Consider the following 72089-nt stretch of genomic DNA (forward strand, 5'->3'; position numbering starts at 1 on the left):
TATTGTCCTAAAACTTCTATTACCATGCTTTAAAACAGATAAAAAGAAGCAAGAAAAAGGAAAAAGAAAATGGTGCTATCCAATCTGGTTTCTAGTGTTTCAAATACGTGCTTCTTAGGGTTCAACATTTAATGCTTGATACAACATTCTGATACTTCAGAGATTAACTTTTCTCTGGGAAATTTGTAGTAGACCTTGTTATGCCACAAACTCAAACATTCATACATATTAGCTTTACCAGAATGTGAAAGACACCATTCTCATTCGTTGATATTAAAGATCAGTACAAGCTGTGTCTGCATTTGTACCTAGAGAAAGAAAGGACAATAGAAGAGAGAGAGAGAGAGAGAGAGAGAGAGAGAGAGCACTTACCAGAGCTTCTATAATTTCCTCAACTGTATCCTGGCTAAAGCATTTATCGATTTTCTCAAACCTGGATCACAAAAAGGGGCTAAGAAAAAGGAAAATAGAGGGCAGGGCCGGCAGGCTAAAATGAAAGGTTATGAAAGAAAAAAAGATGATTTTTTTTTTAAAAAAAAAGATAAGAGGAAATGAAAGTGAAGATTCTTTAGGGGGCCAATATTTCTGGAGTAAAGTTTGCGGAAGGGGATTATGATGAGAAAGTGAAGATTCTTAGAGGCATGTATGATTGTTGGATAAGGTATAGTGTTATTGTGTATCATAGTCACCTAACTTCTAAAAGTTCCATGTCTTCAATTTGAGTTTGTACTGGATACAGCACATATTTTTACTCGTATTAAATAGCCCGAACATTCATTAATAGAAATATTGATGCTATGGACAATGCTTACTAGATAACATAAGTTCACCGCATTGTTACCCATATTCTCCTCTCCCTCCAATTCCATCTCATTTAGTCTTTGACATCATTTTTCTGCCACTAACTTTTCTTTCCTTTTTTTTTTTTTTTTTTGAGGGGGGTGGGGGGAGGAGAATTAACTTCTTCCTTTTCCTGTTATTATAACGTTCTTGTGTTCTCTCAAACCACTCCTTTCCCATTTCTTAATTTGCATTATTATTAACCAAAAGGGTAAAAGGGGGTAAGGAGGGAGAAACGTAGAACATCCAAAAGATAATGCATGTTCATACCTATATTAATTTAAAGTACTGATAGATTGTATCACCATGAGTTTCTAAAACATGTCACTGTCTTAAAAACTTCTTTAAAGAATCATTTAATTGAACCCTACAGTAATTTAGTCTCCTCCCCTCCAAATCCATAGACTTGAGCAGGGCCCACAGCATTCACAATGAGCACGTCACAGAAAATAAAAGGATGGAAGAAGGGAAACAAAGATAGAACATTACTTGTGCAGAACACTCTTGCTATCTGGGTAAACAAGGTCACCATACTGGGCTAGAGAATTTTCAATGACAAGACGATCATCTGTGATCAATTTACCAAGGCGTTCCTCCAACCAAGGAAGCCTCTGTTGGAATAACAAACATCAGAGCTACTAAAAAAGAAGAATAAGAGTTGAGAATATTAGTTATAGAATAACTTATTACTAACTTCTTTGAGTGAATAGTGGGTAGCAAGACCACAAGCAATCATTTCTACGCCATTAAGCTTTTCTCCTGTTAAAGCCAAATACTCCCCTGCAAAGGAGATGACACTATTAAACTCCTACCATCAAAGTTTCTGTAATAGTCAAAGCAGTCGAATACATTGATATGTAAATTGCTTTAACAATCAGCATGTTTTCAGCGGTACTAAACTGACAAAAGGAATAAAGAGAGTTCATCAAACAATCACTGCCATTTGATGGTATGAGATAAGGTATCTAACACATCAACATAAAAAAGGGACAATTGCAGAAAGAGGAATGCCAAAGACAGAAAATGCTTAATCAAAGGGGCCATGGTGCCAGTATTGGCCCCTCAAAAGATGAAGATTCGAGTCCCCCCGGGAAATCCAGATTAATGGATTACTTAAATGGTCAATGCAGATATCAATGCACCTCATCATCAAAGAATGCATATCAGTTTCATCAGGCACAAAATATGTTGCAAGATGGACATATCAAAGTAGGAAAACAATAAGATAAGAACAGAACAATGTGGCACTTTTTGTAGTCCATGTATGTATCAACCAACATAGCCCCACATACAAATCTACTTATCAGTAATATTTTATTCTTAACTTGCCTAAGTAGCCAGGAAGGCGAGAAAGATAATAAGAAGCCCCTGCATCAGGATGAAAACCAATTTGAGCCTCAGGAGTAGAATAAACCTGCAATGATTTTGCCATTTCCATTTGTAAGTCTAGGGCGCTTGTCAGTATCATGGGAAAGAACATCACGTTAAAAAATTAAATAAGCCAGCATATCATACAACATCCTTTGCAAGATAAAGAAAGGCACCATTGGAGAAGGTACGTACAGTTCTATCAGTTACAACGCGAAACATTCCTGGAAGCGAAATACCTGCCCCACTTCCCATTGTGACACCATCCAAAATTGCCACCTGCACATAGTGATCGATAATACTTGTTGACTTAAGCATGTTTGCTAAATTTGACATGGAGTTAAAATCAGAAGTCAAATTGTAAGATGATACAGTGTCCTATAATGCAACACCCCATAGTCTCCAAGCATGTCTTAGCTATGACTTAAAGCATCTTATAAACTTCTAATGATCATGTGGTAGTATCAAGATGTTGTTTTAAGGAGAGGATGGTTGAAGAAGTGCGTTGAGAACAAGAGAATGTTGGAAACTAAAGTGAAAAATCAAAAGGATGACTTGACTTCTTAGTGGTCATAGTTTCTGAAGCAAAATTGTGGCCGTTGAAGTCTGGTTTCGGACGTTTTAAACCGTTCGTCATTTCGACTTTGTTACCAAAAGTAATGACTATTTTAATCAAGGTGCGCAGAGCTGAGAAAAGAAGTCAGCAGCAAGATGCACAACTTAAGTTACTGCAGTGCGCTAATAGCAGAAAATAAATTTACCGTGATGCAGTAGCTTTCCAGTACATGGTAGCAACTAGCAAGATTATTTATGTGTTTTTTATTATGTCTTAGCCCTAAGCATCAACCCTAATTTGCCTTTCGAAGAAGTGTAACCTCCCATACAGCTTTGATGCCTTCCAAGTACTTACGGTAACAGTATATTTCAGTTTTCACTGGGCAGATTGGACATATTTCTACCTAAGACCAATTACCGAGTTTCATTTTATGGATTATATGCCAAGTTAGATTATTAAATTGTGCAGATAGAGATAAATGACGTGACAGTTAAAACAGGCATTTTAAATCCCTAAGATTGACACAAGCGGGGAGGCAAGGGAACTTTCTGCAGAGATCTCCCAGTAAGAGAAGGGAGATGCAACAATTTGATGACGAAACTCACAAAACCTCACTGACAATGAAATATGCAGAAAGAGAAAAAGAACGAGTGATACTCACATTTGGCTTGAGATATGTTCCTAACAAGTAAACAAATTTATATAATGTTTCGAAGAACTTCTTGCACTCCTCAATCTTCCCTGCAGATAAAGGAAACCGTGAAAATGTTTGCCAATAGTTTTGTAGGCAATAAATTGAAAAACTAACTATTATCCTCAAAAGTAAAGAATGTTGTGAGCAAGTGTACTCATCTATTATATGATCTTATATTCTCCTCTAACTATAGGAAACTCTAAGTCAATCTGAGACTCCAGTTGCAATGTAAAGTGTAATGCCAGACATAAGAAGAAGCTAAGTCAATAGAAAATGATGATTATATGTCTGAGTTAGACTCGTTTGATGTAGACAACGAGAGCTTCACAAACATGGCAGCTTGACATGATCACTCTGCTAGTTCCCTCTTATGAAGCAAGGAAATCAAACAAATTCATTGATTAACATTTCAGACGGTGGGATTAATGATGATCCATTCTCACTCACTAGGTTATGAGAAAGAACTGTTCCACTTAGGTATTCAATTTGTTTCCTGTAGGGCTCCTTATTTTCACAATCTGCAAATGCCACATCACCTTGATTACTGATTACACAGATAAGCATTTCTATAACACAGTACTCTCACTGTTCCATCTTATGCGGCGGGGTTCGGAGTCGAGTGTCAAGCTAATTAATTTTTGGTGCGAACTCGGGCATAAAATTCAAAAATTTTAAAATAAACTTTACATATTTAGAAACTAGATGACAAGTACCACAAGTCTAACAGTTAATAATTCTAAATATTGAAAAATACTTGAGAAAATTGTGGTTAAAAAAATCTCTTTGACTCCCCAAATAGTAATAGTGCCACATAAAATGAAACAAAAGGGAGTAATATGTTTTTATAATGGTGGTGTCAGGCCATCTCAAATGCACTTTGACTAATCTACTAGATACCTACTACCTCTCTCAAGCACAGGCACCAGATAACTCTGACCAGCACATAGGCACACCTTTGAGTTCAAATTCCAATAGAGGCATCAAAGGTGTTGTTTTGCCTATGTTGGAATTTGAACTTTGGTGTTCCTTGGTCCATTGCAGCTTCACTGACCTCTAAGCCACAATTTTGAATGCCTCTAACACATTATAAACTCTAAGTGATATTTACACCTAAGAAAGGAGAAAACAGAAAGGGAGCAGCTATATTATAACATTGAGGAGGAATACATAAAATTACAGTCAATAATCACACGAAGAACTTCCGAAGCAGCAACCCTTATGTTCACAAGAGCATCAAGCATAATGATTGCAACCAAAAAAAACTTGGAAAACCTTGAAATCCTTGAAATTATATTAAAAACAAGTTTACATTTTTGTTTAAATCAGAAATTTAAGCTGGGAATCCTGGATCATGGAAGAAATTTAAGCCGAAGTACTTGATCATCGTAGAAACTTAAGCCGGGAATAAGCTTGATCATAGCAGAAAATTAGAAACAGAACTAGAAGGGGACACACCTTCATTAATCAACTCATAAAGAGTGACAACGTCTGCTCCAGAGGAAAATGCTCTGCCATTGCCCTGCAATATATTCAATCAAAAACTTAAACATTTGCTGGTACGTGTAAGTTGCTGTAAGTTGCTGAACTCTGATACTTTAAAACATAAATTAACAAAACAGGAAGATGAAAAATAACTTCCAGTACAATACATTACCTTCATCATGACAAATCCAATATCTGAGTTTTCCTCCCAAGACTCGTACAATCTACTTAAACGAGCAGCCTAGCATTTAAAATATAGTGAACTACAGACATACAAAAACCATGTAACATATTCTGCGAAAAAGAAAAGGGAAAATGCCAAACCATAGAAGGAGTAATAGCATTAAGTGCAGATGGTCTATTGAGAATAGCTGCTCTTGACTTAGCCCTTCCTTCAACCAGAACCTGTAACAACACATGATGCAAAAATAACACTTTCGTATTATAACACAGTAAATGAGAATTTTGACGTACTTTTTCAATTCATTGAACAGCTTAGTAGAAATGAGTGAATGAACCTGTTCTTGAATATAATCCACATGGGCGTAGCTGGGTTGAGCAGAGAAGTGTCTGCAATGGTGATTAGAGAGGAATCGGGAATCACTTCTCCGCAATGGTTGAGTCAGTGATAGTAAAACTTTCAGTTTATTCATTCTCATTATCTCTCTTTGTTGAGCTTACTGAGATTTGGACTGTGAAATAGAGTACTGGGGTTTAGGGCTTTGGACGAGGATGACAGGAACTCTCAACACGATCTCCGACGGCGAAAGAAATGAATGGCAAGCTCGGAGTCGGAGCCGAATGAAACTGGTGTCAACCGGACCGAAGAAAATTTAATTTGGGCCATTAAAATGTTTTTTCAACTTGGATGATTTTAACAGATAGCCACTTTTAGGGCTATTATTTCAAATATAGCCAGCATTGAAGTACACAAATAGCCCTAAAGCAGATGGCCTTGAATTTTTATCCCCGCTTGCTTCATGGGCTGAATTTTAAGTTTAACAAGTATTTCCCTTCGCTTGCTCTATAGACAACACTTTTAACTTTTGACCTTGAAGTTTTGCTCGTGAGTCAAGGAGGTTCAAAAGTTAAAAATCGCCCCAAAAAGTATTACATTTTTGCAATTTTTTACGTTTGCAATATATTTGAAAACAGTCACAACGGCAAAGACTCGCTTCCTGAATTTCAAGACAATGTCAGTCCTACAGTAAAACTACTATTATTTTTATTTGTAGTTAAATTTTCTTTTTTAGTTTACAACTTCTGGGCTCTGGCCATTATCCTAAACTTCAGAGCATTGTCTTTTTCAATCATCAAAAGTGCAAACAAATCATAAGTTCATTATTTACTTTTGACAACATATTTCAACGCGATAACTATCGGAAATACAATTAGATTTATCGACAAATCTTCAATGTTTTTTCATTTTCACCGGTGTTTACCGAAAAAATCGAATAACGTTAAATTTATATATGGTTCTAAAGATACGCAAATTTCTTTGATACAAGAATGACAATACTGGTAACTTGAATAAGTTGAGACGAAACAAGCACAAAGAAACCTCAATGTATCTGAGAAAAGGATGTGTTTATTTCAATGTGTCTTTAGCTTACAAGGATGCCCCCTTTTATAATAGAGGGTCATTGCTTTATTTATAACAACATAATAAAATAATTCATATAGTGGAGGACCCATGATAATTTGTCTCTTCCTCGGTTCTCGCCAAGATTCTCTCCCTTGGTGCGGTTGTAACGGCTCTTGTCTGCGAGCTTGGTACTGGCTCGAGCTCGGTATTAGATCGAGCCCCCAGTCTTGGTTCGAGCTCGATTCTGCCTTGGGGCATCGATATTCGGGGCGAGTGTTGGTCGGTCTAAGCATCTTCGATGAACTATGAATTGTCTCGTAGTTCGATTTGGATATGGGCTCGATAATGATATCGAGTCTTGTCGTTGATCGGTCTATTGGCTCGAAACTCGACGTCCCTACTTCGGATTTCGACCGAGCTCATCATGTAGATATCCTCCGATCGAAATGTCGTCGTCTCGACCAGTCTTTTGACTGAGGATCAGTTTTGACCGTACACAGATAGTCCCCTCGTTTCTTGGAAAAGGATGTGGCGAGAAACGATATGATTTCCCTACGGCTCGATCAATTTTTATGCTGTCGTTTTTATCGATCCCGACCATGATGTATGTGATAGCTGTCCCATCGGCTCGGTTTTACCGAGGCATTTAATACGTGTCAAACGGTGGTCGGCCACCGCTGATACTGAATCGTCAAGCCTCAGTCTATAAATAGTCTTTCCATACAATCTTTACCATTTTAGCGCCTTCTCTTCTTCCAAAATTCTCTTATTTATCCTCTTCATTTCGTTGCTTCAGAGCCGCCCACACCAGAGTTTTGGTGTTGTCAATTTTTCACTTTCCTTTGCATTCTTTCCTCTCGTACCAATGGCGAAAACTTTGAAAACCGTACCTCGAAAAGAGAAAGCTTCTTCCTCGCAGTCGTCCGATGATAAGGCGCTGGCGGAGCCGTCCGTTCACGACTATGTTCCTGGCCCGTGCACTCTGAAGATCGACTTTAAGGTTGAGAATCCTTCATCCGTTCCGGGTCGGTGCGAGCACGTATCGATGTACATGTGCTCTATAACGGAGGGTCATCTCGAAGCCGTCAGAAAAGACTACAACTGGAGTTCCGAGGTTGTATTGCAGGTCCCATCTCCCGAAGAGAATGTCACCACTCATGTGGAGAGGTTTTTAAGTGTTTACATTTATCTCTTCACATTGGGACCCGTCGACCCGGTGATTATTGACTTCTGTAAAAGATATTAGGTCACCCTCGGTCAAATTCATCCCTCTTTATGGCGTATAGTGATCTTACTGCGCTTCTTCTCTACCAAAGTCGGGGGGTTGGATTTTTCTCTGAACCACCTCATACGATTGTACAGGCCTCAGATTTTCCGAGGACTAATCAGACTTCATCGTCGGGCATCGAAGGCTTTAATGTCGAGCATCGATGAAGACAAGGATCGGGGTTGGATGGGTCGTTATATTCGAGTGAGGACCCGTGATCTTATTTCGGAAGAGAAGATGTCGTTCCCCGAAGAATGGAATTTTGACCGTAAGTGATTCTTGTTTGCTTTTCGTGTCCTTTTCCGGTTTTTTCTGATGTCTTTCCCTGATATTCAGCTACCCTTTGAATGCCACAAGCGGTGCCTGGCCTCGAGGATTGGGTTCGGAAGTTAGCCTCGACTTCCTCTTATGCCGAACGCGCTTAGCGTGATTTGGCTAAAGGTAGATGGGAGGCCAAGAGCCATGGTGAGGTTTGTTTCTTGTTTCCTTCGAAGTATTCTTCACGTTCTATTTGTTACCGATTTCCTCTTGTGCAGGCATAACCAGAGATGCCGCTTTGAGGCCTTCGAGCGGGAAGAAGGAAACAAGTCCCTGGTCCCGCAACCGGGAAAGGGTAAGAAGCGAAGAGCTTCCTCTCGGTCTGAGGACCCCAAGCCCAAAACTCGGAGGGTGAGGAGAAAAGCAATTTCCCTCTCGATTGACTCGGTCCAACGACTGAGAGAAGAAGAAGAAGAAGAAGAAGAAGAAGAAGATAACTCCTCGGCTTTGAAAATCCGATCTGCGGAGGCCATCGAGGTTGCTAGAGCTCCCGAACCGATGGCGGTTGTGCATGTCGGGGTTGGTTCTGAAGTCCCGAGTCTCGACCGGAGTGCTCCGAGTGATTTGCTCGGGGCTATGACAATAGGTCATTCGCCTTCTCTCCCAACTTTTTCTGAAGAGGCGTTAAAGGAAGCTCGAGAATTGAAGACTCCCGATATCGGGGCAGGCTCTAGTGTGGGGGACCCTTTTAGGGATTGCTTTACTGGAGTCGATGATGCTTCCGATATCGGTGACGTTTCTCTTTTATTAGATGAGGCTCAACGTTTCATTACTCGGGTAATGATTCTTCCACACTTGGTTGCTTTGTTCTTTTCCATACTTGACTTGTGTTTCTTACTGTGCAGGCCATTAGTAGGTTTCGAGTCGATCTTAGCCAGTGTGAGGTCGAGCTCCGGAAGGTCTCAGGTGAGAGAAACGCTATGCGACTTCTTTGCAGCCAAAAGGACGAGGCTATAAGGGATCTCCAAGCGGATTTGACTAAGGTTCGTGAAGAAAAGGTCGAGCTTGATAAGCAGGTGAGCCTCGTTTTGTTAAAGTATGGGTTTGACTCAACTGTGGAAGTTAACCCTTCGTTGTCTCAGTTGCAGCAAAAGATCGAAAAGATCGGGTTACTTCGAGAAGAAGTTGATCAAATCCGAGTTGAATGCAATCGGTGGAAGGAGACTATCGACTGCCTGGCTGCGGAAAAAGAAACCATTTTGACAAAATTATTATCGGCCAACGTTCAACTTCGAAGTGTCAAGCTAAAGGGGTCGGTTCAAGCTAAGAAGATCGATGAGCTTGAAACACGGCTTGCTGAGGCTAATGCGGAGGTTGAGTCGTCGAAAGTTTTGGCGGATAAGTCCATTGCTGTATATCGGGCTGATGCTGAGGCTGCTCAGATTGAGGCCCGGGAGGCGTCGAATATTGCCGATGCTCGAGCTCATTTGGGGTGCCGAACTTGCTAAATATAGGTCTCGGAGGGAGACCCTCGAGGAGATACACGCTCGAGGTTTCGACCTTACTGAAGAGATAAAAAAGCAAAAGAGCTCGAAGCAGAAGCTGAAGCCTTGGCTTCTGATGATGATTATGACGATGATAGCAAAAGCGGATCCGAATATGGGGAAGAGATCAACAGTAGAGTGAATGCTCCGGTGGGTGACCAGGTAGCTTAGTTTCTAATTCTTCACGTTTGTAAATTAATCATACAGGCAATCTTGTATATATATATATATATATATATATATATATAAAGGTCAACTTGTTTTTGTTTTGTGAAGACCTTTAATCAAATGTTGATCTCGCAGTCTCTATGATCGATCAGATTTGAAGTGATGTAGCCCTTAGGTTTGCTAGTTGACTTGATGATTCAAACTTTGAAGAAACATAATCCGTAGGTGTAATGGTTGAGTTAATGTAAACTCAGAGTAAAAGTAGCTTATTAATAGTCGAGTGAATGTTTCGAACTCGAAATAATGTGGCCCGTAGGCGTAATGGTCGAGTGAGTGCTTGCTCGAGCTCGTAATAAAAGTAGCCCGTAGGCTTAATAGTCGAGTAAATTTCTCGAAATAATGCAGCCCGTAGGCATAATGGTCGAGTGAGTGCTTGCTCGAACTCGTAGTAAAAGTAGCCTATAGGCTTAATAGTCGAGTGAGTGTTTCGAAGTCGAAATAATGTAGCCCGTGGGCGTAATGGTCGAGTGAGTGCTTGCTCGAACTCGTAGTAAAAGTAGCCCATAGGCTTAATAGTCGAGTGAATGTTTCGAACTCAAAACAATGTAGCCCGTAGGCGTAATGGTCGAGTGAGTATTTGCTCGAACTCGTAATAAAAGTAGCCCGTAGGCTTAATAGTCGAGTGAGTGTTTCGAAGTCGAAACAATGTAGCCCGTGGGCGTAATGGTCGAGTGAGTGCTTGCTCGAACTCGTAGTAAAAGTAGCCCATAGGCTTAATAGTCGAGTGAATATTTAGAACTCAAAATAATGTAGCCCGTAGGCATAATGGTCGAGTGAGTATTTGCTCGAACTTGTAATAAAAGTAGCCAGTCAAAACAATGTAGCCCGTAGGCGTAATGGTCGAGTGAGTATTTGCTCGAACTCGTAATAAAAGTAGCCCGTAGGCTTAATAGTCGAGTGAATCTTAATTCTGGTTTCACAATAAATCTCAAGTCATAGTACATGTGGTCATGTTTTGTGCCTATGTTCGGGCCAATCTACATGAGCATGGTTCGTTTTGACCATTTTGGCTCTTACAATTTTTCCTGTTGGAGCCCTATTGTTGTGAAATGACTTTCTTGCATCTGAACTTGATGTATTTGAGGGCCTGATGCCCCCCGGTATTCGAGGTCGATTGGAAAGAGGCCTCGGATACTGTTAAAAGTGCAGCACGATCGATGATTGCCTCATTAAAAACCCTTGCTGAAAAACCCATTTGGGATAAAACCGGTCTAAGGGAAAAAGAATGCAACACGTGCCTTTAGGCGAAAGATCCACCTCAGCTCTTGTTCGGACTTCTGCAGGGGTCAGTTAAATGAATATTGAAAGGTCGTACCTTAGCAGTAGTACCATTTTAGATGTGATACATTCCAACTGCTTGATAGTTGTTTGCCGTTTATGATGCCGAGCCTGTATGATCCCTTTCCGACGTTCTCGAGCACCTGATATGGTCCTTCCCAGTTCAGTCCTAATTTTCCTTCGTTTCGGTTCCGGGTATTGACGGTGACTTTTCTTAACACTAAGTCCCCGGGCTTGAAATGGCGAAGCTTAGTTCTTCGATTATAATACCTTTCGATTCGTTGCTTTTGGGCGGCCAATCGGACGAGGGCAGTTTCTCGTCCTTTGTCCGATATTCAAGGCTGGTGTTCATAGTCTCGTTATTTGATTCTTCCGTCATGAATCGAAATCTGGGACTAGGTTCACCGACTTCGACTGGTATCAATGCTTCGGAACCATATACTAAGGAGAATGGGGTCGCCCCCGTACTGAATTTTGATGTTGTCCGGTATGCCCAAAGGACTTCGGGCAGAATTTCTCTCCATTTTTCCTTAGCGTCGTTCAACCTCTTCTTCATGTTTTGAAGAATAGTCTTGTTTGTTGATTCGGCCTGTCCGTTCCTACTAGAGTGGTATGGTGTTGATAGTATCCTTCTTATTTTGTGATCTTCGAGGAATTTTGTGACTTTGCTGCCAACGAATCGGCATATGATATGATCTCAAATGAAGTCTATAACTTCTTTCTCCATTATTTTCTCGAACTCCTGCGCTTCAACCCATTTAGAAAAATAGTCAGTCATAAATAAAATGAAATTGGCTTTACCCGGGGTCGATGGCAGAGGGCCGACGATGTCCATTCCCCATTTCATGAACGGCCATGGGGATAGGACCGAGTGAAGTTGCTCTCCGGGTTGATGGATCATCGGCGCAAACCTTTGACATTTATCACATTTACGAACAAATTCTTTCGCATCTTTGCCCATATCGATCCAATAATACCCCGCTCTGATCACTTTTCAAACTAATGCGTTGGCACCAGAGTGATTCCCACAAGTGCCCTCGTGTACTTCCCGTAGGATGTACTTGGTATCTCCCGGACCCAAGCATACTGCCATCGGTCCATCGAATGTCCTTTGATATAGTGTTTCGTCTGTGGCCAATGTAAATCGAGTAGCTTTAGTCCGTAGGGTCCTGGAATCTTTATGGTCTGGTGGAAGCTTTTCCGTTTTTTAAGTATTCGATATACTTGTTTCTCCAATCCCAGGTTAAGCTAGTAGAATTTATCTCGGCGTGCCCATCTTCGATTACCGATCTTGAAAGTTGAACGACAGTCCCCGAGTTCGAATCATCTACCTCGACCGACGATCCCAAATTCACAAGTGCATCGGCCTCATTATTCTGTTCTCGCGGAACATGCCGTAGAGTCCATTGTTTGAAATGGTGCAAAGTGATAAGCAGTTTGTCCAAATACCTTTGCATTCTACTTTTCCGGACTTCGAAGGTTTTGTTTACTTGACTCACTACCAGCAAAGAGTCACAATTAGCCTCAATGACCTCTGCTCCCAAGTTTCTAGCTAGCTCGAGACCTGCAATCATGGCTTCATACTCGGCCTCGTTGTTAGTTAACATGATAGTTTTAATAGCTTGCCTAATAATGTTGCCCGTGGGGGGGTTTCAAAACTATGCCTTGCCCGGACCCCTTTTTCGTTCGAAGCCCCGTCCGTAAAAAGGATCCATACACCCGATGATATACCTGATTTTAACAGGAGTTCTTTTTCGGCTTCGGGTACGAGGGTTGGCGTGAAGTCGGCCACAAAGTCTGCTAAAATTTGAGACTTGACGGTCGTACGGGGTTGATATTCGATATCATACCCACTGAGTTCGATGGCCCATTTGGCCAATCGGCCTGATAGTTTGGGCCTATGTAAAATATAACGAAGTGGGCAGGTGGTTAATACGCTTATGGGGTGACATTGAAAATACGGTCTTAACTTTCTAGAGGCGCTTATTAGCGTAAGTGCCAATTTTTCTAAGTGAGGATACCTAGTTTTCGCTTCTCCTAAGGTCCGACTTACGTAATAAACGGAAAATTGCGTACCTTGCTCTTCTCGAACCAGAACACTGCTTACGACGACTTCTGATACCGCCAAGTACAAGTAAAGTTTTTCGTTGGTTTTAGGAGTGTGAAGCAGTGGTAGGTTCGATAGATATCGTTTCAATTCATGTAATGCTTGTTGGCATTCCAGTGTCCAAGCGAAGTCGTTCTTCTTTTTGAGTAGAGAGAAAAATTTGTGACTTCGATCTGATGATCTTGAAATGAATCGGCCCAAGGCTGCAATTCTTCCTGTTAACCTTTGTACGGCTTTCATGCTGTCCACGATGGCCTTGATTTTGTCGGGGTTAATCTCGATTCCCCGATTTGACACCATGAAGCCGAGGAACTTGCCCGAACCGACCCCGAAAGCACATTTTTCGGGGTTGAGCTTCATGTTGTATTTCCTCAGAATCTCGAACGTTTCCTGCAAATGGGCCAAATGGTCCTCTACGCGCAGGGACTTAACTAGCATGTCATCTATATAGACTTCCATCGATTCACTTCTTTGTTCTTCGAATATTTTATTTACTAAACGTTGATAAGTGGCTCCTGCATTTTTTTAGCCCGAAGGGCATTACATTATAACAATATGTTCCATATCTGGTCACAAATGAAGTCTTTTCCTGGTCCTCCGGGTTCATCTGAATTTGATTATACCCGGAATAGGCATCAAGAAAGGTAAGGATCTCGTGGCCGGTCGGGGCATCGATGTTGGGCAGTGGAAAGGAATCTTTGGGGCATGCTTTGTTCAAGTCCTTATAGTCCAATCACATTCTAAGTTTGTTCCCTTTTTTAGGCACTACAACCACATTGGCTAACCATTCGGGGTATTTCACCTCTCGAATGGACCCTATTTTGAGAAGTTTGGTTACCTCATCCTTTTATGAATGCGTGCTTTACCTCTGATTGGGGTCTTTTTTTTTACTTCACCGGTCTGAACCTAGGGTCCAAGCTCAGCCGATGCGTCGTTATGTCTGGTGGTATCCCTGTTATATCTAAATGGGACCAGGCAAAATAGTTGATGTTATCGATAGAAAATTGAATGAGTTTCTTCCTAAGTCCGGTCGTACCGTTATATTTGGGAATTTCGGGCATACAAAATTTTTTGGGGATTGGTTTTGGGGCCGCGCTCGAGGGAAAAGGCTTTTGTATGAATTTTTTTGAATCAAGCCCTTTTATCATTAGCGGAGCCCCCGGGATTTGATCGACCCTAGCATTATACGCTTCCACTTTCTTGTCGTTAGCTTCGACTCGTTTGGTGAGTTCCTCGAGCAATTTAGCAATTTCAGGAGCGGTCCCCGATTCTTGCTCGTTTGATTTCACTATGGCGGGCTCCGTTCTGGGGGTGACTTCTCGAAGAAGTGGATTGAAGTTCGGCCTGCTTTGCATATGAGTTTGGCTCTGCAACTGAGCTATCGCTGCTTGTTGGGCTTGTAGCATTTCGAAAATCATACGCAAGCTGACCCCGATTTTCCCCATGTTGTGGGTGTCTCGGGCTATGGGTCGAGCACCGCCCTGAATGCTTCTTTCCGGTTCGGAACGCCGATTCACCTCTAGAGCTATTTGTGAATTGACATCCAATGGTACTTTGGCTCGATTTTCGGGTTCTTCGATTCGAGCCTCGTTGCCATCGTCAAGTAACTTTCCGGCCCCGGGCGCCAAGTTGTTGGTTTCATCTTGAAGGCCGGCTTCAAGGTCGATAGGTAGGGCCATTGCTGACTTGAAGTTATAAGCTGGAGTGTACTGTAGATTTATATCAAACAATCACTGTTACCCTTAGCCCCACGGTGGGCGCCAAACTGTTTACCTGAAAAATCGGATAACGTTAAATTTAGGTATGGTTCTAAGGATGCGCAAATTTCTTTGATACAAGAATAACAATACTGGTAACTTGAATAAGTTGAGACGAAACAAGCACAAAGAAATCTCAATGTATCTGAGAAAAGGATGTGTTTATTGTAATGTGTCTTTAGCTTACAAGGATGCCCCATTTTATAATAGAGGGTTATTGCTTTATCTATAACAACATAATAAAATAATTCATATAGTGGAGGACCCATGATAATTTGTCTCTTCCTCGGTTCTCGCTAAGATTCTCTCCCTTGGTGCGGTTGTAACGGCTCTTGTCTGCGAGCTTGGTACTGGCTCGAGCTCGGTATTAGATCGAGCCCCCAGTCTTGGTTCGAGCTCGATTCTGCCTTGGGGCATCGATATTCGGGGCGAGTGTTGGTCGGTCTAGGCATCTTCGATGAACTATGAATTGTCTCGTAGTTCGATTTGGATATGGGCTCGATAATGATACCGATTCTTGTCGTTGATCGGTCTATTGGCTCGAAGCTCGACGTCCCTACTTCGGATTTCGACCGAGCTCATCATGTAGATATCCTCCGATCGAAACGTCGTCGTCTCAACCGGTCTTTATGACTGAGGATCGGTTTTGACCATACACAACCAGGTTCTAACTTATAACATTTTTTGGTCTCGTGCTCTGCCTCCGCTTCTTCATTAGAAATGACGTCCGGTTGATGATATGCTTCTTTGTTTTCTTTTCTTTTTGCTCTTTTTATAGTTCATTTTATTTTATTTTTCGGATTTGTAGAGGTATTGGGATAGATTAACACTTCAAGTGTTAGTGATTTTATATATATTGGCTTTTCAGTGTTTTTGTACAGAATAGCTATATTAACCCCCCCTCCCCCCAATCCCCACCCAAAAAAATAAGTTGTGTCATTATATCTTGATGTGTCCTGGTATACCCGCTGCAATAGGCTGAGCTCCGCCCACAAGTAGTGCATCCAAAGTCTGATATATGGCAGTTGTATGCCCTAGAGCCTGAGCGGTAGGGGTCTGTGCTCCCCCTCCCGCCTGAGATATGGTTGGGTCTGCTGGAAATAAACTAGCCTGCATCATAGAATCCATAAACCGCAGCATACGACCTATGACCTCCTGGAATCCTAGTGCAGACATGAAATCCATTGGGACCGGCTCTGCTGCAGATACCTCACCCTGCTCCTCAATGACATGATCCTCTACTTGATCCACCGGTGGCATACCTAGAGCAACTCTAGGACGCCCTTGTCCTCTAGCACGAGCTGGACCCCTCCCTCGGCCTCTAGCAATAGGGGGAGAACTCCTCCACGGTCGAGTACATATGCCGCGCGAGTTCTCACCATCTGTGAGAGAATAAGAGAAAGATACTTAGCACAACATCAACTGCATGATAGGCGATGAAGAAAGAGAAGTTTCATAATACCTATAGCCTCTCGAAGATAAGTACGGACGTCTCCGCATCAATCCGCAAGACTCTATTAGGCCTGCACATGACTTGTGAGACCTAATTTCCCCTATAGGCCGTGATGGTGCCCAACGTCGCCGCTAGGCAAGCCAACGGTGAACAAGTCATGTATTTATTCTTTTTAATAATTTCAAAGTTGTTGAAATTAATTTATTAAGTAGATAAGTAATGAAATATTATAGTAAAATATAGTGAAATAAATACTCAAACCACAAAGTGTCTACTATAATACTCCCAAAACTCGTTGTCACAAGTGTATGAGAAACTAGCAGAATAAACAAAACCCGCCTATATTACTGTCTGGAATAAGATAGACAAAAAATAAATACAAATGAGAGACTGCGGGTGTTGCAGAACGGACGCAGAGAGCAGCTCACCACTATGCCTCGGGGTAACGGGGGCATGCACCTAAATGACTGCCAGATGCACCTGCCTCAGATCCTGCACGATTAATGCAGAAGTGTAGCGTGAGTACATAAACAACATGTACCCAGTAAGTATCTAGTCTAGCCTCGAAGAAGTAGTGACAAGGGGTCGACATTGACACTTACTATGGGCCAATAAATAAAGTACAGAAATTTTAAATAGGCATGGAATACATCAATAATAATAACACAATAACAAATAGTAAATGAGTGATTCTTTAACTAGACGCCAATTTAAACATCTCCAATTAGCACATACTAACTTCAAAAAATACGGCCATCAGGTAAAATATATTTTCTCAAGTCATTAAAGTAAAATCAAGTGTAATCGGACTTCGAACATTATCACGCACGATTTATGCTGAGGTCGTACGGCCCGATCCAGAATAATGTGTACACCGTCGAGGATCGACCGGCACGAACCATAGATGCATCTATTATACTGACGAGGCATTCGACCCGCTCCACAAGAAGAGAGAATACTCTACGGACATCCGATTTAAAGGTTATCACAAGACTAATACACAAGAAGGCACAATTTCTTTTAACGGCCAAATAACTCGCCAAAACTCAAAATAAGTGAAGTCTGGTCTTTACGAATCCGTTATCAAGTCTCAATATAATTTAAGCACTTAAATAACAAGTAGATTGCAAACAACACAAGTATTTCATTATAGGGTCCTAAAACTACTTGGACGTAAGCATGATTTGTAGCTACGCACGGACTCTCGTCACTTCGTGCGTACGTAGCACACACAATTAGAAGCAAATAGTAATTTAAAACACCTATGGGGTAAATTTCCTCTTACAAGGTTAGGCAAGAGACTTACCTCGCCCCAAAGCTCACTTTCCGGCCCACAAATTCACTATAAAGCCTCAAGTTGGTGCCGAACAATCCGAAGCTAGCCAAATATTATATAAATCAATCAATATATGCTCAAAACTTCATAATTTAGCTCCTAGAGTAATTACCCAACCCAAATTAGAAGATTCCTAAAATTTACCCTCCATCCCGGGCCCGCGTGCCCGGATTTTGGCAATTGTAGAAGATAAATGTTACCCATAACCTTATGAACCCAAATATATAAATTCTACTAAATTCCATAATCATTTTCATTGTAAAATCCCATTTTTATCAAAACCTAGGTTTCTCAAATAAACCCATAATTTCTACAATTTAAATGTTAAGAATCTACCCAAAATCCGCGTATAAAACTCACATTAAGTAGGAATTACTTACCTCACGATGATAGGCGAAACAACCCTCTCCAAGATCTCCAAAGTTGACCTCCCTAAGTGAAAATGGGGGAAAGAGTCCAAGTCCGAATTAAATGCACCTCACTGCCTCCAGCGATTTCGCACCTGCGGCAGCTTCGCCGCTTTTGCGAGGCCGCTCTTGTGGTCAACTGTCCGCTTCTGCGGAACACACATGATTCAGGACTGATCATACCTGCTGGAAAGCTCTGCCTCTGTGAGCCTGCTTTTGTGGCTCGCCTCGCGCACCTGCGACCATACGATGTTGCCTCCCTCCGCATATGTGGTCCCTCAATCGCAGAAATAAGTCTCATTCTGCGGAAGAAGCGTCGTTTCTGCGGACATTGGCCAGCCCACTCGCAGCCACTCCTCTACTCGTTGGCTCGCACCTGCGTCAAATTTCTCACAGGTTCGAATGTACCAGAACCCCTATTGCTTCAGCAATTATTCCAAGTCCAAACATGTTCCACACATCATCCAAATAGCACCCGAGGCCCCCGGAGCCTCGCCCAAACATACCAACAAGTTCATAAACATAAAACGGACTCTCTCAAACCCTCCGAACGTATAAAACAACATCAAAACTAAGATTCGCACCCCAAAACCAAATCGAATTAACTTATGAACTTCAAGTTATTTCAACTTACTCCGAACGCGCCGAATCATACTTAAACTACTCGGAATGACACCAAATTTTAGTGCAAGTCATAAATCACCATACGGAACTATTCCCAGGCTCGGAATCCTAAACAGCCCTTGATAACACCAAAACATACTCCAAACAAAACTTAAAGAACTTGAAAACCTTCAATGCGCCAATTTTTAATATTAAGCGCTGAAACGCTCCCCGGTCATCCGAAAGCCCATCCGAGCATACGCCTAAGTCCAAAATTATCATACGAACCTATTGGGACTGTGAAATCGTAGTTCCGAGGTCATTTACTCAAAATGTTATCTCAAGTCAAACTTAACCATATTAAGCCATTATTAAGGAACTAAATGTTCCGATTTCGACCTAAATCCTTCTAAACCCGAATTAACTATCCCCGCAAGTCATAAAACAGTAAAAGCACATACAAGGAGACTTAATTAGGGTAATGGAGATCTAGAAAGCAAAACGACCGATCAAGTCGTTATAGTTCAATTTGTTATTTTTTAATGGAATAAACTGTAATTAATTATAGTAGATAATGTCATACGCATGAATAGAGTAACCTTAAAATGTGGTGTTCAATTATACATGTTTTTTATGTTTATTCTATGAAAAAAGTATTTTTTTCTCAAAAATCGGGATAGTTCTCAGTAATATTTTGAGTTCTGAAATCATAGATTAACATAAAGAAGTATGATATGTGATATGAACGAGTTAAAATATTCATAACCCTAAAAACACTAAAAACTGGTTTTTGCCAATTGGTCATGGTTTTGGATTCTGATTTTCTGTCGAACTCTGATTGACCTTAAATTTGGTAGGTTCACCGAAAATGACCCAATGGTACATCATTTTTCGGGCATTTAGGGTCGTTTAGATGGGTTTTTGGACATTTTTCTATTTTCTGGAAAAAAATTTAATAATTTGTTTTTCGAAAACAGTAGTGGTAGGGTTCAATCCCTATGGTTTACATTCATGTTTTACAGTGACATAATAAGTTTATATGTTGAAATAGATCTTCTTCCACATCGAATAGATTCATTATGGATAATTAATGTGATTTTGTCTCTAGTTATTTGATAACTTGTATTAACTCTCCAACTGAGTTACATGTTGATTCAATGAAACTAAGGATAAAAGTGATATTTACCAATATTAAATTGATATTTTACTCTCCGTCTGTGTTGGTCCTGTATTAATTTATGGGATGAATATCTGACTAACTTCATATATTTTGCATGAATAGTTAAATTTTCCTATCGAATATAGTTGTTCAATGAGCATGGTTATATGTGTAATGTGTTGTTTTGAATTTTAATTTTCTTATTGCATAACTAATGATCTATTTAAAGTGAATATCTCTCAGATTAACCATTATCGCGCCCTGTTTTCACGCGAAAGCGAGTTTCGACATGTGACAACTCTTTTAAATGAGCTATTAAAAGGGAAGAGTCGCCACCTAACGATTTTAAGGTGCGTTAGAGCACCTATTAGAAAATAACTTTATTCGACTGGTCAACGTCACCAAAGATCGGGTAAGGGCTCGAATTACCTCAAAGAGAAGGTGTTAGGCACTCTTCGAGGTCCACAACTGTGAGTCCCGGCCGAAATTTACACTATGTGGATTAGAAAATTAAACTAGGTGATCATATAGAGGAAGAAAGATGTAGAAGTTGAAGGCTCTATTATAACATAACACATAAGAATTACGTTATATAAATGATCGGTACAAATCTTAAAGATTACAAGGGTACAACTGCACTGGTCTATATTAAATGACTAAGTATGGACAACTAGCATATAAAGGAAGGGGGCTAAATTTTTTAGCCTAAATGATCTCCCCGTGCAACATAAATAAAACTTCACAACTCCCTTAAGGTAGGGGTTGCTCATATTATTCAGTGGGCACAAACTATCATCTCTTTCTACCGATTACTATGTTAAAGTTGTTACTTAAAGGACTCCAATTCAATTCTAAGTCGTATCCTATGCGTGCATTACTCGTCTCATGCGTATGGTCCAGGAGGATTTGGACCTACTATTTGGGTAATTCTAGACTTTACTTAAGGTGCTCGAAATGATAAAACTAGGCGACATTCAAAACAGGTAAGACTGCACATAATAACAATGAAAGGCTCAAAGTTAGCCTCCACACATAAGCACAAAAAGCACGCGATAAGATTTCTGTTTATGCAGTAGACAGTTTCAGAATTAAGACATGTTTGAGTTGTTAAATCCTATAGGCATGGTTCCTATGTGATTTTAATCAATATCATCAAGGCAGTGTTGTAGCATATAGGCATATAAAAGCATTGCATGCCCTATAAGCATGATTTCTAATTGTTTAGGAAATGAGGCAGTGAAGCGATCTAAACTACCATATTACTAGTGCTGATTTTATAAGGGCGCTTCTAAAACAGATGACAGTGTCCTATGGATGTGATTTCTAATAGTTGAAACGGATTTTATATATTTTATCCCTACAGGCATGTCATTTAAGTGTGGTAACGCGACGAAATAACAAAGCGATTGATTAATTGATTAGAATCCTCTAGTCATGATTTCTAAAGGAGCAGCGTGTTAAGAGCAATAGAAATAATTGATTAATCGATTAATTGAAAATCTATAGACATGGTATCTAGATGGACAATAACAAAATATGTGTTATTTATCCTATAGGCATGTTGTCTAAGTGTGCACAACAGTAAACCTAGAAACATGTACAGCAAATACTTAAATATGCTTTAGACACGTTGAGTGAAGTGTGTGCGCAATTCCTTTAGGCATGATTTCTATTACCGTGCAACACACTGAAAGAAATAACATAAAAGGCATGTTGAACGTAATAGAAAATAGAATGCATACACTCTTTAGGCATATTTTCTACCCATTCATGCAAGTATTAGAATACCCCAACCCCTTTTTAATAGTTTCCCCATTATTTGTTATTACAAGTTATTATAGCCCGAATGGAATAATACAAACCAAATATGAATAGTTACAGAAGGAGACAACTATAGGCACAACGATAGCCTCAGTACAAAATAACCCAGTGTTTTTCTGGGCCTTCGACAGCTCCCTTTCATATGACCAGTAGACTCAAATCCCCATATCATAAGACCAGTATAGTAAGTCTGAATCCAACAGCCAAACCCAACATCACATAGAACCAAACACCAAGCCCAAATGAATGACTCATACATGATCACACAAGCAACAGACTATATGTTGAATTAATTAAATAGAGCAGGAAGTCCATACACTTAGTTCTTAGGACTGTAAAGCTAATTATCACTAAGACACATAAACATATTCATGTGGCAGGCTGGCAGAACACATATAAGGTAAGTTCATGTTTGAATTTTAAAGGTTTAGGGGACATGATTGATCATCATAGGATAGCAGTCTCTTTCCAAAGAAGTTTCAAATACTAACATGGTCCAAAAACAACTTAAGACAATTTTCAAGTAGGTGATCTAATTGTGAAAGTTAAAGGATCAATAGAGAACAACCTTAATAGAGTAATTTTAACATAAGGACTGACAATATAGGTTCATGGTCGAGTAATTACTTAACAGGACAAAGTTGTCATACTGAACATTAATCAAAGTATAGAGACAACATCAAACTTCAACAGTAAAAGAAAATAAGCATCAAATCTAATATTATTTGGCCATGTGTGGTAAAAGAATGTCAGTTGTAAGATTTATCCCTAGGGTCTTAACTGGTACTAAGGAATGAAGGATTGAGCAAGTTAGCAAATACATAATAGGTTCACAAATACATAATAACAGGTCCTCATGAATAGCATGATCAGAAGAGTAACAAGTTAAGCATGGACTTCCTAGGCTTGAGTTTGGTCGACATAACAATCTAGGACACGGTAGGGAAAGCAAACAACAAATATCAGCATACTCATAGTAGACTAAACAGGTTTAGTAGAGCCAGAACTCTCAAACGTCAAGGGCACATTAAAGACTAGATTGCCACATAAAGGCTAGAAATTGCATTTCATCTTATAGACTATAATTAGTATTAAACAACACAGGATTGAACTAAACATGGACACACATTAAAGCTCACAATTGGTTGACATCACAATTAGGAATTGGTCATTTAAAGCGTTAGAACACATTAGTTGGTCTGTCATAAGGATGCAGAACAAAGTAGGGACAAATTCAAGGAGAATAACAAGTCAAATTCATTCGAACACACATTAGGGCAAACATGCTTGAGAGAGCCAGAGTCGGAATTACAAATTAGGCAAGTTCAGATGCCAGGAAGTATGGAGCTTCAAGAATAACATCAAAAACAGACAAGAATACGAGTAATAACATGTTAATTCACAAAAGCTTTAAGGATATAGACATTCGAAATAATAAATCAAGTGATAAGAATGAAATTGCTAGAGCTAAAGGTACTTACCAGTTACTGATTGACAAGCAAGTAGGCAAAAGAACAATTCAGCAATATCTCGAATATCAGTAGCAAGACGAACAGTAGAACCCAAAATATCAGTGCGTCAGAGTTCCCAAGAGCTTCGGATAAACCTCGGGCAGTACTCGCACTGATAGAGGTCGAATAATCGAATTCTGGTGGCCTTGGCTTTCAACCGGCAAAGAGCTCAAGTTTCAGAATAATATAGGACGAGTGAGACAAACAGTAGAACCCAAAATATCAGTGCGTCAGAGTTCCCAAGGGCTTCGGATAAACCTCGGGCAGTGCTCGCACCGAGAGAGGTCGAATAATCGAATTCTGGTGGCCTTGGCTTTCAACCGGAAGAGAGCTCAACTTTCACAATAATATAGGATGAGTAAGAATAAGAATACAATGACTAAGGTCTGTCTTAGGGAGATTTGGGTAAGGGTTTATATAGTGGTTGAAATTGAACGAACAAACATAGAAGACAATCAATTAAACACAAAATAAGGAAATGCAATCAATGAAAAAACAGTAAAAGAAGAATCGGAATCCAAACCCTTGTTGGAATCGAACTCAGGGCGAATCGTTCACAAGCCCCAATCACGACGGAATCAACGGAGATATACTATATACAAGAGAGACTTTTCTCTTCTCTAGTGTATAGAACCACAAACGCACCCAGAACCATAGAATCAAAGTCGTATTTATGAGAATCGAGCTTTCCATAAGTTCTATGGTAACGAAAGTTACCATAAATGAGTGATAGTAGCAGGAAAGGTAAGTATAACCCGCGTATGAACGCATATAAGGAAAGAATAAGAAAGGATCTCCATGGTCGGCTAGGGTTTAGGGTGGAGAGATGAGAGAATGCAGAGGTGGGTGGGTGGGGAAATGTATTTAGGGTTCGGGTTAGGGAGATATAACAAAATGGGAAGGGCTATTGTGGGCCGTTGATCATTTGAAATCAACGCTCAAGATCAGAAGGGGAGCGGGGTAGGTCGTTTAAAGGGGTCGCGACTGGGTTGGTCATATGGGTTATTTGGTTTGGGCTAGAGTTATTGGACCAAGGGTTTTGGGGTATTTGGGCTGCCTATTGGGTCCGAAAATTGGCTTGAGGATTAGGCTGGATTTTAAATATATGAAATTAAGGGAAAATAATTTAATAGAATAGTTATATACAAAAAATAATATTTATGCCACTTAATATTTTAAAATAATAGATGCAAGTTATAAAAATATAAGAAATTATTTTGACTCTGAATAAAATGACAAAGTGCAATTAATTGTAAAGTACATGCTATTATTGCAAAAAATGCATAAATAATTCATAAAATGCAGATTTAATTATTTAAAATGAAATAAAATATTATAAGGCATATATGTAGGTGTAAAAAATAAATTTGGATGATTACGGCATCACAAAATAATTTGAAATATTAATTAATAAATATTTGAGTAACTTAAAAGAAAGAAAATAAATTTAAAAGCCTTAAAAATTATGAAAAATTACAGAAAGTACTTATATGACTCTTGTAAATTGATGATGATGCAGGAATGATATTTTAAAAATATATACGAAATTTTTAAAAATATGAGCGCAAAATTAATTATCAACAACCATGTCTTCATTCAACCCACTTACTTCGATTTCTAAGCCGAGAGGCTGTAAGGAAAAGAAGAATGTGTAGGCATACAAAATTTATTGGATTTAAATTCAATAAAATAATTTAGACTATATATTAAATATGTTAGTCCAACTAAGTATTATGGACTAATATAAATAGATTAATTATATAAGTCCAAATATATATGGATTAAATAAAAAAAGTCTTAATCCATTGGGCTAGCCCATTTAGTTGGGCTACAGATGATGAGCCCACTTCGTTAAGCCCAAGATGTCATCTTCCTAGAGGCCCCGTTTGGTGTCACGTGTCAAATGACGTGGCACGCCAAGTCAAACGGAAGAGACCAATAGGATCATGCCACGTGTCAAAATGATAAGGCATGCCAAGTCAAATTGAAAGGCCAATGAAAATGTGCCACATATGCAAGTGACATGTTCCGGCCAATCAAATACGGCCTTGTCACTCTTCAATCTGATTGGTCGAAAAGAGTTTGTTCTCATCACAATACTTCCCTCCCACAACTATAAATAGGGGTCTTCATAACTCAGAAAGGGACCAGAAGTTATAACAAAAAGCAAGAGAGAACTCGTGAATCAAACGCTGCAGATTTCTCTAAAAGCTACAAGCATCTAAGTGTTCTAAGGATGGAAAGATCAAGACGGAGATTCAAGAACAAACTGCGAGCCCTTGGACTAAAATACATCAAGATCAATATTAGGCCTAAAGAACTTGGGTTAAAATAAAATAAAATTCAAGATTAAGCTCAAGGCTCTTTTATTTACTGTTGAAAAGAAGAATCAGAGGATTCATAGAGATTGTAACACTCATATTGTTTGAAATAAAATACTACAATTATTGCAATATTTTTCAGTCCTGATTTTATTTTCTTGACGCAATATTTTTCAGTCCTGATATGATCTCAAATGAAGTCTATAACTTCTTTCTCCCTTATTTTCTCGAACTCCTGCGCTTCAACCCATTTAGAAAAATAGTCAGTCATAAATAAAATGAAATTGGCTTTACCCGGGGTCGATGGCAGAGGGCCGACGATGTCCATTCCCCATTTCATGAACGGCCATGGGGATAGGACCGAGTGAAGTTGCTCTCCGGGTTGATGGATCATCGGCACAAACCTTTGACATTTATCACATTTACGAACAAATTCTTTCGCATCTTTGCCCATATCGATCCAATAATACCCCGCTCTGATCACTTTTCGAACTAATGCGTTGGCACCGGAGTGATTCCCACAAGTGCCCTCGTGTACTTCCCGTAGGATGTACTTGGTATCTCCCGGACCCAAGCATACTGCCATCAGTCCATCGAATGTCCTTCGATATAGTGTTCCGTCTGTGGCCAACGTAAATCGAGCAGCTTTAGTCCGTAGGGTCCTGGAATCTTTATGGTCTGGTGGAAGCTTTTCCGTTTTTTAAGTATTCGATATACTTGTTTCTCCAATCCCAGGTTAAGCTAGTAGAATTTATCTCGGCGTGCCCATCTTCGATTACCGATCTTGAAAGTTGAACGACAGTCCCCGAGTTCGAATCATCTACCTCGACCGACGATCCCAAATTCGCAAGTGCATCAGCCTCATTATTCTGTTCTCGCGGAACATGCCGTAGAGTCCATTGTTTGAAATGGTGCAAAGTGATAAGCAGTTTGTCCAAATACCTTTGCATTCTACTTTTCCGGACTTCGAAGGTTTTGTTTACTTGACTCACCACCAGCAAAGAGTCACAATTAGCCTCAATGACCTCTGCTCCCAAGTTTCTAGCTAGCTCGAGACCTGCAATCATAGCTTTATACTCGGCCTCGTTGTTAGTTAACATGATAGTTTTAATAGCTTGCCTAATAATGTTGCCCGTGGGGGGGTTTCAAAACTATGCCTAGCCCGGACCCCTTTTTCGTTCGAAGCCCCGTCCGTAAAAAGGATCCATACCCCCGATGATATACCTGATTTTAACAGGAGTTCTTTTTCGGCTTCGGGTACGAGGGTTGGCGTGAAGTCGGCCACAAAGTCTGCTAAAATTTGAGACTTGACGGCCGTACGGGGTTGATATTCGATATCGTACCCACTGAGTTCGATGGCCCATTTGGCCAATCGGCCTGATAGTTCGGGCCTATGTAAAATATTACGAAGTGGGCAGGTGGTTAATACGCTTATGGGGTGACATTGAAAATACGGTCTTAACTTTCTAGAGGCGCTTATTAGCGTAAGTGCCAATTTTTCTAAGTGAGGATACCTAGTTTCCGCTTCTCCTAAGGTCCGACTTACGTAATAAACGGAAAATTGCGTACCTTGCTCTTCTCGAACCAGAACACTGCTTACGACGACTTCTGATACCGCCAAGTACAAGTAAAGTTTTTCGTTGGTTTTAGGAGTGTGAAGCAGTGGTAGGTTCGATAGATATCGTTTCAATTCATGTAATGCTTGTTGGCATTCCAGTGTCCAAGCGAAGTCGTTCTTCTTTTTGAGTAGAGAGAAAAATTTGTGACTTCGATCTGATGATCTTGAAATGAATCGGCCTAAGGCTGCAATTCTTCCTGTTAACCTTTGTACGGCTTTCATGCTGTCCACGATGGCCTTGATTTTGTCGGGGTTAATCTCGATTCCCCGATTTGACACCATGAAGCCGAGGAACTTGCCCGAACCGACCCCGAAAGCACATTTTTCGGGGTTGAGCTTCATGTTGTATTTCCTCAGAATCTCGAACGTTTCCTGCAAATGGGCCAAATGGTCCTCTACGCGCAGGGACTTAACTAGCATGTCATCAATATAGACTTCCATCGATTCACTTATATGTTCTTCGAATATTTTATTTACTAAACGTTGATAAGTGGCTCCTGCATTTTTTTAGCCCGAAGGGCATTACATTATAACAATATGTTCCATATCTGGTCACAAATGAAGTCTTTTCCTGGTCCTCCGGGTTCATCTGAATTTTATTATACCCGGAATAGGCATCAAGAAAGGTAAGGATCTCGTGGCCAGTTGTGGCATCGATGTTGGGCAGTGGAAAGGAATCTTTGGGGCATGCTTTGTTCAAGTCCTTATAGTCCACACACATTCTAAGTTTGTTCCCTTTTTTAGGCACTACAACCACATTGGCTAACCATTCGGGGTATTTCACCTCTCGAATGGACCCTATTTTGAGAAGTTTGGTTACCTCATCCTTTTATGAATGCGTGCTTTACCTCTGATTGGGGTCTTTTTTTTTGCTTCACCGGTCTGAACCTAGGGTCCAAGCTCAGCCGATGCGTCGTTATGTCTGGTGGTATCCCTGTTATATCTAAATGGGACCAGGCAAAATAGTCGATGTTATCGATAGAAAATTGAATGAGTTTCTTCCTGAGTCCGGTCGTACCGTTATATTTGGGAATTTCGGGCATACGGAATTTTTTGGGGATTGGTTTTGGGGCCGCGCTCGAGGGAAAAGGCTTTTGTATGAATTTTTTCGAATCAAGCCCTTTTATCATTAGCGGAGCCCCCGAGATTTGATCGACCCTAGCATTATACGCTTCCACTTTCTTGTCGTTGGCTTCGACTCGTTTGGTGAGTTCCTCGAGCAATTTAGCAATTTCAGGAGCGGTCCCCGATTCTTGCTCGTTTGATTTCACTATGGCGGGCTCCGTTCTGGGGGTGACTTCTCGAAGAAGTGGATTGAAGTTCGGCCTGCTTTGCATATGAGTTTGGCTCTGCAACTGAGCTATCGCTGCTTGTTGGGCTTGTAGCATTTCGAAAATCATACGCAAGCTGACCCCGATTTTCCCCATGTTATGGGTGTCTCGGGCTATGGGTCGAGCACCGCCCTGAATGCTTCTTTCCGGTTCGGAACGCTGATTCACCTCTAGAGCTATTTGTGAATTGACATCCAATGGTACTTCGGCTCGATTTTCGGGTTCTTCGATTCGAGCCTCGTTGCCATCGTCAAGTAACTTTCCGGCCCCGGGCGCCAAGTTGTTGGTTTCATCTTGAAGGCCGGCTTCAAGGTCGATAGGTAGGGCCATTGCTGACTTGAAGTTATAAGCTGGAGTGTACTGTAGATTTATATCAAACAATCACTGTTACCCTTAGCCCCACGGTGGGCGCCAAACTGTTTACCCGAAAAATCGGATAACGTTAAATTTAGGTATGGTTTTAAGGATGCGCAAATTTCTTTGATACAAGAATAACAATACTGGTAACTTGAATAAGTTGAGACGAAACAAGCACAAAGAAATCTCAATGTATCTGAGAAAAGGATGTGTTTATTGCAATGTGTCTTTAGCTTACAAGGATGCCCCATTTTATAATAGAGGGTTATTGCTTTATCTATAACAACATAATAAAATAATTCATATAGTGGAGGACCCATGATAATTTGTCTCTTCCTCGGTTCTCGCTAAGATTCTCTCCCTTGGTGCGGTTGTAACGGCTCTTGTCTGCGAGCTTGGTACTGGCTCGAGCTCGGTATTAGATCGAGCCCCCAGTCTTGGTTCGAGCTCGATTCTGCCTTGGGGCATCGATATTCGGGGCGAGTGTTGGTCGGTCTAGGCATCTTCGATGAACTATGAATTGTCTCGTAGTTCGATTTGGATATGGGCTCGATAATGATACCGATTCTTGTCGTTGATCGGTCTATTGGCTCGAAGCTCGACGTCCCTACTTCGGATTTCGACCGAGCTCATCATGTAGATATCCTCCGATCGAAACGTCGTCGTCTCAACCGGTCTTTATGACTGAGGATCGGTTTTGACCATACACAACCAGGTTCTAACTTATAACATTTTTTGGTCTCGTGCTCTGCCTCCGCTTCTTCATTAGAAATGACGTCTGGTTGATGATATGCTTCTTTGTTTTCTTTTCTTTTTGCTCTTTTTATAGTTCATTTTATTTTATTTTTCGGATTTGTAGAGGTATTGGGATAGATTAACACTTCAAGTGTTAGTGATTTTATATATATTGGCTTTTCAGTGTTTTTGTACAGAATAGCTATATTAACCCCCCCTCCCCCCAAATCCCCACCCAAAAAAACAAGTTGTGTCATTATATCTTGATGTGTCTCTCTTTGTCTTTGATGTCATATATGTTCACAACTGGAATGTAATCTTGAAGAAGATAGGAGAAAACCTATCTTATTTTCAAGACTACAAATCTCATATTTTAAACAGTTTTACCTATGATATCCTTTGGATGACCTGTTAGTGTAAAAAAAAAATCTATATTGATGACATATTATAAATTAAACTCTATTGGTATTATACAGGTGAGAGTCCACAGAAGGAGAAAGAAAACAAATCATATGCATGTTGATCGTTCAGAATTACTTAAGTTGTTAAGAAGCTTAAAAGGGTAAAAGAATAATGGGGTTCGGAATCCATTTTCCGTGGCCTAGAAAAGGAAAAGAATAACAAAGAAATTCTTGACTTGAGAATACGTCCATTGCTTTGGGTTTGAGTTAAGATTCTGAAATTCCATTCCCCAGAATCTGACTTTTATCCTGAACCCCAAGTCCTTTTCCCCATAAGGAATATCATTCCGTGGTCATTGATTTCCTTTTATTTTAAGCCAGTGTCTTCACCCTGGGGTCAACAAGCAGGCACCAATTCGAGCTGTGCGTCTTTACTAATCATGCACAGTGGCAGAGATACCCTTGTACGAGAGCGTTATCCGACACCGCTTCATCGAAAAAAATTCAAACACATAATTATATATTATAGATCAACATTAATTTGGGACAATGAATAAATTCTTTGAAGATCTACAACTCCAAATCCTAACTCAAATATAAGCTGAGTTGATAATAAGTCAGGCATTGCTCACACAAAATTCTGCGTACACTACACTACAGATCAGGCATTGACGAACTCTCCCACCATTGCCTCCCTAAGATGATTCGAAATGCTCTATTTCTTTATTTTTATTTTTTTAATGTGAGATTCATCTTGTACTTTTAAAGTAAAATTAACTAAATCTAAGAGCTTTAAAAAGGAAATGCAAGTACAAGAAAGAACAACAGCACATGTTCTCTTCTTTAAAGTGGAGAATATATCATGAAAATAGAATAAAGAAAGCAACAAAAGAGACGAGGAAGAAGATAGATTGGAATAGCAAAGGCAAAGGGTTCTTCTGCATGTCTTACAAAACAGAGGAACAGCAGTCATTGCTTTATGGCAACATCACGGAAAAGCAAATTAAGTACTTTTAATGTACCATTACTAGAAAAGATTATTTGGGTTATTCAGAGAGGCATAAAATGAATGCTATTGCATGTTTATACTTCTTCTGTTCCAATTTTATATATTTTTAAAAATAAAAAAATTTAGAATGCTTTGAAATGTTTGTCATCCTTCCATTTCTATAAAACTCACAGCTTTCAAAAATTCATATATATAAAGTTACTCCATTTTAATGTTCTTTTCTTTTTTTTGCATTTTTTTAAAATCAAACTAGCTTATCAACTTGTAACTTTTAGTATTGATTCCATCATCACTAACATCATACATATAAGTTAAACTAATATCTTAAATTTCATCCTCAGCCAACTACCTTTCTGTAAAATAAAAAGATGAAATATTATTCATAGTTTGATATAGAAACATAAAGCAACTACTAGATCTTGCACATCATCAATTAGAAAATCTACTTTACCATAACAGAAGGGAAACTGAGAATGACAAAAGAAAGACAAACAATTGTTAAAGACAGTTTGATCAGATGAACAACACTATAACAAGACAGTTAGGTCAGATAAATACTATAACAAGAAGTCTCGGGTTCAAACCTTGTGAACGAAGAAATTTCCGGTAGGGAGCACTTCTCCCTTAAATGGGTCTCTGCTACGCACATTTGGATTAGATGAGCTAATGGGTTCCGGATATCATATGGTTGAACCTAACAAAAAAAAAATTTAACTCCATAAATCTATTGATTTTAGTACAATATAATAGTCCAATGCAACTCATACAGCTAACAATGCACATCCTCATTTCATTCCTATCCACGTGCCAGCAAAACAGTATAAGGGAACTCTGCTTTATACCTATACCACTTTACCTAAAGGTTGTAATATATTCCTCCAAAGCGCATAAAATACCCTAAGATATCAGAATCAGTTGATCTTTTTCTTGAAAGTTCAACTGACAACTGATGTGCATACCTTGTTCAGAGATGAGGAATTTTCACTTATTTCATATCAAGATGGAAAATAATTAAACTTAGATAACAAACAGTCTTACAAACCCCTGAAATTTATCCAAAAGATATATTTTTGATACCAAGAGTCATTTCCTAACTATGCAATCGTGATTTGTTGAACTTGCTGACCAATACAAAAATACAGCAGTTTAGATGTATCATTGCAATGTTAACAAGGAAAAGGTGCAAAAGATACTAAGCATTTCATAAACAACTAAGTTTAAATTCCCTAGTTTTCCCTCCACAGAAAAATGCAAAAAAAAAAAGGAAAAAAAAGGAAGAAACAAATGAGCACAAATCTATGGTGTTTTAGTTTTTATAAGTGAACTAGAAATTGAATTAGCAAGGCGATAAATAGAGATCTCAAGTTTGTGTCACAATAAACTATGACAGAAAACTGACAGGTATCTATACATGTTTATTAAAAATAAACGGGCACAAAAGAATGTAAAGTAACTATTTATATTCTCTAGAGCAAATTAAGGCTCAAGTCAAGGGAAAGGCAAGTAGTCATCTTCGAGCAAATGAGTTGACATGTTTTCCATCAGGCGACTACGGAAGCAAGTAATATCACTTTATTTCTCCTTTCAAAGGGGTCCCAATGCCTTGGAGATGGCTGTCTTACACCAATTAAAGAATAGGAAATATCTAACGTACTGGAGGTCTCCCTCTATTTTAGTTCTATATATCCAGGCCGAATAAGTACCAAACTTACTGAAGGAGACAAAAAGGTATTTGTTCCTTATTCCAATATTCCTGGCCTTCAAACAAAGCCAAGGAGAAGCATCTCTCCACAATTTTTTTACCTTTTTATCGTATTCCTTTTTAGTTACTCAAACATGATATATTAAAATAGCATAGACTGAAAATAATGCTCAAGATATTCCAAAAGTTCATATCACTAAATACAGGAACAGGAGCAAGATATTGCATGAAAGTCTCATCTAAAATCATTAAATTCTTTTTACCCAAGGCAGAGTATAGCCAATATAATAGAATAAAACATGCATATAGGAAATGCTGCCTCAACAAATTCTTAACATGGCCATAGTAAACTAACAGAGGTTTATAGAAAGAAATGTATTAGTCTTTTTATTTTGACATGAAATAATTGAAGCATCTCTCAACCATTTCCCTATCTCTTTGCTTTGTTTTTTTTATCCAATACAAAGTACTTGAAGCTCTGGTCAACAGAATCTTCCATTTGAAAGGGAAAATGGTTTTGAAGTTTTCAAGAGGTCATACATCATTCAATAGTGGATACTTTCAGTCTATATCAGAAAAAAATTCCAAATTTAATTCTGGGAATATGGTTCCCAAACTTTGCCAGATAAAGAATATGAGAACATAAAAGTCTCTGGTGGATAAATTCTTGTACCCATTGTAAGGTGTGAAGTGTTTCAAGCAAGTTATAGTGCAGAGGAATATCATGCTAGGGCCCACAGATATGTAAAACTGGAAAGATGAGATCTCTTTTTGAGCCGGCTGTGAAGATTCGATTGGTTCTAGCGTTCAACTGGCCCTGTCCAAGATTCTATGCTTCACCTAGACTCCCTCTCTCTTTCTCACCCCATTCGCTTATAAGAGCTCTTTGGATACATCTTTGGTCTGTGAAGTTGTACAACAAAGGAGATAGATAAGAGCAGTAGTGCAGTTTGAACTGAGTATCAGAAGCAGAATTGTTCTCTGAAGAATAATACAGAAGAATCATGATTTGCATCTAAAGGGTAAGACTAGACTGAAACCAAGTACAGCAGATCACTTTCAGGTACGTTATAATTAGTTGAATTACTTATATCGTGCCTATTAACTCGCACCACGAGACTTAATTGCTAATCATCATACAGAAGGCCAGAAGATGTACCATCATCACCACCAGGATAAGAGCATGCACCCTTCAACAAGAATGTCTATCTCTGAAAGGCATCTGTTCCTGCAAGGTGGAAACGGCAACGGGGATTCAGGGCTTGTCCTGTCAACTGATGCCAAGCCAAGATTGAAATGGACACCAGACCTCCATGAGAGGTTTATAGAAGCCGTTAATCAACTTGGTGGAGCAGACAGTAAGTGCACACAAATATACCAATTTCAAGACGCACCAGGAAGATGTTATTTCGTGAAGATAATTAACTGCACTATTCTTCTATTGCAGAAGCCACGCCAAAATCAGTTCTAAAGCTTATGGGGATCCAAGGATTAACCTTGTACCACTTAAAGAGCCATCTTCAGGTTCGTTCTTATTTGCTTTATGGCATTACAAAATCCATGCATAAACAAGACATTCTATGAGGGGCATATTCGGCGTTGAAGTTTAGCTACCAAGGCAATAGTTCCAAACAAAACAACTGGTGGTAAGAGGGGAAAAGCATCTTTTGCATCAACTGCAAAGAATTTTCAAATTGTTTCATTTAAGCAGCTGCCATATATGTACTTTTATAGTGTGAAGGAAAACTGATCAAAACTTTGTACCTGGGCTGGCAAAAATGCAGAGAAATATAGCCCTTTGTTTTTCTTTACATCCATAAGACTGAAGAATATTTCTGACAATTTTTTGATACTTTTAGATTGGCCAGAAACTAACGCTTTACAAAAATGCTGGCAGAAATACAGACTAAGTAAGAATCTCCATGGACAAGCAAATGCTAGTGGGGCCAATAAAGTTGGTAAGAAATCAAATACATACCCAAGAAAATAGTTCACAAAACTTCGTTTACGGAGAGATAACATCCGAAAACTTACTGACTTTGTGGAATGGTTACAGCAGCAGGAGAAGATAGGATATCTGAGAATAGCGCAACTTGCATGAGCAATCCAAGCATCGGACCCCAGCCAAACAAGTAAGAACAAACAACATTTGATCCTTCATTTAAACCATTCATCCTTCTATTTCATGTCTTAGCAAAATCTTCATTTTTTGATTATTCTGACAAAAAGTTATCCATTCAGAAACATTCAAATAAGTGAAGCAATACAAATCCAAATAGAAGTGCAGAGAAGGCTTCATGAGCAGCTTGAGGTATGACATTACTGCAGAATTTCTCTTACGTATGAGAAGTGAGAGCAAAGCCTATGCCAAAAATACTTGTAGTAAAATTTGAGACTTCCTGGTTGATGATCTGAAAGCCACAAGCATGAGAGTATTGAAACTTGATAGAAGGCACTTTCACCTTCAAGATAAGCAGCTGGATATCTTCAATAATCTAGTGAACAGGCCCAGTCCATGTGTTCTGTTTCAAGAATTAAGAATCTAATCTAGACATGCATAGGGTGTTTTTTCTTGTCAAACTTCGAAGAAAATTTTTCCTTGACGGCTTCTAAATGAGGCCTAATTGAACTGATATAGGTACAACGACATTTACAGTTACGGATAGAAGCTCAAGGAAAATATTTGCATGCCGTGCTCGAGAAAGCACAGGAAACCCTTGGAAGACAAGACATGGGAACAGTAGGATTAGAGGCAGCCAAGATCCAACTATCAGAATTGGTATCCACAGTATCTAACCAATGCCTGAACCCTACATTTTCTGATATACAAGAAATATCAGGATTTAGCAGCCAACAAACACAAACTACCCAACTAGCAGATCGTTCAATCGATAGCTGCTTGACCTCTTGTGAAGGCTCTTTGAGGGACAACACTATGCATAATAACCAAATTGGATTGAGGCCTTTCGAATTTACACCATCTATAGAATGTAAGGATATTGAGAATGACACCAGGATACAACAGACAGGACTAAGATGGTGTGACAACCTCAAGGAGAATAGAAAATTATTCTCTGCAATCGATGAGGGTAAAGAAAAAGCATTCACCACAGAGACGAACTGCAAGAACTTATCAATGAGTATCGGACTTCAAGATGGAAACTTGGACGGAAGCAGTAACCATTCAGATGGGAAATTCAATGAAACAAACACAGCCGTCAGACATTTTCACCAGGCTGCCAACAGAGGCGATTCAATGCAAGAGAGGCAGAAGTCTTCACAAGAGTATAAGTTGTCTTACTTTGCACCTAAACTGGACCTAAACATACATGATGAAACAGATGCAGCTTCAAGTTGTAAGCAATTTGACTTAAATGGTTTCAGTTGGGGTTGAGGAACCTTATTAACAAAGGGCAAACCATGAGAGCAGACGCCAGGTAATTTGCTTCTTATATTTTGATTGAGATAGAGGTCGGCAAATGGAAACATAGCCCGATGGTCTCCTTGGAAGGAAAAAATGATGTATAATAATTAAAATTCCAGATCAAATAGAAATATAGAATATTGTAACTCCATTACATCTTCTCAGATCTTATTTCTGATCTCATATTTAACTTTCATGCAAAATTTGATGTAGAAGAGGGTATTAATAATCTTTAGCAGTTGAATGATCCTTCAATCGAAAACTCTTGCTGCTAAAGTCCTTAGGGGTTCATAAGCAGACCTCTTCTTAGGAATATATCATGGATTTTGCAACTCCATATGTTGCAAATACACCCTCAAACGCCAACTGCCATATGCTGCTAGATTATAATCACATCCAAAGTCACTTCAACAGAATATAGAGTCCCAGAAATCAAACTAACGTCTTTGGAATATGTCAAATATAATATAATCATACTGGAATAACAAATTCAAATAAATCCAATCACTTTCCTCAAGTGTCACCCTAAAAGTTATTAGTATAAAACTTTTCAAGTGTTATCAATAATCACTTTCCCTTATGAAAGAAGATTCATTGAAGCTCGGGATAGAAAATTGATTACCTAATATCCAAATTTTTATGAGGTGAACTTCTCTTTCAATGTCAACCTAATTCTTTTAGCATCCAAACTATAAGAAAAATATTTATCTGGAAGCTTGGTTCTAAAATTGGCCCGCTCTTTTCATTTAATAGACAATTGAAGATGGGAAAATTCAAAATGTAACGCCTGTGTTGAAAAATTTCTGGCATTTTATCAAACACCCAAAAAGCACACGCGGTATGAAGCTTCAAACTTTCACCCACGCTCGTTTATTACAAGCTGCAAAAATTACAGGAACAAAACAAAACAAGCAATTTTCTTCCTTGTAGAACAAAATACAACCATTCTAAGGTAAGCAAATGAAGAAATTCAAGTATAAGGTCCTTTTCATCCTAAAAATTACACACAGGCATAATGCCGCCAGCTAAATTTGTGGAAACAGAAAATAAAAGAGAGACGAGGAAAACTTCAAGTAGTTCACGAACCGTAAGAAATCTCGTGACCAGCGACGACCGGCAAAAGAAATTTGGGACCGGGGAAACAGAAAATAAAAGAGAGACGAGGAAAACGCAAAAAAATTTGGACCATTTCTCGATTTGTGCGTGTCATCCTTGCGCAGGGGCCATGCTAATCTTCTCTGTATCGTTCCAATTTTATCGGATGTCCCCAAAGGGACAATAGCTTTTGTTACGTTAGGGTTTTTAACGAGCAGAAGAGATTGTTCTTTTTCCGATGAGGGACACACGTAAAGAGCAATAAATACCGTTTTGGATCCCAAAGTACAAATATTAAACACTTTCATCCTAATTTAAGAACGTTTATTTCAATATCACCCCCTTAAGTATTCATTCACGTAACGAAGTCCCATCTGCATTTCTGAAGAAGTCAAAATTGCTCTCTTTAACCCATAGATTTTAGAAATGTCTTCTTTTGCTATGTCAATTGGTGCTTGAATATAAAACATTTGGAGAAATTTAAATATTGCAATCAGAAGAAAGATAATTGTCCTACTTTAATCATATTATAGCAAATGAAGTAAAATACATAAAGATATTAGCAAGATCAATGATTTAATTGTCCCTATTGTAATAATAATCAGTCATTTTGTAAGATATAATATTCGAATGAACATGCAATAAAAGAGGCTAAAGGTAAATTCATTCAATATACTTTATATAAGTAGGGGCAACTCATAAGGTATCAAATTCTCTTGAATATTAAAACATCTTATCTCATTTCATCGTTATAATATGGAGTAATGTAAGAATTACTTTAATACATGAATTATATTTTCATATCATACAATGATTTTATAATAGTGTATATTGATGATATTCTTGTATTTTCTAAAAACTTAGAAATACATTTTAGACATCTAGATCTTTTTAAAAAAATTATTATACATAACGGTTTAGTAATTTCTAAACCTAAGATGTCTCTCTTCCAACCTAAAATAAAATTTTTAGGTCATAATATTGAGAAAGAAAAAATAATTCATATCCAAAGAAGTATTAAATTTGCTTCTAAATTCCCCGACATTATAACTGATAAAACTCAGCTTCAGAGATTTTTAGGAAGCTTAAACTATATTTCTCCTTTTATAAAGGATTTGGTCAATGATACTTCTATTCTATATGATAGATTAAAGAAGAATCCAAAAGCATGGACGAATGATCATAGTAAGTCCGTTAGAGTTATTAAACGGAAGGTTAATAACCGAAATACATAAAGATATATTAGCAACATCAATGATTTAACTGTCTATATTGTAATAATAATCAGTCATTTTGTGAGATGTGATATTCGAATGACCAGGCAATAAAAGAGGCTAAAAGTAAATTCATTCAACATACTTTGTATAAGTAGGGGCAATTGATAAGGTATCGAATTCTCTTGAATATTAAAACGTCTTATCTTATCTCATCGTTATAATATGGAGTAATGTAAGAATTACTTTAATACTCCTAAAGTTTCCATACTGACCTTTGTGGGTGTATCAGGGGTGGAATTAATAGTGTGAATATGGGTTCATTGGAATCTATATATAATTTTTAGCTTAAAACCTGAATTTATTTGGATAAAATCTATTGAAATTGCTAAAAATATTGAATAAAAAACATAAAACTCAAACATGGTGATGAATTTAGTTGTTGAACTCTAATCTTAAATTCGTAGAACTAAAATTCGCTTTGAGGCGTATATACATATTTTGGTTGACGTAATGTTCCTCAATGGAATTTTTTTTATATAACGAGGCCTCATTATATCAAAATTTTGTTTGTTATGTCTATGTATATATGGGTAAGTATTTAAATTTTATCGGATTTAAATCCATAAAGTAATTTGGACCATATTAAATTCAAGACATTAGTCCAAACAAATATTATGGCTAGTAAATTGGGCTAATTATTTAAATCCAATATATGTGTTGAGCTAGTCCATTTAATTGTACTATAAATTAAATGATAAGCCCACTTCGGTAGCCCAAGGTCCAATTGGTTATTAGCCCATCTTAAAGCTCAAGCTCATGCCACATGTCAAGTGATGTGACTATCCAAGTTAAAAGAATAAGCCAATAAAATCATGCGACGTGTCAAGTGACGTGGCAATCCAAGCCAAATAAATGAGCCAATTAAATCATGCCAAGTGTCTAGATGGTATTGGTCAGTTCAAACGGACCAATCAAATCGCAGAGCCACACCATTCCCTACAACTATAAATAGAGGTTTTCATAAAGCTAGAAGACATCAGAAGTAATAACAAGAAGCAAGTAGAGAGCTCGTGGATCAAACACCGCAGATTTCTCTACAGGCTAGAAGTTCAAGCACTCAAGCTACAAGTTCAAGTTCAAGATCAAGAACGAAGCCAAATCAAATACCAAAGCGTTCAAGATCAAATTACTTGTTCGTGATCAAATCCAAATTTAAGCTTAAGAAAGAGATTCAAGACTAAGCTTTACAAGCCCTTGAATCAAAATTAAAATCAAGCTTATCAAGATAGTTTACATTCTTGAAGAATCAGAGGAATACCATAGAGATTGTAACACTCATTATTTACTGAAATCAAATACTAAATTTGTTGCACAATTTTCCAGTCTTGATTATTTATTTTTCTCAACGCGAAAATTTATTGTTACAAATTTCTGGCACGCCCAGTGGGACAATCTCTACCTCTCATCTCTTCAATTATCAAATTTCAAGAACACAGAAATGGCTCCTAAGAAGATCAACTTCAAACTCACTACTGCTAAGGCTACGGATTCCAAGTTCTCATCTGATGTAGAAAACTTGCTGGATGCTACTATGGAAAGCGTAGGACCTGTCACTAGGAATAAGGTAAACTTGTTGGGACAACAAGCATTTCAAATTCCGTCTGCATCAGTTCCTATCTTTGATTTTTGATCCTCAAAGGGGGCAAGATCATTTCCAACTGAATTGGAAGAAAGAATGAACATTGCTGAAATCGTTGAGAAGACATTGGCTCTACTTAGCCCATCTAGATCTAAGAATCTCATCACACAGGGTGATGATGATGTCTTGATCACTGGATCTACTCCAAGCACTCCACGTGAGTTGTTCCACTCAAAGTATGGTGTAAGAGAAAATCCATGCTTTGCTCCACCATCCACGATAGTTATCCAAGCAATGGTGACTAACACTTCAACTGTTGAAGAACAACTTGCAAATTTAACAAAGGCAATTGAGGGGTTGACGAAGCATATGCAAGATCAAGATCATCAAATTGTCAAGCTTACAGATAGAGTTGAAAGCATGATGGAGGGAGATTCAAGTCATGCACCTGGAAAGCTCCATATGATGCAAGATAAAGGAGACTCATCTGCAAGGCAGACAACGACTCCTAAAGAATTTTCAGATTTCATCTGATAGGGTTATTCCCATTGACCAATTGAAAGGCTTCATCATGGGAACCATCAAAGATAAGTACGATGTTGCTGCCAAGTCTTCTCTCGCATATGCGAAGCCATACACTGTGAGAATGATAGTTTGAAGATGCCTGCAGGTTATCAACCCCCAAAATTTCAACAACTTGATGGAAAAAAAAATCCAAAGCAACACATTTCACACTTCGTCGAAACTTATAATAATGCTAGAACCTATGAAGATTATCTTGTCAAGCAATTTGTCTGTTCCTTAAAAGGAAATGATTTTGAATGGTACACTGATCTCGAGGCTGGTTTCATCGATAGCTGGGAGTAACTTGAACATAAATTTCTCAATTGCTTCTATAGCACAAGGCACACTGTAAATATGGTTGAACTCACAAACATGCAAATGGAAGGATGAACCAGTCATTGAATTCATCAATCGATGGAGGAATGCAAGTCTCAACTGCAAAGACAGACTTAGTGAAGATCTGGAATAGAAATATGTATCCAAGGAATGCACTGGGGACTCCGCTACATCCTACAGGGTATCAAGCGTAAGTCTTTTGAAGAATTGGCTACACGAGTTCATGATATGGAGTTAAGCATGTCTTCAAGTGGAAATCAAGGGCCACATATTTATGAACCTCGTAAAGTGAAGGATAAACAAGAAATAAAGAAAGGAGGCAAGTTCGTGCCGAAGTATGAGAGCAAGGAATCAATGAATGTTAATGCCTCGCTATTAAAGGTCACTACAAAAGTGAGTAAGAAGCAAAGTGTGAAGAGGACGTCCTTACAGGATGAAGTTGGCCAAAAATTAACTCTGAAGGAAATGCAAGCGAAATAATATCCATTCTTGAACTCTGATGTTCTAACAATTTTTGAAGAACTCCTTGAGTTGAAACTTATTAAGTTACCTGAAATGAAGTATCCAGATAAAACTGGAAAGACTAATGATCCGAATTATGGCAAGTATCATCGGTTGATTGGCCACCCTATTGAAAAGTGCTTTGTCTTCAAGGAGAAAGTCATGGACTTGGCCGCTGAAGGAAAAATCTTGCTTGAGGATGAGAAAGACAGTTCGAATCAAGTCTCTTTCATTTTTGGTTCACTTGATCCCATTTTCCTTTGCAATTTTGTCGAAGTACATGAATTTGATGGCATACAAACTGCATCATCACCAAATATGATTAAATTTGGTGACTTTGAACCTATCGATGTGAGCAAATAATTGTTTCTCCTTATAGTGTATAAAGTGATAGTGGAGGAAAGATCTCAAGAGGAAAGTGAATCACATGATGGTAAAGATGATAATGAAGGTTGGATTCTTGTGACTCGGCGGAAACTTTGCAAGACAAATTCATAAAGGGAGTCAAATAAGCAACTGACTAGGGGGGAAATGGTGAAAAGACCCAAGAAGAAAATGATAAAGAAGAATCGGAAGAAAACACAAATGGAGGAGAACCTCTATCAAAGGCTATGTCGTCCAGTGACATTGGATGAATTCCTACCAAGCTGGTTACACACGCAAACTTCCTGTGAAGATATCAAGGCCTCATGTTGTAAGGTAGATAAAGAAGGGACAAAAAAGGAAGAGGCATCATTGTTTACACCTCCCTTGTCTGAAAAACTCACTGAACATCTCTCTGAAGAAGTGGACACTTGTGATGCAAAAATAACATTTACTAATGATGATCTTTTGCTTGGTGAAACACTCCATAATCATCCGCTATTTATGGTTAGATTTGTGCGTGAGCAGAGAATAAGTAAAATTTTAATTGATGATGGATCTTGCGTCAATATTCTCCCAATTCGTACTGTCAAAGAGCTTGGCATATCTATGGATGAACTATGTGAAAGTCGTTTGATGATTCAAGGGTTCAATCAAGGGGGACAAAGAGCTATATGGGCTATCAAATTGCAAATAAATATGGAAGATTTGCATTCGAGTGCATGAATGCATGTGATCGATCCAAATACATCATATAATATCTTGTTAGGAAGGCCATGGATACACGAGGACAAAGTGGTCACGTCCACCTACCATCAATGCTTGAAGTATTGTGAAGATGGGGTTGAAAAGAAGATAGTTACTAATAATAACCCCTTTGCCGAGGTTGAATCATACTTTGCTGATGCAAAATTCTACTTAAAGAATTACACCTCAAAGGAAGTTAAGGTTGATGATGTGATGTTGGCCAAAAGTGTTGCAAAGAAGGTTGATGTCACAACTAGCAAGGCAAAGATTACGGTTGAAAAAGATCACGTGTTTTATGATAGGAACAAGATGAATGAGGCATCTTCAAGTAAGAAAGTGACTCATGTTCTTCGCTATGTTCCAAAGGCAAGGAAGGTTGAAGATCCATCTTCTGAACTACAAGGTAATGTGTTAGGATACTTGACCCTTCCTATCAAGAGAAGTGATGTAATTAAGTGGTCTACAAAGTTGCTTAAAGGGTTTGTCAATTCATCAAACCACAATTCGCTTCTAAATCTAGCACTTCCTGCAAAGTGCACAGATGAGGGCTTTGACCCAAATGGCTACAAGTTGTTAGCAAAAGCTGGATATGACCCCAATGAACCATCCAAGTTGGGAAAGCTCCCGCTTGAAGCTTCAAACCCTACTCAAAAGATGATGATAGAGAAATGGTACCCACTGAAGCAATCACGTAAAGTATTGGGTTACAAACAACCCCCGCCAATCTGTATCTCCGTTAAAAGGGCAAGTTGTAACTACATTACTGCTAAATAAGTGTCTACGATGCTTAATGAGAAGCCTTCTGTGTTTGATCGACTTACGAAACCAAGGACCTCAGTCTTTGATAGGTTGGGACCACTGAAAAAGGAAAGCAAGCGTCATGGAAGTAATAGAAGGATTGGAACACTTATCTTCACTAAGAAGGGGATTTTGACCACAGACTGCCCAAGTTTGATTCCTTCTAGAATGAGGCGAGAGACCAAAATTGTAGTTTCGTGCGGAGAGGTCCTCAAAGCAAAGGCTCATACTATAGTCCACACTAAAGAATAGGAGGAAGATGAAGAAAGTGTAGGGTCATCATATCATATCACTATTCGTGACGAACAAAATGCTTCATCTTATACGGAAGTCGAGGAAAGTGCCTTGATATTTATGCATGTCATTGTGAGCACCTAATTTTTGACTATATTTGAATTTTTATCACCTTCTACTATGTAAATATTTTTAAAATTTTAATATATATATTTTTAGCTTTGTTACACTTATATATATAGGGTAAAAATTAATAATAATTTAAAAGGTCAATTATTACTATTAGTATTATTTTTATTATTATTTTTATCTTTATTTTTATATAAAATGAATTAAAAACCGAAAATAAATTAAAAAAATTTAAAACAAATTTCGGATGGGAATTAAAAAATAAAAAAAGTAGAAATATAAAATTAGAAAGTAAAAGTAAAAATAGGTGGAAATTGTTTAATATAAAAAGTAAAAGAAAGTAAAAATTTTTTAAAAAAAGTAAAAGAATGTGAAAATTTAAAAAAATGAAAAGTAAAAGAAAGTTGGAATTAAAAAATAAAAGTAAGGGTAGCTGAAAATTTAAAAAAAAAAGTAAAATAAGTGGGAAATAAAAAAAAAAGTAAAATAAGTGAAAAATAAAAAAAGAAAAGTATAAAAGTGGGAATTTAATTATAATAAAAGTAAAAAAAAGTAAGAAATTAAAAAATAAAATTAAAGGAAAGTGGGAATTTTTTTTAAAAAAAAAATAAGAAAAATGGGAAGTGGAAATTCTTTTTAATTAAAAATAAAAAATAAAAAAAATTAAAAATTCCGAAATTTTTTCTATAAATAGAAGAGAAACGTGAGGGAAAAAAATAAGGGAGAGAAGAAAGGAAAAAAAAGAGGGGAGGGATTTAGAGAGAAATGTTTTTGTTTGTTCTACGCTAAGGAAAATTCTATTCGTCTTTATTTCGAAAAAAAATAACAGATTCACCACCCCAAAGCCACCAGACCTTGACCACTTTTGAGCCATCATTAACCCTCCCCCCTCCCCCCCCAAAATAAAGCTCCAAAAATAGCCACTAAATCGTCAGTTTTGCAAGGTCAATTGAGGTTGCAAGTTGAGATTTTCCACTCGAGTTTTGCGTGGTCCGAAGGGTCCAGTTGAGAGCTATCCGATCATTGAGTGGTTGTAATTTAAATCCACAATCATCAATACAAAGGTTCACTTCTCTTTCTATTTTATTTTTCCCATTAATGTTCTGGGTCACTCTGTTTTAATTTAACTTTGAGTATAATATGATCGAGTTCGCATCTGAGTGTGCTAAGATTAATTTGTTCTCATGTTGAGTATTTGTTAAAATTAATTTATTGTCCTTTTTGGTAGTTCATATGGTTAATTTTATTGATGAATATGTATTAATTCGTTACTTTTCTTGTTTATTCAATGAAGTAATGGATTTCCATTTTAGCATGCTTTAGTTTCATTTTGATATCCTATCTTAGTGACTAAATTGGTTCTACCTGTATCTATCTATTTCTGCCATAAATTTAGTCTAGTTTCAAATATTGGTTAGCAGTAAAATTATAAGAGATTAGTTGGGCTATGATTGGTGTAAGACTTTAATTGGACTTCCCTATCGTATTTATGGGCTAATTGTTGCACATGACCAAAAACAAATAAACATTCACAAGCTAGCCAACTTTTTCAATAATTAATTTACTTCATTTCCTCCACAACAATATACATACCTCATGACCTTACAATAATGTCAAAATTAGTAATTGAATAATATTCGAACACCGTAGCTTGATTTAGGCGCGATTAATAATAAATCATCGTGACTATGGGTACGGTTCCCGTGGCATAGTCATGATACATAAACCCCAATTCAAGTGCGCGTTTCACGCGACTTGACCATAACTTCAAATAATAATAAAAATAAACATGTTGTAAATCGCGGGTATATTTCATGTGGCGCGGTTTGCAATGTATACCAAAACGTCAAGCGTGCGACATCGCGACTTGTTCAAATAAATTTCATAAATATTAAAAAGCGGTAAAAGATAAAAATGCACAATAGGTTTAAAACATGTAATAAATAAGATAATTACGCCAAGTATTAATTGTTAAGCGACCGTGCTAAAATCACAGAACTCGGGAGTGCCTCACACGTTCTTCCAGGTGAACAGAATTTCTTACCCGGTCTTCTGTGTTCGCGGACCAAAAATAAGAGTCAAATTTCCTCGATTTGGGATTCTAAAATAAACCGGTGACTTGGGACACCATAAATTATTCCAAGTGGTGACTCTGAATTAAATAAATAATCTCATTTCGAATAATGTCACTTAAATTGAAAAAACTCTCTATCCCCTATCCCCTCAGAAAAAAGGAGGTGTGACAGCTCTGGCGACTCTGCTGGGGACAAGAACCCAGAATCTCTGGTTCAGGGTTCAAAATTCGAGCTTAGAATAATTGTTATACTAGGCTTTTGTTTATTATCTGATTTTTATGTGTTTGAGCCTAATGTGCTAAATGCCGATTTTTACCGCTTTGATATTGCCGTGAACTGTATATAAAATTATTACGACACCCTTCTTCTCTCTGAGTCTTCTAAATCTTTTGGGAAGCGTGCGCTTCGTGTGACTTCTTTTCTGTTATAGTCATACCCCTAATTTTAGAACGAGGATCGAACAAGTTGCAAAGCCGGTGAAACTTCTGTATTCCCGGTACGTTGCCCCCCCTCCCCCTCCCGGCTCGAGTTGTCTGCTCGGGTAAGCCAGGTCTAGAACAACATACCCAGGATTTAAACCTAGAATAACATAACCTCATGTTGGATCCCTAGTAGGAACGTTTGTTTGCATCACGTGCATTTGACTTTGGGGACTCAACACAAGGGTTGGGTCCGTCTAGGACATATGTACCCAATATAAAAGACCATCCTGATGCATTTTTACGTGCTACTTGTGCATATATTTGTTTCGGCTTGCATGTTGACCAGTTTCTAGAATAGGGAAAGAAAATCAAAAAAAAATAAAATATATAAGAGTGAAAGGTAGGTATTTGAAAAATTCTGAAACTCTACCGAAAGTTTGAAAAAAAGAGAGAGAAAATAAGCTAATATTTTCAAAAGTTATGCTTCTTCCCCTGTTCCATCAAAACTGACCGAACTACGCGGGTCTGATTCTCACCGGATGTGAGATACGTAGGCAAACCTCATCGGTTCCGGCCCCATTTTTTAAAAATCCAAAAAAAAAAAAATCTTTAATTCATTCTTTAGGAGTCTTTTCTTAGAAAAATCCAAACAAATAAAAAAAAACAAAAAAAAAACTTTAAACCCAAAAATATTTTCTTTGTAGAAGTCTTTCATTTGAAAAAAGAAAACAAATCAAATCAAAATCCAAAAAAAATATTTTCTACCCTTTTTTTATAAGTCTTTCTCCCAAAATTCAAAAAAAAAATCAAAATGTAAAAAAATATTTTCTTTCTTTTGAAATTTACAAAAAAAAAAAAAAAATTCAAAATCTAAAAATATTTTCTTTCTTATTTAGAAGTCTTTCTTTCACTAATTCCCAAAAATAAAAATAAAATAAATAAAAAATCGAAATCGAAAAAATAAAATTGAAAATATTTTCATTGCTATGAGATTTTGTCGGATTATTTGTATATGCGTAAAAAAAAGAGTTAGTTTATATATTTTATTTTTTATCTTCTCGAACTACGTGAGATCTGATTCATGCGGCGTCATGATATGTAGGCAATCCCCATCGGATTCGATCATAGCCATAAATAAATTGAGTAAAAAAATAAACCAAAAAAAAAATTGAGTGAAAAAGAAAGAAAAGAGTGACAAAAAAATAACAGAGAAAAAAAAAGAGAAAGAAAAAGAAATCAAGATATGAAAAAAAAAAAGAAAAGAAAAGAAAAAAAAGAGTCTCCCGAGATGGAATCAGTTCACCCCTGTTGGTGAATCATTCTCGAGCTTATTCTAAAAGCTAGTCAGGCTAGGTCTACTACAGCCATTAGCCCCGAACAGGCCAAACACCGAGTCACCCTTGCATCGAGCTGATGCTAGATGTAAATACCACTCCGGAGCAGTGGGACATGATACTGAAGATTGTTGGACTCTCAAAAGAGCAATGGAAGAAAATGACCCTAATATGATGAACAATCCTCTGCATACTCACACCAGTGTGCCATTAGTCGGAATGATTTGTGAATATGAAGAATTTGATTCGGCACGGAAGGCCATTGCATCCATTGCCGAGACAGAAGAAAAGTTAAAAAATGTTCGCCAAGCCTGAAAGTTCTCCATCAGACGGGAGTCTCGGTAGCCAGTCTTGTTATCCTTTCTACATCCGGATTATCTCAAGGTGTGATCCGAATGTTTTACTTTATTGTCTTACTTTTCGATTTAAACCCTTCTATCTTCAAAATTCAATCGAAAAAAAAAGAGAATAAAAAAGTCAAATGAAATTAATATTTCATTGTCTAGGAATGTCTATTTTTTTAAATCTTGTCACTTTCCTTATTCTCTTTTCAGTTTTGATTCATGCAGATGTTAATAACATGACATGCTTGCGGACTTCATGACTAGATCCTAAAACTCTGTCATACTTCGAAATAATGAATCAAGAAGCAGAATGCAATGAAAATGAGGTTAAGGAAATAAAATAAAAAATCGGAACAGTATGAGAATAAACATATGCCAAGCCCGATTGAAACCTGCAGAAGTTGAAATTCCCTCTCTCCGGGTCATTGTCGAAGCCGAGATTGAGGATAATGATTGGGTCACGAACCAATTAGAACAATTGACACTAAATGATAAAAAAATGATTGGCCACAATTTTTCACAGGCAGTTGTACCAACAAAGAATAGCCCATGTTTATAACAAGAAAGTGCGGCCCATGAAATTTGAAATAGAAAAACTCATTGTGAGACGTATCCTCCCACCTCATGAAGAAACTAAAGGAAAATTGGCTCCAAATTGGAAAGATCCATACATTGTAACGAGAGTACTGTAAAAGAGAGTGTTATACCTGGGAAGCAACAAAGGAAATGTCCCTAAAATAACTGTCAATGCGGATATAGTCAAAAGGTACTATGTTTGACCCTCTATGTGGCATTAATGTTCTCTGATTGGGATGACGAAGGCTTTCATTCTCGCTATCCAAATATCATTAATCTTTTTGCTAACCATTTTGAGCCAGTTACCTTTCTTTGATTATCCTCTTTGGAACCTGAAGATGTTATTAAAAATAAAAAGAAACAAGGAAGAAAAAAGAGAAGAAAAACAAAACAAAGATGAAAAAAAGAGGAAAAAAAGAGAAAGAAGAAGAAAAACAAAACAAAACAAAAATCCAAACAAGTTCATGTTCCTTGAACTACGTTCGACTTGATTCCGAAAAGATACGTAGGCAGCCTCTCTCTAGGGTTCAGTCACACCAAAACAAAAACCCAAATTCCCCCAAAAGTGAAACTGGGGCAGATGTTATAATGGTTTGGCGATGGTTTTGTCTGAAAGGTTTCAAAGTTGTAATTCAATCCAAATCCTTTTTACCCAAATCCTTTTCAAGTCCTTCCGATCAATCGGCAAAGAGATTCAAAATGGGATGATACAGTTACTCGGATCTGATACAATAAAATGAGAGAAATAAAATGAGAGAGTCTTATTGGTGAAAACCTCACGGGCACCATAAGGCGATGGTAAGCAGTGAAATTCGAAAACAAGAGAGTCTTGTTAGTAAAAACTCACAAAGAGCACTATAAGGCGATGGTGAGAAGAGAAATGAGAGAGGCCAGCTGGTGAAAACCCGCAAAGGGCGCCACTGATCGAAAAGAGGATCCTCACAGTCACTGGCATCGACACAGTCCTGGGCAAAGTTTCTCGGTCTCAAAGCAAGAGTTGTGATGAATTTCTGAGAGTTGGACGGTTTATACAGATCAGGCATCTAGTCCAAGAGGCATGTCATGTTCATTGAAGATTTGGAGGCATTACCTCTACGGTGTCTCGTGTGAGGTATTTACTGATCATCGTAGCATCCAGTATCTGTTCAAACAAAAGGATCTCAATTTGAGGCAAAGAAGATGGATGGAGTTGTTGAAAGACTATGATATCACCATTTTGTATCACCCCGAAAAGGCCAATGTGGTGGCCGATGCCTTGAATAGAAAGGCTGTGAGTATGGGCAGTCTTGCGTATATTTCGGTTGGTGAGAGGCCATTAGCTGCAGATGTTCAGACTTTGGCTAATCAATTCGTGAGATTAGATATTTCAGAACCCAGTCGGGTTCTAGCTTGCACAATCGCTCAGTCTTCTTTATATGAGCGCATCAGAGAGAGGCAGTATGATGATCCTCACTTACTTGTCCTTAAGGACACAGTGCGGCATGGTGATGCCAAACAGGTTGCTGTGGGGGAAGATGGGATTTTGCGAATGTAGGGTCGTATTTGTGTTCCTAATGTGGATGGGCTTCGTGAATTAATTCTTGAAGAAGCACACAGTTCCAGGTATTCTATTCATCCAGGTACCGCCAAAATGTATCAAGATTTGCGGCAAAATTATTGGTGGAGGAAAATGAAAAAGGATATAGTTGCATATGTAGCTCTGTGTCTGAATTGTCAGCAAGTTAAGTACGAGCATCAGAGACCTGGTGGTTTGCTTCAAAAGATAGAAAATCCTGAGTGGAAGTGGGAGCGTATCACTATGGATTTTGTTATTGGGCTCCCACGGACTCAGAGAAAATTTGACGCAGTTTGGGTCATTGTGGACAGGTTGACCAAGTCAGCCTATTTCATTCCAGTGGCAGTTACCTATTCTTCAGAGAGGTTAGCTGAAATTTACATTCATAGTATTGCCCGACTTCACAGTGTGCCCGTGTCTATTATTTCAGATCGAGGTACGCAGTTTACCTCACACTTCTGGAGGGCTGTACAGCGTGAGTTAGGCACGCGGGTTGAGTTGAGTACATCATTTCATCCACAGACAGACGGACAGTCAGAGCGCACTATTCAGATATTGGAAGATATGCTTCGCGCTTGTATTATAGACTTTATAGGTTCTTGGGATCATTTCTTACCACTTGCGGAGTTTGCTTATAATAATAGCTACCAGTCGAGCATTCAGATGGCTCCATATGAGGCATTATACGGAAAGCGATGCCGATCGCCAGTTGGTTGATTTGAACCGGGAGAGACTCGGTTGTTGGGTACCGATTTGGTACGGGATGCCTTGGATAAGGTCAAAATTATTTAGGATTGACTTCGCACAACTCAGTCTAGGCAAAAGAGTTATGCCGACCGAAAAGTTCGTGATATTGTATTCATGGTTGGAGAACGAATATTGCTCCAGGTTTCACTTATGAAAGGTGTAATGAGGTTCGGAAAGAAGGGCAAGTTGAGCCCTAGGTATATCAGACCCTTTGAAATTCTTTAAAGGGTGGGTGAAGTAGCCTACAGGCTTGTATTACCACCTAGTTTATCAGCGGTTCATCCGGTGTTCCATGTTTCTATGCTCCAGAAATATCATGGTGATCCGTCCCATGTGTTAGATTTTAGCTCAGTCCAATTGGACAAAGATTTGACTTACGAGGAGGAGTCGGTGGCTATTCTAGCCCGGCAGGTCCGACAGTTGAGGTCAAAGAGTTATCCTTCAGTTCGGGTACAATGGAGAGGTCAGACGGTAGAGGCATCTACTTGGGAGTCCGAGTCGGACATGCGGAGTAAATATCCACACTTATTCATCAGCTCAAGTACTTTTCCTAACTCCGTTCGAGGACGAACGGTTGTTTTAGAGGTGGAGAATGTGATGACCCAAAATTTCATCTTTAAATTTAATAAGTAATTTTGTGTTCTCAGACCTTGAAAAGCACCATTTATCATTCCTCGATTTGCGTACGCAATCCGTATAATTTTCTGGAAAGTTTTTATGTGAAAAATGGATTAAAATGGGAAATAGAGCTTTAAAACTCAACTAAGTTGACTTTGGTCAACATTTTGAGCAAACGGACCCGGATCAGTGTTTTGAAAATTTCGGTAGGTCCGTATCATAATTTGGGACTTGGACGTATACCCAGAATCGAATTCCGAGGTCCCTAGCCCGAGTTATGAAATTTTGATAAAAAATTAAAAGCTTGAAAGCTTAATGGTTTCTAAGAAATTACTGATATTGGATTTATTGATCTCGGGTCCATATTTTAGTTCCGGATCCTGGTATAGGTCTACTATAATATTTATGACTTGTCTGCCGAATTTGGTGAGAATCAGAGTTGATTTGACGTGATTCGGACGTCCGGTTGTAAAAATATAAGTTTTAAAGTTTTCTTGAAAACTTCCTTTGATTTGGTGTCCAATTCGTAATTCTAGGTGTTATTTTGGCGATTTGATCGTGCGAGCAAGTTCGTATGATGTTTTAGAACTTGTGTGCATGCTTGGTTTGGAGCCCCGAGGGCTCGGGTGAGTTTCGGATAGGCTACGAGATGATTTCGGACTTAGGAAATCTAGTTTTCTGTAGACTTCAAGCTTCTGGTATGTTCTTCTTCGCGTTCACGAAGGTACTCTCGCAAACACAAAGAGCAAACTGGGCTGGCACATTTTGTGCTGTGACATAGTGACCGCGTTCGTGAAGGCTTGAGGTTCAAAGCTTCGCCTTCGCGATAGAAGCCTCGCGTTCGCAAAGGGAAAGAGACTGGCCAGGAAATATTAGCCTTCGCGTTCGCGAAGGGCATCTTGCGTTCGCGAAGGCCAAGCCAGGCATGCATCGCGTTCGCAAGGTAGCCCTCACGTTCGTGAAGAGTAAAATTTGACAGCACATAATTGTGCTTCGCGAACGCGAGGCACTGACCGCGTTCGCGAAGGGTGAAAATCCCAGAAACAGAACTTAAGTTCTGGAAATGGGGTTTCGACCCATTTTCAATTCTTTTCCATTTTTGAGCTCGAGTAAGGCGATTTTTGGGCGATTTTTATGGGAAAACATTGGGGTAAGTGTTCCTTATCCTATATTTATTATATTTAATGATTTCATACTCATTTTTATCATGAATCCGTAAAAATTTGAAAGAAAAATCAGATTTTTATAAAATCTTCCAAAAACGAAAAATTAAGATTTGAAGGTCCATTTGGTATCGGAATTGGAAAAATTTTGTGTGGTTGAACTCGTATCGGAACGGGTGTTCGGATTTCGCGAGTTTTTCCTGGATTTGAGACGTGGGTCCCACTGCCGAATATTTTAATGAATTTTGGATTTTTATCCGAATTTTTTTTAAATCCATATGGAATTAATTCCTATGATTCGTATTGAATATATCGAATTATTTGTGAATAGATTTGAAGCTTTCGGAGGCAAATTTAAAAGGAAAAGTTGTGGTTGAATAATTGATTGGAATTCGCAAAGCGAGGTAAGTGTCGGGGTTAACCTTGACTTGAGGGAATAGAACCCTTAAATTATTTGTTATGTGAAATGCATGTGAACGACGTATAGGCGAGGTGACGAGTGTCTATACGTAGTCAAATTAATTGTTTGCCTGCTTACTTGAAAAATCATAAATTATTTTTAATCATAAATTAATTATTATAATAATTATTTCTCTCTTATTCTTTGTCAAATATTAATTCTTGAATTCCTGCATTAATTGTTACATGCTATTTGAATTATGTGATTTAATTGTTATTTGACATTTAGCATATTAAATATTAAACTGCGTATTTTCTCCCTGATTTCTATAATAATTTGTTATTTGTCATTGTTTGTTTCATAATTAAATCATAATTATTGTATACTTGTTGTCTTGTAATTTTATATTAATTATTGTATTTATTGGGGAAATTTCTTCTATAAGTATTGATTGAAATGGATATATTGGACGATCGGGTTGCACGCCGCAATAGACTTATTAAAATTTAATATTGGAGGATCGGGTTGCACGCCGCAACAGACTTATTAAAAGTTAATATTAGAGGATCGGGTTGCACGCCGCAACAGACTTATTGAAAAGTCAATATTGGGGGATCGGATTGCACGCCGCAACAGACTTATTGAAAAGTCAATATTGGGCGATCGGATTGCACGCCGCAACAGATTTATTGAAAAGTTAATATTTGAGGATCGGATTGCACGCCGCAATAGACTTATTAAAAAGTCAATATAGGAGGATCGGATTGCACGCCGCATCAGACTTATTTAAAAGTCTATATATATACCTGATTGAAATAAATATATGACACACTTGATTAAAATGAATATATTGGAGGAGCGGGTTGCACGCCGTAACATAACCGAATGTGAATATATTGTGAGAACGTGTTGCACGCTGCTACAGAATTGAATGTGAATATATTGTGAGAGCGGATTTCACGCTGCAACAGAATTGATGGAAATGATAATTGGTTATGACTGCTGAGTTGGCTTCAATTATTATAAATGAGTTACCTGATTTATTTCTATTATTTGTTGTTGTTATTAATATTGCGTACAGGTTAATGTAAGTGAACCGCCTTAGCCTCGTCACTACTTCGTTGAGGTTAGGCACAACACTTACCATTACATGGGGTCGGTTATACTGATACTACACTCTGCACTTCTTGTGCAGATTTTGGAGTTAGTCCCAGCGGCGTACCATAAACTTGCTCGGACTTCAGCTGCCAGAGGAGACTTGAGGTATAACTGCATGGCGTCCGCAGTTCTGAAGTCCCAGTCTATTGTTCTTTAGTTGTGTGTTCATTTTCAGACAGCTTTATTTTATTCAGACTTTTATTTGTATTTATTCTAGAAACTCGTGCACTTGTGACACCAATTCTAGGATGGTACTTAGACATCGTTGTTTTTTTTAATGGATTATTTCAAAATTGCTTCCGCATTTGCTTCCTTGTTATTAATAAATTTAATTTTTTTTAAAAATAGATAATATTATTCTAACGTTGGCTTGCCTAGCAAGTAAAATGTTAGGCGTCATCACGGTCCGAAGGTGGAAATTTTTGGTCGTGACAGGGTCGTTACAAAGGTCCAAATGGCTATTAGCCCATCTTAAAGCTCAGGCTCATGCCACGTGTCAAGTGATGTGGCTATCCAAGTCAAAAGAACAAGCCAATAAAATCATGCGACGTGTCAAGTGACGTGGCAATCCAAGCCAAATAAATGAGCCAATTAAATCATGCCAAGTGTCTAGATGGTATTGGTCAGTTCAAACGGACCAATCAAATCGCAGAGCCACACCATTCCCTAATATAAATAGAGGTTTTCATAAAGCTAGAAGACATCAGAAGTGATAACAAGAAGCAAGTATAGAGCTCGTGGATCAAACACCGCAGATTTCTCTAAAAGCTACAAGTTCAAGCACTCAAGCTACAAGTTCAAGTTCAAGACCAAGAACGAAGCCAAATCAAATACCAAGGCGTTCAAGATCAAATTACTTGTTCGTGATCAAATCCAAATTCAAGCTCAAGAAGAGATTCAAGACCAAGCTTTACAAGCCCTTGAATCAAAATTAAAATCAAGCTTATCAAGATAGTTTACATTCTTAAAGAATCAGAGGAATACCATAGAGATTGTAACACTCATCATTTACTGAAATCAAATACTATATTTGTTGCGCAATTTTTCAGTCTTGATTATTTATTTTTCTCGACGCGAAAATTTGTTGTTACAACATGCTAAAATCGAAGTTTACTAATTGAGGATTAGATGTTGGATGCTGATCATGGCTTTGATTTTTGGTTTGATAGTATTATTCGATCTCCTCCCAAAAAAATAATATTTTAGAGGTACAGTCAAATCTCTCTATAACATACTCGTTTGTTCCGAATATTTTTGAATGTTATAGCGAAGTATTGTTATAGAAAACATATATTATAACATAACATAAAAATTGGTTCCGAAAAAACTTGGCTTTTATAGTGAAGTGTTGTTATATAGGATGTTATTATAGAGAGATCTGACTGTATTAAACTTATGAAATTAAAGTACTTTGTCGTTAAATAAAAAATTTAGAAATAAAAAATGTCAACGAAAATGATCTTATGATTATATATTTAGTTTATGTCATAATATATACGTCCATACATTAAGTTAGTTTCACATAAAGTCCATTGGTAAATTCGGTTTTTCTTATATCAATAAATTCCCCGGCTTTATTGTGTCACCAAAAATGAGAATAAGTCCAAGCTAAGACACTTCTAGTTATTTAAAAGAAAAAATATATTTCATGGTGGGCATGCAGTTGAAACTAAAAGATTTTTGTCATTTAATATTGGTCTTCTTTGGTCTTATACATGTTTTTTTCTTATCTTCTTATTGTCAATATAATAGTAACCAGTAGTTCCACACCAATTAAAAGAATTCAGTATTTATCATCGATTACTACATTATATATTAAAATATAAGCTGTACTTGTGTCTGCATTGTTTCTTAAGCTAATGACGCATGTTTAATTTTGGAAAGATATAATCACATGGACCAGCTGGGGGGAAAAATACTACTCCGTATATATTTTCATCCTATTTTTTCTTTATTTTTTTCAAGTTAAAAACAAACATCATTTTTAGTAACATATACTCAAACAGAAGGGGGAATATTGTTTAAATATGGATAATCGAAATTAGGACAATCAATAATTCATAAATACTCGGGTCTTCATTGTTTTTTTAACTGCTGAAGATTTTTGAATATGTTATGAACATAACTATCTAGCCTATGGAAGGACGATGGAAAATTGGCAAATTATATTTGGGACCCGGAGCGAAATACATGCGTCAAAGGCAAAGATGGAGCTAGAATTTAAAGTCCGTTTAAGTTACTAAGTTCTAAATTAATAATTTGTGCATATTCAATAGATTTTTTAAGACAAATACAAGACTTGGATTAAAATTATGGACATATGAGATAGCATCAAGTCGAGTGCAAAACAGATTTGGGCTGCTAATAAGGAGGACCATTAAGCCTTCTAGCATAGGTGAGGGTTTGGCCGAACCCGTGACATTTGTTCTCAGAGGCGGAACTAAGATTTAAAACTTATGGGCTCGAAATTCTAGTACTTTTAAGTTAATGTTGTCGATCTAAATAAATATAATTTTTACATATTAAATGAATTTCTTAAAATAAATATATGATTCCGATCAAAGTGATTGGGTTCGGTCGAACCCGCGTCATCAATGTTATCTCCACCACTGTGTGTTCTAGCTCCGCCCCTGATCAAACGGTTAGTGGGCAAGGAGTAATGTAGTTGTTATATATATACAACTTGTGTAGTGAGCATTACGATATCAAACCAGCTCTTATGTATTAAATAAACAACATTTGTACGTAATCTCTATAAGATATTGTTTGATTCTTTTATATATGTGTCGGCACGAAAAACACAAGGTTTAATTTGGTGTATACATGGCTGTTGTTACGTTGCTTCATATGTATTAATTTATTATACAAAGAATGTTACAATACTCTAACCTAAATGGCATATGTCTTAATGAAAAAAATAAAGATATTAACAGAAGTTTAATAATAATGAAATCGAAAAAGAAAAACAAATGTTGACAGCACATTACAGTTACGTTAAGTAATTAAATGGGCCATGCAGAGTGGAATTCAACAACCTTCTTCATGGTTCCTGCAGAAAAGACCACGACTGAATAGCCTCACAAAAAATAGCAGCGTTGGCACAAGACTTGGTCTCATATATATATATATATATATATATATATATATATATATATATATATATATATATTATAAGAAAAATCAAATTATGGTGGATGTCTACTCTTCCTCCATGATCTTTTCAAATGCTTAATAACATATTCAATGACATATTTTTATGCTTAATGACATATTTTTCTTCACTTTTCATGCCTATATAAAGGCCTTATAATAGATAGAAAAATATACACAATTGAAGAAGAAATACTCTTCCTTCTCTCTATCTCTATTTCTTGTTCATATTTTACTAAATTGCTTTTATTTCATAACTTGTTCTTGTTCATGCTTTACTAAATTGCTTTTATTTCATAACACGTTATCAGCACGACTGTGCTCCCATTTTCGTACACCTCCATATAGGCATAGATTGTGCTTTGTGTTTGCTATCCTTATACCAACAATTCTGTGGCTATCAAACAAAATAAAGATAGAAGCCAATGGGAGGGATACTAATACAAGATAAGTTTTCATCTTTCTAGCTTATTCATATTTTTATTTTTATCTTCCACTAATCTCAAAAAATTTCTATTTTGCCATGATAACTCACAATAAGCTTTCAGTATTTTATTTTTATTTTGTTATAGCTTGAAAGTGTGCTAGCCCTGCATTGGCAAGTATAGTTTTTGCTTATTCTTTCTTGACGTCTGATATGAATTTTTAGTTATCGTTTGGCTATCCTTCAAGGGATCTATTCATGAACCAAATCAAAATGCATCAATATATATTTTGTAATTAAGTTTTGAAACAGGTACTCTCTACTCAATTCTTTAACTTATATTTAACGTGTTGAATAGTGCTTACATATATGTGCGCAGATATCAGACAACCAATGTGCCCTTTACCCTTTTTACGCTAAGATGAATGTTACTATGGTAATATTTAATGAATAGAACTAAACTGGTACTATTCCTGCATAGTTGGTTAAATGCATGCACAAATAAACATAATATTGTGGCAGGATAGTTGTAAGCATAATAGATATTCTGATTTACAGTCAATCTTAGCCTTTGACTATCATCTATAATCCATATATTATGATGTGAATTGGATCGCATATGTAGATACTGGAATTACTACAAGAATTATATATATGCTTCCAAGTCCTAGTCTTTATTCTTACTTTATTGATTTGGTTTATCGTTTACAAAATTGGTAAGTGTTCTAACAGATTATCTAGTATTTATTTGAATGTACTTCTATTTGAATTCACGTAAATCTAAAAGTGATAACACTTAGAAGGAATGAAACGTTTTCGTCCTACAACCTTAAAAAGTAGTTATATTTTTAAATCTTATTATAACTAATTTTGTTTATGTTTCTGACCACAAGATTGATAATTTAATCTTGTACTTTGGCCTATTATGCAACTAGTTAAGACATATTTAAGTTCTGGTGTACTATAATGATAAGAGTTGGGTTTGAGTCCCAATACATTTTGCCTAACATGCCTTTATATGGGTAAGGCATTAGATTTGAGTCACAATGCACAGTATCGATGAAAGAATCATGAAGCCCGCCCTACTTGATATGCTCCATTCAGTGAAGCGAATGTGGCAACAATATATGATAAGTTTGAAAGATGACAAAATAATTTTTCATGACTGTATGAATGTACGAAGACATGGCAAGGGACGAAATAATAATTTGTCTTCATTATGGTAACTATAAAAGGAGAACAATAAGGGTTCTCGATGTAATTCTTCGAAAAGGTGAAGGAAATATTTACCATCAAAATGGTATGAAAAATTTATAAAGCATGTCACAATAATTATACTCCATTTTTTTAAAGAGAATGTGACTTGTGATAAGCATTGAAAATGCAGACCCATTCCTGAAGGTGAATGTAGCAATATGTAATAAAAGTAATGAATAAAGACGTGCAATGCATGATTGGATACATACCACAACTCACTTCTAAGGGAGGTTTGAGACAAAGAAAGATAATGAATATTACTGTGTAGTTACATGAATATATCATTGGTCGCATACAGGTGATATGCCAAAAATATTTTGTCATGCCTTATGAAAGTTATTAAAAGCAAAATTAAAGCAAGAAATTATTTTGCTTATGATAATTTTGAACATGACAATTATTATGATATGATTCTCTTTGTGAAGGAGACATTCATTATATGGATGGTGTGACAAAAGATCTTGTAGTAAAAAAGCAGTTAAGAGCTCTGAAAGAACTAATTTATTACTACCAGGATGAATCAAATTATTCATGACATTAATATTGTAGTAAGTCTCAAAAGAAATATTTTGATTTACAAATATATTAGCCAAAGTGGTTGGCATATTGAGACTATAAATGAAAAGAAGATTGAATATCTTTATATTACTATAATCATACCGGGTAAATATGGAAAGTTACCTGACTTCTTTTCTATTTGTACTACACAAATATAAGCATGATGATACAATCACAAGCCACAAGTAAACTAGAGGTTTACTGAAATAAATATTAGTTGGCATAGCCGGTTGACCATCTCGGTTCAATTATGATGCGAAAAATTAATTGAAAATTGCATTGGCATATATTGAAAAAATATAAGATTCTTCAACAATTGTATTGCTTATTCTCATGATATACCAGTTAGGTTGGAATTGAATCCCTTGATTTCTGGAACGAATAAAAGGTGATAAATATATGGGCGCAGTCATCTTCTATGTGGACCGTTTACTATTATATGATTTTAATAGATGCATCTATTCCATGTCAACATGTGTATTTGTTATCAACTTGTAGTTTGACTTTTGCAAGATTGATTGCTCAAATTATTAGAGCACAATTCCAGAATATAAATTATGATGATCTATCTTGATAATACTGGTTTAAATCCAAGTTGGTTTAGCAGAAATTGTATGCCTCCAATTATATCTAAACCATTGGTTATGAGAACAAAACTAGCAAAATAAAATTTGGTATGTGATGTATTATTTAATATACAACATCACTTGTACGCATCTAGCCAAGTTATGATAAGTTCTCCCTATCACAATCGGTTCAGGGTCAGGAACCAAATAATTTTCATCTAGAAATATAAATGTGCTATATGATTTAATTATTCCACCACAATGCACAAAGATGGATCCCCAAATAAGGCTAGGGATATGTGTTGGTGATCCCAAGAATAAGGGAGAAAATAGGCAGCTGAAAAAGTAATGGATGTAATGAATTATTATGAGTACATCTAGATCCTCGTACGAGAAAATATGAACTTGAAGTTCAAGTGATAATTCATTTGCAAAATATTGCCAGGCGTATTTGCTGACCCAAAGCTAAATATCATATTCAGCTGCTAATGCTCCAAATAAAATAAAGTTCATAATGAATAGAGTCTATGGCATGCATGAAGCATAATAGACTAATCGGTTCCAAAGATAAAACTCCTTGAAGAAGAAGAGGAGCAAATGTTCAAGATAATCATAATAAGAAGGCAAGTGCTCTAAAAGAGCACCACGACATAACACTTCATAAGACCTCATGGGAGAGGCTCAGGTACCTAAAAATAATAAGATAAAAAGATCTCAATAAGTTATGTCTTTATTGGGTAATAGTAGAACCGATATAAAATGATCGTCGACGATATTATTAATATAATGTAGTGCTCAATATTATTAATATTGACGAGGATCTTGAGCTCAAATCTGTCATGAAATTTGGACAATTTGGCCAAATAAAAAATACGCAATGAAAATTGATTTCACCTAAAAAAATATGAAGTTGGACGGATAGTCCCAACACCTGAAAGTATAAAGCCAGTGGAGGTATAAATGTATTCTTGTGCGAAAAAAAGGTCAAGTCGATAGACATAAAGACGACTTGTGTCACAAGAAGATTTGTAAATATCCTGGTGTTGATTATATAGAGACATGTTCTCCTGTCGTGGATGTCGCCATTTCAGGTTTTAATCTGGCAATACAAGAAAAACGTGATATGCGTATAATGAAAATCACTGAAGGATTTAAATTGTTCTGAAGTATATTAAGGTTTCCAAGAAATTTATTAAATAAAGTTTCAAAAATTCTTATACAGATTGAAACAATCAGGGTGCATGTGGTATAATCGCCTGAGTGAGTACCTGTTGAAAGAAGGGTACAAGAATGATTCAATTTGTCCTTGTGTCTTTATAAAAAGATATGGATCTAAATTTATTATAATCACCGTGTATGTTGATGATTTAAGTATCATTGGAACTCCTAGGGAGCTTCCTAAAGCAGTAGACTATTTAAAGAAAGAATTTGAAATGAAAGATCTTGGAAAGACAAAATTTTGTCTTGGTCTACAAATTGAGTATATGAAAGATAAAATTTTTGTTCATCAATCAGCATACACTAAAAAGATTTTAAAGCGATTCTATATGGATAAAGCACATCCATTCCGACCTCATGAAAATAATGAAGAGTTTCTTGGTCCCGAAGTACCATATCTTAGTGCAATTGGCGCACTAATATATCTTTCTAACATTACAAGGTTTAACATAACTTTTTCAGTTAATGTCTTAACAAGATATAGCTCTGCTCCTACAAGGAGACATTGGAATGGAATCAAACACATATTGCGGTATCTAAAAGGGACTACCGATATGGGATTATTTTATGGAAATGATTGCAGTCCCGATCTTGTTGGTTATACCGATGCTGGGTATTTATCTGACCCACACAAGGCTCGATCTCAAACAGGCTATGTGTTTATATATGGAGGCACTGCCATATCTTGGCGATCGACTAAGCAATCAATCATGGCTACATCATCGAATCATGTTGAGATAATTGTTATTCATGAAGCAAGTCGAGAATGTGTATGGTTGAGGTATATAATACACCTTATTCGAGACAAATGTGGTTTGAAGTGTGACAAACTACCCACAATTTTGTATGAAGACAATGCAGCATGCATAACCCAATTGAATGGAAGATTCATAAAAGGGGATAGGACAAAGCAAATTTCACCGGAGTTATTTTTCACGCATGATCTTCAAAAGAATGGTGATATCAATGTGCAACAGATCCGTTCAAGCGATAATATGGTTGATTTGTTCACCAAATCTCTACCGACATCAACCTTCAAGAAACTAGTGTACAAGATTGGGATATGAAGACTCAAGGATGTAAATTGATGCTCTCATAAGGGGGAGTTAATACGTGTTGTACTCTTTTTCCCTTATAAGGTTTTGTCCCACTGAGTTTTACTTGCAAGGTTTTTAACGAGGCAACCAAAAGACGTATTTCTAAACATGTGTACTCTTTTTCCTTCACTAGAATTTTTTTCCCATAGGGTTTTTTCCTAATAAGGTTTTAACGGGGCACATTATCTATGGACATCCAAGGGGGAGTATTATAAGAAAAATTAAATTATGGTGGATGTCTACTCTACTTCCATGATCTTCTCAAATGCTTAATGACATATTCAATGACATATTTTTATGCTTAATAACATATTCAATGACATATTTTTCTTCACTTTTCCTGCCCATATAAAAGCCTTGTAATAGATAGAAAAATACACACAATTGAAGAAGAAATACTCTTCCTTCTCTCTATCTCTATTTCTTGTTCATGTTTTACTAAATTGCTTTTATTTCATAACTTGTTCTTGTTCATGTTTTACTAAATTACTTTTATTTCATAACATATATATATATATATATATATATATATATATATATATATATATATATAGAAGTTTAGTAAATGAATCTTTTTTTATTTCTCTTGCAACTAACATAATTTTTAGACCACGATTCGAAGATCTTTTTTGAGCAAACTGAAAATGTTATTAAAAAACGTTTGACTATGATCTAAAATCTTACTTATAAGTTATTGCAAATATTAGACCATAGTTTAATATTTTCTAAGCAAACTTAAGTTTATGAAACATTACACCTGAGTCAAAAGTTGTCTGAAAGGAGTAACTTTTAAATAGCTATATTTGCACGATTTCTTAAAATAGAAACAAAATCTTAACAGTAACCTAAAAAGGAATATTTACGTAAATCGACCATGTAAATAATAACTCCACAATAGAAAAACTGAGTCGCTTCACACCTTATTCAATATTTTCCACTATTAAAAGAATATGAATTAGCGGCAAACAAAATTTGTAGCTAAAAAGTAAAATTTGTCGCTAATTTTATTGAGAGACGGATTAGAGATATATATTTTTTTAAAAATTAGCTACGAGTGATTTAGTGGCAAATTAGTGATAAAATTTGTAGTTAATCTCAAGTTTTTTTTAGTAGTGTTTGTTTTTCTCTATAATATAGTAACGTGCCCCGCTAAACCTAGCTAGCTAACCACCTGTCACATGCAACTACCTATCCTCGTCATCTAAATCCTACTATTATTAGTAGTTTAGTACTCCCTCTGTCTCATATTATTAGTCGTGGTTATTAAAAATAATTGTCTCAAATTATTTGTCATTTTAGAAGTTTAAGACAAAATTAATTATCTTTTTCTATTTTTACCTTTAGTAATAATTATCCTTGAAGACTACAAACATCCTAATTATGGATAACTTTGTTCAAATATCAATGAAGAAAGATTAAATATTACTTAAGACATGAATAAGAGTAAAATAGTCAAAATTTCATCATAATTAATTTTTTTTAATTAAGGGGCATGTACAAAAGAATCATGAGATAATATGAGACGCAGAGAGTAATAGCATATTAAAAGCACATTCATGATCTACTAAATAGATTTCGGGACCTAATAACTAAGTATGGGTGGGAGAAGAAAAATGAGACCAATTATTAGATCCTGCTGGATAGTTCAGCAGTCACTTTTCGATCTCATACACTTTGAATTCAATGACCTCTCATTGTTTCAACTGTTTATTTAAGTTTTCTTGTCCTTCTTGGCCTATGTTATAACTGCCGTCAAGGAGTGTATCAGAATAAATAGAAATTTTTTTTATCCTTATTTAGGTTGAGTTATGAGCGAAAAAGTACTCTAGGTAAGAACATTTTCGCTTGTAATCGTTATATCTTACAAATAAATTTACCAGACTAATGAATTTTAAATACCAAATAAAAAACTATGTTAAAACCATACAAAAGGAATGATAGTGCTCTTGGTTCATTAGTTATTGGTCAATTTGATTTTTGTTCTTTTGATATATGACTCAACAAATTTAGTATTCAATTAATTAAATTGTAGTATATTTTTGGTTCATATATAGAGAAAATGTGCTATATTTGAACTATTTTTAAAATTATATTACCGTCAAATATGAAGTAATATTACAAACTTAACATAACACACGAGTAAGTAAGCGGTGAAACATTTAATAATTATGGTAAATTATTGAATATTCACGAGAAAATGGATCAAAGATGCACTTTTCAAAGGTCAAATGCGATTAATCATATATTACAAGGACTAAAGCTAGGGTTTAAATAATTGTTTGGTTGGGATATCATATAGGATTAGCTGTCCCACAATTTTAGTACAAAATAGTATACAGAACTAATTAATATCCATAATCAAAATCCACGTCTTATCCCGAGATTGTTATTCCTTGTACCACCAACCAAACGAGCTCAAGGCCGTCTCAACAAGATTCGAGGCCTAAAGTCAAATTTCAGAGAGAGGCCCCAAGTAAGAATATAAAAGAAAAAATTTCAATATAAAAAAGTATAAAAGAAAGATAGAATTATAAAACAAGCTCAATTGATAAGTTGATATACTATAACAACATACGCAGTGAAAACCCACAAAGTGCAAGAAATAATAGATAATAGCAGAAATCAAAGGGTAAGAAACTATAGAGCAAGATAAGTTGATATAATGATATCGAAAAGTGTTGCATTGCTTCAATACGATGATTGCTTGTTATAATGTTTGATATTTTGAAGAAGACAACCCGTTGTCGATTGAGAGACTTTTCAATATTGAGAATAAGAATAGTAAAAGAGAGAAAATGGAAAAGATAAATATAAAAAATAATAATGTCAGCTCATATTAGTTGTTAGGATAAACATGAGTAAAAAAAAAACTAACACCCTCTGTAAGGGAATAATTTATTAAAAATTATTTCATTCTCTGATTATTACGATGATCCTCACATTAATGTTGTTGTACTTTTGCTTCAAAAATTCTTTTTAAAATTTAAATGCACGCATATTTTTTTAATAATATATATATATAATACAACTTTAAGAAAAAAAAATGAGGCCGAGGCAATTGTTTTAGTGGCCTTGTAGTCGAGCAACCCATGAACGAGCTATTAACCCGAAAAAAAAAATACTTTCATCCTCAATTTTACTTAGCCTACCAACAGGCAACAGTTGCGTGGAGTTGACTAAATATTGTTTCCCCCCGAAAGGTGTGACAGCACTGACAGGTGGACTGATCAGCAAAACCACATCGATAACCACGTATAGTATGTGCATTAATGGAACTCTCTGAATACTGAATAATACTTCTCACTTTCTCTCTAGCAATCTTCTTATAGCTACACTTGTTCACCTGTTCATTCTCAATCTTCAGGCTTTGTTGTGAAAACTCACGCTCTGTTAAATTTCGATTTCAACTCTCCTCCATACTACTCCAATACAGAACAATCGGAGCTCCGTGCTTCGGATATTTGGAGCTCCGACATGTCCGCTTCTTCCAATGGCGGGAAATATTATTACGATCGGTCTGTTTCTAATGCTGCCATGAAAGTGCAGAAAGTTTATAGGAGTTATCGTACGCGGCGCATGTTAGCGGACTCTGCTGTGGTAGCTGAAGTGCTCTGGTACTGCTCACTAACTATTACACAAACTTTTAAAAAATTCTTCATGAGCTTTTTTACTTTAAAGTTTAGATTTTGATTTCAACTTGCTTGGGATTGCGCCCAAGTGCGTGGCCTAGTAATCAGTGAAGGAAAGAGAACTGTAAAGTTTTAGGTTCATATCCCACCAAAAGTGTGGTTTGCTCTAGGTGAGCACCTTCACGCAGGTTGTGAGTTCGAATCACCAAGAGCAAGGCGGGGAGTTCTTGGAGGGAGGGAGCCGAGTGTCTATCAGAAACAGCCTCTCTATCCTAGATTAGGGTAAGTCTGCATACAAACTACCTCCCCAAACCCCACTAGTGGGATTATACTGGATTGTTGTTGTTGTTGTTTGTTGTTGTATCCCAGCAAAAGGCAAAAACATTAGTTGATTCATTGTTGTTGTTCTTAGAGGGAGGAAGCCGAATGTCTATCGGAAATCGCCTCTCTATCCTAGATTAGGGGAAGGTCTGCGTATACACTACCCTCCTCAGACCCCACTAGTGAGATTATACTGGGTTGTTGTTGTTGTTTGTTGTTGTATACCAGCAAAAGGCAAAAATAGTAGTTGATTCTTTTCATCTGTTGGGGCAAAAACATTGTTGTTGTTCTTTTCATTTGTTTTGGTGGGAGCTGGTAGTGAGTACTCCATCTCCATGGAATAGTTGAGGCGAACACAAGCTAAAATACGAAAAAGGAAGGATGATAATTATTTCGATAGCACTCTAAAAGTATTAATCATGTGTATTTGTGCAGTTTACTGTGTTATTCTGTGATGAACCTTATGAGACATATTAATTGTTGTCGTGATGTGGTCGTCTATTATTATGCTCTGTCTTACACTGAAAGGGAGGATAGTAATTATTTTCATAGCACTCAAAAAAGGACTAATTATGTATGCTTGTGTTGTTTACTCTGGTTATTCTGTGATGTGATGAGGCGTTGTAATTGTTGCCGTCGTCTATTATTATGCTCTGTCTAGCCTGAAAGGGAGGTAGTAATTATTTCAATAGCACTCTAAAAAGGAGTAATCATAGTATATTTACTTGAAGGTGGCAAGCCATAGATTATGCTCGATTGAATCACAGTACAATTTCTTTCTTCAATTTCTTGAAACCAGAAACGGCCTCTTCCCGGTGGAATCGCATATGCTTAAATGCTTCCAAGGTATATATTGCTACATTTTCATATACCTAACTTCAGGCAGTTTCTGGTTATCACAAACTATTTAGAAGAAAAGAAAAAGATAAGGAAAACTTTAATTGTATTTAGGTATTTTTTCAGGTGGGTAAAGGTCTATCCAAAGATGCCAAAGCTCAAAAATTGGCATTTCAACACTGGATTGAAGCAGTGAGTCACTGTGCTTTCCTTTCCCCTCTGGCTTCCATTTCCCAGCTCTTTGAATATTCACCATTTATTTTGTTGTTTTTTGTAATTTTTGTTTTTTTGACCTTGGTATTGTTGCACTATAGATTGACCCACGCCATCGTTATGGGCATAACTTGCATATTTATTATGAAGAATGGTGTAAAACTGATTCTGGTCAGCCCTTCTTCTTTTGGTAAGAATTTTGACATTGTTTGTTCTCAGAAGATGTTTAAAACAAATTTCATTGTTTAAGATTTTTCCTAGTTTTTTCCACCAAACACTCTTAGAGAAAAGCTTTTCACTTTTTTGCAAAAACTAAAATCTTTGGTTTAGCTTTCCAACTTTTTTATTTGTAAAAACTGAAAAAACTTTTCTGGAAATTGTGTTTGGTCGAAAACGTTTTTCCGGAATGTTAAAAAAGTGGACCTTAGACCTAACTTAATCCCAAAAGTTAGCTCAAGGGATGAGAATTGCCCAAGACCATATAACGAGACTGCAACCCATGATTTTCCTTATTCAAGCACAATTAATCCAGACGTGTATGAATCTAAACACATATTCACTTTATATTCTAACACGAAATTTTTTAGTTCTTGCATTTGCAACAAACGCCAGAACCTGAACTCTTCTTTTGATTTCCGTTCATAGCGACTTGATAAAGTCCAAATAAGTGCAAATCTGCTCCAAGATTATCTAATGTTTCTAACCCCAAGAGGAAATACACGTGCTTCTCGTAAAGTTTTGAAGTTTAAAGGAAATTGGGGCATTCTTTCACCTTATCTTTGTGAAATATTCTTATTTTACCTTAATATGAAGTCCAAGAACATTCTGCATTATTGGCTTCTCTTTTCTTCTGGTTCAGTTTCTTTGACATATGGATAAGACAACATGTATTATTGTGTGATGCTATTTATAAGATGTACGAATCCTAATGGAGTTCTGGTATGGTTACTTAGAAGTTTCTAAAAACTGCAGGTTGGATCTTGGAGATGGCAAAAAGGTTGATCTCAACGAATGTTCAAGATCTAAGCTTCAGAAGCAAAGTATCAAGTACCTAGGACCTGTATGTATCGAATCTTTTGTTACTTACACTCTGCATATCCTGAAGCTTAATGTCAATCATTAGTTATAACAGACAACTGGCTTAAATACTTGTGTGGACACTATCACTCTTTAGTCTTTAAGATTCTGATTAGCACTACTTTACACTATCTGATATGAATATAGTTCTTTTGCATGTTCAAGTAGCCCATTTTTGTGCCCTAAGTGAAGCTATTAACTTCTGCATTATGCTTTAGTCGCACTGGCTGATATTAGCATGCAGTTCTTGATTGTTTCCTCCTAATATTTCTTCAATCAGCAAGAGAGAGAACATTATGAATATATCGTTGCTGAAGGGAGAATTGTGCATGCAAAAACTGGAAATCTTCTTGATACTACTAAAGGGTTGCCAAGGGCAAAGTGGATTTTTGTGATGAGCACGTCAAAAAGACTCTATGCTGGTGAAGTGAGTGGTAAAATAGGTGCTCTATAAATGCTTTTTGATGATCATCCTTGTTATTCCTAATATGGTTGTTTTCCGTAATGTTTTTCAGAAAAAGAAAGGAATGTTTCATCATTCCAGCTTTCTTGCTGGTGGGGCTACTTCAGCTGCTGGAAGACTAGTGGTAGAGGATGGAAGAGTCATCGTATGATTTCTGTTATCTCAATTATCTCAATTGTGTCTGTTAACTCAGTTGTACTTTCTCAATGATTTGTGGCGGTAGTTAAGGGCATATCTTTTAGATCAAACTGATTAGGTAATTTCCATTCCTTTTAGTCACATTTTTTGTCTGACTAGGTAACTTAAACCAATCTAAGTGGGCTAATGCCAAATGCTCAACTCATAGTTTCTCAAATGAGAAAATGTACGGCAGTGACAATCTCCAGTTATTAAAGTGTGATGTTTGTAAAATCATCCTAATTAATCAATATTTTTCATCACTTATAGAACCACATTTATGGAAATTCTTTTTATCATACACCCTGACTTATAGAGATGAAACTCTAGAAGAAGAAAATTGTTTTTACCTTTTTGTCTTCCCCATTACATAAATGTATTCACCAGCTTTATTTGCAAAATGAAAGGTGTGAAAGAAAGAGGATATGCCACCTGAATTCTTTACATCACTTGAAAGCTGAATCGAAGTTGCTGTTTACAGTCATTTGCTTGAAGCTGTGCTGTACTCTTGACATTTTATTCCTTTCAGTCTATTTCAGCATATAGTGGACATTATCGGCCAACGGAAGATAGACTTGACAGCTTTTTATCATTTCTCAATGAAAATGGGGTCAACCTGGATGAAGTCGAGGTTAGTGAAGTTTTTTGTGCCTATTGTCACTTACTCCTTTTGCTTTTAGTGCCTAATGTTTCAGAGCCCTGAACAATCAGATTTTAGGTAATAATGAAATTAATATTAGGAAATGCACCAAGACAGTGTCAGAAATTGAAAAGTATAATCTAGGAGCGATGCAAGCCCTCCAACCCGTCAAAGCCAGGCATCAAATAACTGGGATTATTCTCCTTACAAAAACAGGAAGAAAAAAAAAACGAAAAAATTCTTGATCTTAAGGATAGGATTCAACTCGATCTTGCTCTTCTTTAGTACTAAATGATATATCACATGAATGCTTGCCTTACTGTCTACTTTGCATATTATTTTACTTGCCTTTCTTTATGATAACTTCTCCATTTTTAGACTAATATAATCCATGTCTTTTCTGATTCTATCATCAGATTGGAAAGGCAAATGAAGCCTATGAAAGCTATGATGATGGGATGTCTATTGAGAGTGGCTCTGCATCTGAATTTTCAGCTCTATCAAATTCTCCTTCTCAAGCTGATTTTCTAAAGGAAGGGGAAGAAAGCCTTCTCTTGGTATCAGATGGAAATCTGGTAGCTCAAACAAGTAGGTATAACCGATCGCTCTCGGGTGGTCTTCATATCCCAATAGCAGATGTGCCAAAGACTGCAATACTGCGAAGGATCCATTCCGAGAAGTCCACAAAGTCGTATCAACTGGGGCATCAACTTTCCATGGCGTGGTCAACAGGTGCTGGACCAAGAATTGGCTGTGTTGCTGACTTCCCTGCTGAGCTAAGATGGCAGGCCTTGGAACTGACTAACCTCTCACCTAGACCTTGTTCTGTATGATCAACTCCCAGGGCAATTCGTATGTACTCTTGTTTAACTTGCAGCTTATATCTCTCTACTTCTTGGCAATAGCATCATAACTCCTCTTGAACCTCGCTTCCTGCTAAAAGTATTCTGTAGCCGTGTGTAGCAAGTGTAAATGCCTTGTTCTTCTGCTTATTCTCTCAGCCAAAATCAAACAAATATGCGACTGTTAATAATGTGAGCAATTATGACCCCTCTGTACGTTCGAGAGCCGAAGTAAATTTTGCTTAACCACCTTAATCTTTTGGGTTTTGGAAATAATGCCCTTTCACCTTGTGAATGGAAAATAATCTCCTTAAATTTAAATCAAAGGCAAAACATCAGTTGGTTCGTTATATGTACTTTTAAAATGTAAAAAATATGACCTTCAATTAGTATGGATTATAACATGTACTGATTTCTTATTCAACCAATAGCATTGTATAGAAATTAAAATTTCGTACATATCTTTTTTCTCCTTCAGTTTTTTCTTTTAATATTAAAAGTAGTTTCATGCATTTTTTTTGTAGAGCTTCAAATATTAAAGATGTCTTGATCCATTTTGTTATTTGCGTTTGCTCGTATTGAAATCAACTAGTCATGTAAAATACTGATTTTATTTTCATGTTATTCTTATATATTCTAGTTTTAATTAATTTTAAAACTATTTAATTTATTATAATTTTAAATGTTAATATAGTTTATTGGTGATATGATATTGAACCTTTTTTTAAAACCACCTAAAGTGTTGATTTAATGGGGTTTTCTATTTCAGGCAAAAAAGTACTCCCTCCGTTTCAATTTAGATGAGGTAATTTGAATTGACACAGAGTTTAAGAAAAGAAAAGAAGGTTTTTGAAACTTGTGGTCTTAAAAGCTTAAGGGGTAAAAGTTTTGTGGGGCCATGACATTTGTGTGATTATAAAAGCTTCTCATTATGAGTAAAATGGGTAAAATGAAGAATTTAAAGTTGAATTACTTTCAATTGTAGAATTGTGTCATTCTTTTTTTTTAACGGACTAATAAAGAAAGTGTGTCATCTAAATTGAAACAGAGGGAGTACGATTTAGATATTATGGCGGTTTAGATAAAATTTTACCCATTTCTATAATATTATTGGGTACTTTTTGGTAATTTTTCTTTTGAAACAAAAAATCATATAATAAGTCATCCTAATTAAAGGTCATTTTTAACACTTGAAAATATATGCCAATGACCCAACTCATTTTTGGCCGTTAATTTAGAACCGGGGGGGGGGGGGGTCATTTTCCCATTTAAAAGGTGAAAGGGTTTATTTTCAAATTTAAGAAATTAGGAGGTTAAAATGTGTAAGAGTTGCCTTGGAACAACTGTAAAATTATCTCCACGTGTGACCTATAGTTTATGAGTTTGAACTGTGAACAATTAATGCTTGCATTAAGGTAGACTGTCTATATCACACTATTTGGGATGTGACACT

General features: G+C 37.0%; 3 protein-coding genes, 1 long non-coding RNA gene and 1 other non-coding gene across 11 annotated transcripts in view; 2 read left to right on the forward strand and 3 right to left on the reverse strand.

Moving 5' to 3' along the window:
• LOC104089282 (small ribosomal subunit protein mS47) overlaps window positions 1-5766 on the reverse strand; it is an 8118-nt gene extending 2352 nt beyond the window's left edge. The window contains exons 1-10 of one of the 2 annotated variants that reach the window (XM_009594130.4): window positions 5459-5766; window positions 5265-5345; window positions 5113-5181; window positions 4914-4977; window positions 3426-3505; window positions 2356-2487; window positions 2170-2254; window positions 1535-1620; window positions 1330-1451; window positions 373-433 (exon numbers count right to left, since the gene is read on the reverse strand). In XM_009594130.4, the coding sequence (XP_009592425.1) occupies window positions 373-433; window positions 1330-1451; window positions 1535-1620; window positions 2170-2254; window positions 2356-2487; window positions 3426-3505; window positions 4914-4977; window positions 5113-5181; window positions 5265-5345; window positions 5459-5599 (921 nt within the window). In that variant the 5' untranslated portion in view covers window positions 5600-5766. The remainder of the gene's footprint in view (window positions 1-372; window positions 434-1329; window positions 1452-1534; window positions 1621-2169; window positions 2255-2355; window positions 2488-3425; window positions 3506-4913; window positions 4978-5112; window positions 5182-5264; window positions 5346-5458) is intronic. The other variant, XM_009594131.4, reaches the window with a different exon arrangement.
• Window positions 5767-30035: 24269 nt separating this feature from the next.
• On the reverse strand, window positions 30036-37496 carry LOC104120152 (uncharacterized). Of its 3 annotated transcripts, none has more exons than XR_004503390.2 (5): window positions 37239-37496; window positions 34763-36528; window positions 33888-33956; window positions 31611-31720; window positions 30036-30505 (listed from the first exon to the last, which is right to left on the reverse strand). It is a non-coding gene; the product is annotated as an uncharacterized lncRNA (long non-coding RNA). The 3 variants fall into 3 exon arrangements; XR_691599.4 differs by lacking the exon at window positions 37239-37496 and having other exon boundaries at window positions 34763-34946; window positions 35069-35368; XR_011413742.1 differs by lacking the exon at window positions 37239-37496 and having other exon boundaries at window positions 34763-34946; window positions 35052-35368.
• On the forward strand, window positions 33451-36303 carry LOC104120153 (myb-related protein 2-like). 3 transcript variants are annotated; one of them, XM_009631872.3, is made up of 7 exons: window positions 33451-33791; window positions 33871-34086; window positions 34176-34252; window positions 34626-34686; window positions 34785-34860; window positions 34970-35039; window positions 35367-36303. In XM_009631872.3, the coding sequence occupies exons 2-7, from the start codon at window positions 33882-33884 to the stop codon at window positions 36120-36122; spliced, it is 1245 nt and encodes a 414-aa protein (XP_009630167.1). In that variant the 5' UTR covers window positions 33451-33791; window positions 33871-33881; the 3' UTR covers window positions 36123-36303. The 3 variants fall into 3 exon arrangements, with proteins under 3 accessions (XP_009630167.1, XP_070051204.1, XP_070051203.1); XM_070195103.1 differs by having other exon boundaries at window positions 35385-36303; XM_070195102.1 differs by having other exon boundaries at window positions 33874-34086.
• LOC117273383 (U6 spliceosomal RNA) lies at window positions 37327-37429 on the reverse strand. Its single transcript, XR_004503391.1, has one exon. It is a non-coding gene; the product is annotated as a U6 spliceosomal RNA (small nuclear RNA).
• A 28196-nt stretch (window positions 37497-65692) lies between the features above and the next one.
• LOC104093285 (IQ domain-containing protein IQM3-like) lies at window positions 65693-71060 on the forward strand. Of its 2 annotated transcripts, XM_018769817.3 has the most exons (9): window positions 65693-66051; window positions 67119-67233; window positions 67351-67416; window positions 67539-67627; window positions 68410-68497; window positions 68795-68941; window positions 69030-69122; window positions 69684-69785; window positions 70211-71060. In XM_018769817.3, exons 1-9 carry the CDS (start codon window positions 65912-65914, stop codon window positions 70625-70627), a joined length of 1257 nt encoding a protein of 418 aa, XP_018625333.1. In that variant the 5' UTR covers window positions 65693-65911; the 3' UTR covers window positions 70628-71060. The 2 variants fall into 2 exon arrangements, with proteins under 2 accessions (XP_018625333.1, XP_070051205.1); XM_070195104.1 differs by lacking the exon at window positions 67539-67627 and having other exon boundaries at window positions 66033-66051.
• Window positions 71061-72089: the final 1029 nt, after the last annotated feature.

The sequence above is a fragment of the Nicotiana tomentosiformis genome, chromosome 2 (genome assembly GCF_000390325.3).
Source record: "Nicotiana tomentosiformis chromosome 2, ASM39032v3, whole genome shotgun sequence".
Taxonomy (NCBI): Eukaryota; Viridiplantae; Streptophyta; class Magnoliopsida; order Solanales; family Solanaceae; genus Nicotiana; species Nicotiana tomentosiformis.

Coding starts and splice junctions, on each gene's coding strand:
- LOC104093285 (XM_018769817.3), top strand. CDS start 65,912: ATGTCCGCTTCTTCCAATGGCGGGAAATATTATTACGATCGGTCTGTT. Junction 67,628..68,409: donor GGTCAGCCCTTCTTCTTTTG/GTAAGAATTTTG, acceptor TAAAAACTGCAG/GTTGGATCTTGGAGATGGCA. Junction 69,123..69,683: donor TAGAGGATGGAAGAGTCATC/GTATGATTTCTG, acceptor TATTCCTTTCAG/TCTATTTCAGCATATAGTGG.
- LOC104120153 (XM_009631872.3), top strand. CDS start 33,882: ATGTACCATCATCACCACCAGGATAAGAGCATGCACCCTTCAACAAGA. Junction 34,253..34,625: donor ACTTAAAGAGCCATCTTCAG/GTTCGTTCTTAT, acceptor AAATGCTGGCAG/AAATACAGACTAAGTAAGAA. Junction 35,040..35,366: donor GGCTTCATGAGCAGCTTGAG/GTATGACATTAC, acceptor GAACTGATATAG/GTACAACGACATTTACAGTT.